Source organism: Vitis riparia, chromosome 5, assembly GCF_004353265.1.
Source record: "Vitis riparia cultivar Riparia Gloire de Montpellier isolate 1030 chromosome 5, EGFV_Vit.rip_1.0, whole genome shotgun sequence".
Taxonomy (NCBI): Eukaryota; Viridiplantae; Streptophyta; class Magnoliopsida; order Vitales; family Vitaceae; genus Vitis; species Vitis riparia.
This window is the reverse complement of record NC_048435.1, coordinates 4,736,193-4,797,140: the sequence shown is the minus strand read 5'-3', so window position 1 is coordinate 4,797,140 and position 60,948 is coordinate 4,736,193. Positions and strand designations below refer to the sequence as shown.

The 60,948-nt window shown below is 35.0% G+C and overlaps 6 protein-coding genes and 2 long non-coding RNA genes across 10 annotated transcripts in view; 6 read left to right on the top strand and 2 right to left on the bottom strand.

Annotated features, from left to right (window-relative positions):
• Nucleotides 1-861: 861 nt before the first annotated feature.
• Nucleotides 862-12,535, top strand: LOC117914765 (5'-nucleotidase SurE). Its single transcript, XM_034830223.1, has 10 exons — nucleotides 862-1,091; nucleotides 1,291-1,385; nucleotides 2,892-2,956; nucleotides 3,852-3,895; nucleotides 4,500-4,577; nucleotides 4,955-5,108; nucleotides 7,301-7,477; nucleotides 7,590-7,649; nucleotides 7,732-7,846; nucleotides 12,231-12,535. Exons 1-9 carry the CDS (start codon nucleotides 949-951, stop codon nucleotides 7,840-7,842), a joined length of 927 nt encoding a protein of 308 aa, XP_034686114.1. The 5' UTR covers nucleotides 862-948; the 3' UTR covers nucleotides 7,843-7,846; nucleotides 12,231-12,535.
• Nucleotides 12,536-13,647: 1,112 nt separating this feature from the next.
• On the top strand, nucleotides 13,648-14,411 carry LOC117914218. Its single transcript, XR_004651242.1, has 2 exons — nucleotides 13,648-13,867; nucleotides 14,144-14,411. It is a non-coding gene; the product is annotated as an uncharacterized LOC117914218 (long non-coding RNA).
• Nucleotides 14,412-14,839: 428 nt separating this feature from the next.
• LOC117914217 lies at nucleotides 14,840-16,030 on the bottom strand. The gene is made up of 2 exons (XR_004651241.1): nucleotides 15,761-16,030; nucleotides 14,840-15,213 (listed from the first exon to the last, which is right to left on the bottom strand). It is a non-coding gene; the product is annotated as an uncharacterized LOC117914217 (long non-coding RNA).
• A 7,454-nt stretch (nucleotides 16,031-23,484) lies between these two features.
• Nucleotides 23,485-26,855, top strand: LOC117914043 (phosphatidylinositol transfer protein 3-like). The gene is made up of 7 exons (XM_034829204.1): nucleotides 23,485-23,747; nucleotides 24,074-24,191; nucleotides 24,425-24,513; nucleotides 24,629-24,675; nucleotides 24,784-24,872; nucleotides 25,351-25,484; nucleotides 25,690-26,855. Exons 1-7 carry the CDS (start codon nucleotides 23,661-23,663, stop codon nucleotides 26,392-26,394), a joined length of 1,269 nt encoding a protein of 422 aa, XP_034685095.1. The 5' UTR covers nucleotides 23,485-23,660; the 3' UTR covers nucleotides 26,395-26,855.
• Nucleotides 26,856-34,335: 7,480 nt separating this feature from the next.
• Nucleotides 34,336-35,949, top strand: LOC117914032. The gene is made up of 2 exons (XM_034829190.1): nucleotides 34,336-34,643; nucleotides 34,829-35,949. Exon 2 carries the CDS (start codon nucleotides 34,920-34,922, stop codon nucleotides 35,820-35,822), a length of 903 nt encoding a protein of 300 aa, XP_034685081.1. The 5' UTR covers nucleotides 34,336-34,643; nucleotides 34,829-34,919; the 3' UTR covers nucleotides 35,823-35,949.
• Nucleotides 35,950-37,890: 1,941 nt separating this feature from the next.
• Nucleotides 37,891-41,597, bottom strand: LOC117915347 (heat shock 70 kDa protein 8-like). 3 transcript variants are annotated; one of them, XM_034830906.1, is made up of 3 exons: nucleotides 41,491-41,597; nucleotides 40,474-40,522; nucleotides 37,891-39,987 (listed from the first exon to the last, which is right to left on the bottom strand). In XM_034830906.1, exon 3 carries the CDS (start codon nucleotides 39,983-39,985, stop codon nucleotides 38,261-38,263), a length of 1,725 nt encoding a protein of 574 aa, XP_034686797.1. In that variant the 5' UTR covers nucleotides 39,986-39,987; nucleotides 40,474-40,522; nucleotides 41,491-41,597; the 3' UTR covers nucleotides 37,891-38,260. The 3 variants fall into 3 exon arrangements, with proteins under 3 accessions (XP_034686797.1, XP_034686796.1, XP_034686795.1); XM_034830905.1 differs by having other exon boundaries at nucleotides 40,494-40,522; XM_034830904.1 differs by lacking the exon at nucleotides 40,474-40,522.
• Nucleotides 41,598-45,447: 3,850 nt separating this feature from the next.
• Nucleotides 45,448-48,764, top strand: LOC117915461 (primary amine oxidase-like). Its single transcript, XM_034831058.1, has 5 exons — nucleotides 45,448-46,254; nucleotides 46,616-47,000; nucleotides 47,090-47,203; nucleotides 47,561-48,099; nucleotides 48,384-48,764. The coding sequence occupies exons 1-5, from the start codon at nucleotides 45,479-45,481 to the stop codon at nucleotides 48,598-48,600; spliced, it is 2,031 nt and encodes a 676-aa protein (XP_034686949.1). The 5' UTR covers nucleotides 45,448-45,478; the 3' UTR covers nucleotides 48,601-48,764.
• Nucleotides 48,765-49,047: 283 nt separating this feature from the next.
• The window catches only part of LOC117915462 (G-type lectin S-receptor-like serine/threonine-protein kinase LECRK2), a 13,140-nt gene continuing 1,239 nt past the window's right edge, over nucleotides 49,048-60,948 (top strand). Inside the window, exons 1-5 of the mRNA XM_034831059.1 lie at nucleotides 49,048-50,274; nucleotides 50,342-50,455; nucleotides 50,580-51,121; nucleotides 51,214-51,356; nucleotides 59,663-60,948. The exon at nucleotides 59,663-60,948 is cut by the window's right edge and continues 1,239 nt beyond it. Of these exons, the coding sequence (XP_034686950.1) occupies nucleotides 49,147-50,274; nucleotides 50,342-50,455; nucleotides 50,580-51,121; nucleotides 51,214-51,356; nucleotides 59,663-60,948 (3,213 nt within the window). The 5' untranslated portion in view covers nucleotides 49,048-49,146. The remainder of the gene's footprint in view (nucleotides 50,275-50,341; nucleotides 50,456-50,579; nucleotides 51,122-51,213; nucleotides 51,357-59,662) is intronic.

The following is a 60,948-nucleotide window of genomic DNA, read 5'->3' as shown; positions in this document are numbered from 1 at the left end:
ATTAGAACATCTACCATTCTAATTGTTCCCTTTTACCAATAAGGCTTAATGGCTAAGGAGCAAAGCTTAGTTGCATTACTACTTGTAAAACATATCTAAGACACCAAACATCATAAATATCTTTCTAAATATTTTTTTTCTTTTCTTTAATTTTTTTAAATAACATATTATTTTCCTTAAAAGAGTTCTTTTTTATTTTATTATTATTTCTTATTATTTTTTTAGAATCAAATTTAATCTTAAAATTTTTTGAAAACCAAATATAAACCCAAAACTTCAATGAAAAGTAAAAGTTATGTTTAATTCTTGAAAAATATCAAGAAAAAATATTTAAAAATATTTTTAAAATTTAAATTTTTATTTTTTTCTTTTATTCTTCCTTACAATTTAGTCAATTAAATTAAAATTTTACCAATAAACATTATTCATTTCATTGACAAATCATTTTTTGGTTTAAATCAAAGAGCCTACTAATATAAGATTAATTTGTTTGTTGGGGACAAAGATATAATAAAATTTTTGAGAACAATTGTTCAAAGAAAAACTAGTATAATATTCTTCTTTTATTTTTTGCGTTCAAGTAAAGCTTGAAAGGTGGAATCTTTCATTCCGTACAAAAGCTACAATAATTGGGATTTTATAAATTTAAGAATAATATTATTAAAAAAATAGACAAAGTTAAAAATATTGACTTTAATCAGAAGATGGTATAGATTATTTTAATTAAAAAATAACTTTAATTGGTAAAACTAAAGCACTTGTGAATTTCTTAAAGCGTGATTATTTTAATATTCGTACTCTGACCTGATTGCATTGCAACTTCCCAAGAATATTCTACAAAGAACCGAAAGACAGTGGCCCGCTGGCCCAAAAAGATTGGTCACTACTCACCTTTAAGAGCCCTTCAAACGCCGCTCACTCTCTCAAGCTCTGCTCTGATCGCCGATCATGGATTGTCTCGTCAGCTCCGGAAATCGACCGAAGATCATGGTGACCAACGACGACGGGATCGACGCGCCGGGATTGCGAGCGCTGGTTCAGGTTCTTGTTTCCACCAATCTGTATGAGGTTCTTGTCTGCGCGCCTGATTCGTACGTTCTCTGCCATTTTCGTTTCCATCTGATTATCTGAATTCGTTGAATTTGAGAATAATCTTGGATTTGGAGAGGTTCCGTGTTGACATTGATTTGGAAAATTTGTCATTTATGGATGTTGAGTTGCAGTTGCCAGAACTGCCTTATACAAATAGTCCTCATGCTATTTCTTGCGTGCTTGTTGCGATTTTTTCAGGGAGAAGTCGGCTGTTAGTCACAGTATTACTTGGATTCATGCTCTTGCTGTGAAGCGAGTAGAAATTGAGGGAGCAACAGCTTATGCAGTTTCTGGTTTGTTAAACTATTCACATTTCCCCCTGCTTTCTGGTTTGAGCAAGCGTTTTTCCTGGGCTTTATCCTAGTTGGATTCTCTTACATGGTTAGGACTTTTGGACAACTTTATTATATGAAAAATAGTTGCCTGTACATTGTATTTGCCTTTGGATGGAGGGATTCAATTTGCAACATAGCATTGCTATAGAAATGGAAAGATAATGCTGATGTTGATATCTGCAATGTAGCTTATGGTAAGACAGATACAAGGTTAGGGAGTCCTCTGATGCTCAAATCATATGTACAATGCATTTTTATTTTTTTTTTGTACTCTTGTTTTTGTCTATGTGATCTCGAAACTAAATTTGGTGTATTTTCCATATTATGCATAACTTTTGGTAATTAATCCAGTGGGAACAATCTCACTATGGAGCCAATCGTCATTCTTCTAGATGCTTGTAGAAAGCAATATTTTCTGGAGGGGTTCTTCTATTCTTGAAAAAAGAGATTCGGTTTTTTTTTTCCCAATCATCCTCAGATAATTAGCACAAAGCAGTTGGAATTGGGGAAGTTTCAGAGAAAAGCTATTAAAGGAAGGATAAGGAATGGAAAAGATACTATTTTTGAACTATTGGATCTATCGAAATGACCACATATGTCTATAGCATTTACACTAATAATAGAGCTTATTTAAAACTTAAACTTAATTTGGTGCATCATTTTTCAGTCAAGCTTGCCTTGCTTAAGATTTATTGTATACTCAAATTCTTAGGAAAAGAATATTGTTTGACCCATTCTATTATTGGATAAACCACCACTGAAAGATTTAAATCAAACTCCATTCTATTTTTTTTTTTTGATAAATAAAACCAAATTAAAAAAAAAAAAAATCACAGGGACACACCAAAGTACACAGGAAGAAGTCAAACACACTTCTATTGTCTGAACCACAACTTCAAATTGCAATTATAATAGTCTGTTTTACTTCTACAAGTTACCCAATTAGTGCCAACAGAAGTCCAAGATCTAGAAATTGATCTTCTACCTTGTTGTGTGCTAGCCCAGTTAGTTCCATAAAACCTACAATCATTAATTGTTGGTAAGCAGAGACCTTACCTTAGAACACATTAACAAATTTTAAAATTTGATATTCCATTGGAGATGAGGAGACTTACTGGGCTTCATTGATTCTTGGTGACTTATAATGACACTTCCCAGATCAAAGTTCTGGTACAAATCAGGAACTGAGGCATGCATATTTGTTCTTGAAATAACCATTTGGCTGATCAAAATTTGTTATCTCCAATCTTTCTGCTTCACAACCTCGTGTGTATTACCTCTGTTTCATTCTAGTGGCACACAAAGTGAGTCTGAATTATCATCTTTCATTTGTGTGTTACCCTTGTGGGGATTATTCGCTCAAGAGAAAAGACCATTCTTAATCTTCTTAGGTTTACTAGTAATGCATGGTTTCAAATTGCATTAGCGAATTTACATGATTTTAATATTACGTATGTTGTCCAGGAACTCCAGCTGATTCTGCCTCTTTGGGAATCTCAACCACACTCTTTCCTTCAATTCCTGATCTGGTAGCGCTCTGTCCTTGTATACAATGTTACCAGCATGTCAATGGTTACATTGCGAGAGAGGATCACTTAAAACCTTAATAATATGTTTTTCTATTGTGCTTCCATCTTGCTCATTTCTCTATTCTGACTGCTTGTGTTACTAGTGTTTTCTGTTTTGTTACCCTTTGTTTAAGAAAAACAAATGTGCTTGACACGTTTTCTTGGATGCGAGTAAGTTTTGTGGCAGCTCGGCACAACAGATCTGCAACTCAATTTGTTTGTGTTAATTTAATTTTTTTTCTTTGAGGTCTCTTTGTTCAACAATCATGCATGGAAAACATCTTCGAATGCCAGTCTTAAAATTCCAATATCATCAACGATATTGTAGGCCTAGAAATAGACCTTGACAAGTTTTTCATATCCTGAACTTAATATCAAAATAAGCTTTGAAAATATTGACAAAATCACCATTTCAATTCAAAATATTATAAATGAAAATGCATGCATTACAACTATATGAGGTATATGGTGAAAAGAATTGTTAGTAAGCATCCAACATATATACTACCATATAATTTACCCTTCTAAATATCACACAATGTTCAAATATGTCACATTTACATGTTTGAAGTGTAATACAACCAGATCAGTACACATAGAGTTCCTGCTATGTTGGGTATCTAAAACTTAATAATTGCTTCTTGACATAGAGAAAGACTGAAAAGAGATACTGACTAAGAAGACATGCTAAAGTCCACAGGAGTGGGAAAGAGAGATCTCAACCTTCTTAAGGAGATTTAAGATCATGCATGTAACTGTGTCACAAAAGTTTGGGCCTGGTTACATGCAACAGTGGCACATAAAGTTATTGTACATTTTTTCTTGTTGCTAATGTGTTTCTCTTGTCTGGTCACAGGTAATCAGTGGCATAAACATGGGTAGCAACTGTGGCTATCACATGTTAGTATCATTCTCCTGGTGTTACCATCTCTTTGATTAGTTTTCTTGTTATTGCTTCATTCTCTGAACTGTATTACCTGCTCCTTATTTCCTTTTTTATTTTTTATTTTTTGGGGATAAATGAACATTTTATTATAAACGGAAGGAGAAGGTGAGGGGATGGAAAGACCCCTCCACAAGAAAGAGCAAAAGAAACAAAAAATCTAACTGAACTCTCCCTTGTGATTCCCTTGGAACAAGGAGTGATCCAACTCCCAGTCGAGGAAACCTAATGAAAGCCTCATGATTAATGGGGAATTCTACACACATCTTATTCTATACCGTCCATTGGGTTATCATCTTGGTTCCCACCAGAGTTCTCACTTATATTGTTTGAACTCCCTGAAGGTTCTGCTGAAAAGTATGGATTGGTATCTTTAAATGCTGTGAAGAAACAAATAGAAGGAGACATCTTTCAGATTCTGTTGTAGCCACTGTAGTTACCGAATTAGTTATTGTTCTGGCTATTGTCTCCTTAGTTTATTCTATTTCATATGTTGCGCAAACTACTGAACACCCAATCTGTGCTTGTGACACTAATCTTTGATCCATAATGGGATTGCAGTGTTTACTCTGGGACAGTAGCTGGTGCTCGAGAAGCCTTCCTTAATGGCATACCTTCTGTCTCTGTATCATACAATTGGTATATGGATATGACTCTAATCTAATATTGAACTCAATACATTATTTATGATGATCAAGCTTGAGTTTCTGCTTAAATTTCATGCACTTAGTCCATAAATATATACTTATAAATGTATGTGTTTTCATTTGTGCATACTGTTATTATTATTTGTTGTCTTATATTTTTATCTTTTCTTACCTTGTTACATCAATAGAAGAACCGTTGGTGTCGTCGTGTTTGAGGAAGGATTTTTCTTTGTATTTAAATATTTTATGGTAATAAAATGCTTGTCACCTATAAAAAAAATGGTAATAAATTGTTTGTTTCTCATTAAGAAAAAAAGTTACTGGAGGGCTATTGATATGCTCTTCAATGTCAATTTGGTTGTCTTTCAGGGTTGCAGGTAAGAGTAACGTTCACGACTTCAAACTGGCTGCGGAGGCTTGCTTGCCCATGATAAGTGCAGTACTGTCTGAGATCAAGAATCAAAGATATCCTGAAAGATGTTTTTTGAATATAGACCTTCCTACAGATGTTGTAAACCATAAGGTGAATTTCAAGCTTGCTTGTATGTCCCTGTTTTTGATATAGCCATGTCTTCAGCATTCTTTCTCTTGGTTTCTTGATTGGTTAACTAGTAAAAAGGGGGATCACTGCTGGGAAGAATTTTTGGAAATTAGATTAGCTTCAACATACTTTCTTCATTGGTGTAAACACAGAGTCAGCAAAATTCAACTAGCAACCTATTTATTGTGTTGTATCTTTGCAGAAATTCACTTTAAACACCCTAATTATCTTTCTCCAAGTTGCCAACCCCCTTTCTCTCTCTTTAACCATTATGTTATGCCAAAAGAGGAAGAAAGTGATGGACTGGAATCCCTTTTGGACTCCAATTTCTGTGCTTTTGATTTCTTAGGGACTCTTTTAGGTGTCTGATTAGATTTGGTTTGTGTTGGGAATCACAATTTAGTGGTGGCTTTCATCTTAACTTTATGCGTTTTTTATCTTTCCCTCATAGAATGGTTTTGATCATTTAAGCACACAGTACTTCAAGGTGCCATCTTTCTCTCCATTCTATTGTGCTGAAGAAAGCAATGGAATGGAACCCTTTTCGGACTTTCCAATTTCCTGTGTTTTTAACTTCTTAGGGAATCTTTTAGGTGTCTAATTAGATTTGGTTTGTTTTGGGAATCAAAATTTAACTAGCACTATATTTGTCATTTATCTTTCAATGTTGTTTATGCTGAGGGGAGCTTATTGACTTAGATGTGGCTTTCATCTCAACTTTTATGGTGTTTTTGGATATTATGAGGTTGTTTCCCTCATAAAAGGGTTTCAGTCATTTAGGCTGACCGTACTTTTAAGTTGATATCATCTCTCTTTCTCTCCTATGGGTTTTTGGGATTACAACTGTGTGTCATCCACACCAGGCATGGGCTGTCTTTGCGATGAAACAAGCTGTTGTCCTGCCTTGAGCAGACAAGCCCTTAATACCAAGTAAGGTTGTGTCTTTGGATGTCACTAAATTCCATGTGAACATTTATTTATTTCTTTTCATAGCTGGATTCTTCTCCTGCTATGATTTTGAAGATTGAAAGTGCTAATATTGAAGCATAAAATTGTATAATTCTTCATCTGTTTCCATGAAAAATAGTCAGGATTCACTTCTCCCTTCTTGCCCAACTGCTTTTCTCCATTCCTATGTTGGATTTGAGGAGTTTCTTGGTCATAGAATGGCATTATTGAAGAACTTCTTTTTAGTGGTTCATCACTCCTCCTAATTCTGTATTAGTTGAATATCTTTTCTTGAATCTTGTTATGTTGTGTAGTAACTTTTGCTAAAAGGTTTCTTCCTATTTATATTTTTCTAGAGAGGTGATGTTGGACCAAAAATATTGTTTCTAGTCATAGAAATAACTTGTGTTTTCTTTCGCTTATTTCTTGCTAGTCTACATCTTATTCATATAAGTTTGTGGGTGGCATGCTGAGAAGAGTTGCGTCAAAAAATGTGATTCTTTTATGCACTTCCTTTCTTAATGGTTTGGCAAACTTTTAAACCAAATAGTATTCCACCATTACTTATCATCTTTTTTATTCAGGGCCTTTTTCTTGATTTCAGCTATTGATTTTTAACTTTCTTTCTGATAATCATTTGAAAATAATTGAACTTTTAGTTAATGACCCTTGTCTTTTATTCTTGGTTTCTAGTGGAAGTATGTCCAGATCTCTTTTAGTTTTCCTTGGGATGATATCAGTCTGCAAGGAAGTACATACTTTGATCTGTTTGTTTGTGGAGGTTTCTTGCTGTGAAACCAAAATTAAATTGATGGCTTAACATTTTATCTTATTTTTTGTGTGAAAATTTGTAGACTGCAGTAAGCTATACCCTTACGGAGACATGGACAATGCTATCATTATTATAAAAGACAGAAGCATATCAATGAGGTTGAAGGAGAAGAATCTCTTGCATTTTGTTTCTGATCTTCTAAAATTCTTTAGTAGAGGAAAATTTCCCCTAGTTTTCTTTTCTTTTCTTTCTTTCTTTCTTCATAAATGAAGAGAATTTTGAGTAAAAGGCCCACAGTTGTTGCTATCTGAAATTAGCTTACCATCTCCAATCAGTTTCTTATGATAACAGTATTTAGTGTTTGTCACTAGTAATATCATTCATTCTGAAAAGCGTATTAATTTTGAGGATGTGATTTGATGCTGTTATGGGGTGTTTCTTATGCCTCAAATAGGGGTATAAATTGACTAAGCAGGGAAAAAGTAGGGCCAAAATGGGATGGAGGCAAGTTACTTCCAACACACAAGGCAGAAGAGTATTATCAACAATGACAATGGACGCGAATCCAGAAGTTTGTACAGAAATGGATGCATCACCTAGATCAGGGGAGCATCTTTTATTCAAGAGAGAAGTGGGGTCTCTTTATTTATCTAGCTTCCTGTTTCTGTTCTAGCGACATTTGTTTCTCATTTTCCTGTACATAAATTTTGTAATGTATAGATTTATTGCTTCTATTTTTCTAGGTAAGGGGAGCCCCAGTTCTTGAGGATGATACAGACTACCAATGTCTTCTGGAAGGATATGTGAGTGTTTTTTCTTTTCTTAATGATACTGATCTGAAAAGGGTTGTCTGTGGTTAACACTGTACTTATGATATCATTTCAGATAACTGTCACTCCACTGGGTGCCCTATCTCCTGCTGACATTGATTGCCAGGCCTACTTCAAAACGTTGGTGCCAGGAGTATTGGAATCCTCCTCTTCATCGGCCTTATAATGCTGTAGGTGCCCTCTTGTGCTTAAAAACCAACAGCTTTTGCTTATGTTTATAAGTTTCCTTTTAGTGGAGGTCTCATAGCTTCAATTTCCACATAGGGTGAGCTCTTACTATTACTTAAGCCTATTAAAAAAAAAAAAAAAAAAAAATCCCTGTGTGTTGATCTCCATATGTTGACCCCAATAATTGACAAGATGTTGCTGTGATCTTCCATGTTTTTCTTCCTGATAATCAGTTCTCAAAATTGATATCATGTTTCTAGGTTTTATCATCTCTAGATGGATTCTGGTAAATATATTTCAGTGGCTAGTTTTTTTTTTTCAAATATCGTTTACATATGAGTGTGCTGTTGATGCAATAGTTTAGTTGGTTCCATGTTAGAGAGGTGTTCATCATGTCAAATCACTTGCCAATGAGGAGTCCTGGTCATATAGATGGATCCTTATTTTCCTTAAGGAGGAGGTATTTAGCACTTAGGTTCTGTCTTGACAGATCTGAAAGGAGGGAAGTCTTAAGAAGACATGAAGAAAGTATATATATCTATTCAGAATGCAGAGCTCTCTGACTATATTTTGCAATGCTTCCATGAGTGGAGATGATTGACTTTTATTTAGATGAACTCTGTTTAAAAGGATGCCAAAGCTGAGAAAGATAGTTAGGTCGTGCATTCTTGAAGGACTGACTTATATTCCTGAACACAATTCTTGCAAATATGGCTTGTCAAACAGAATACCATATTGCTTATGGGTCTTTCTACATTAATGCGTATCAATTGGTTTGTCATATTTTCACTCATATCAGTTCTTGTATTATTTCTTTGGTTTTGTTCTCAATTTGTTCCTCTGCCATTGTCTTGAGAGAAAAGATTTGGGGAATCCTATAAATGAGCTTCTTACCTTGTAGGCTCTCTTTTGCACTCTTAGTTATTCCATGTTCTTCATCCGTACTGAAATCAAAAAACCTTTTGAAACTCTTCATCCTAAGGTTTAATGTATAACTGTTTATCACATTTTTTGGAAATCTTGAGTGGGATGCCTCAGCATTACTTTTTGCAATATATGTGGAACAGTGGTTTCTTTTATGTATATTCTTTAACCTTATGTGATTATATGACATATCTTGGAATATTTCCAATGCAGAATATGAAATTGAAGGAAGTGTCATTTCTTAAATGGGTTTTTGATGGGCCATTATGGGGCTGCAGGCCCAAAGCCAACTGCAGGGTTTGTGGAAATTTTTGTTTCTTGGGTCAGTGGAACTTGCCTTTGTGAAGTCAGTGAGTCAATGAGGGCAGAATGGATGGTAGCATGATCCACACATTGGGCAATAGTCGTTGGGATACATTGGAACTTCCCTCCCTAACTAGGCTGAAGACTGGTCATGGGCAGTGCCCTTGGTCAGTTCTAGAAAGTAGCCTATCCTTAGTAGGTTTCCACTTTTACTGCTAAGCTAAAACTCCCACGCCATTCTAGGAGTATCAATCTTGAGATAGTCTAGTGTCTAGCATTAGGGGTCGCACTGCCTTCTTATGAAATACCTTTGCAGTTACCTGCGAGTTTTAAAGAGTTTTGGCTCAAAATGGCCCATTTATAAAATAAAATAAAATATATAAGATCTAACTTCATGAAACTTATATTCAAATTGACCTCTTTGGTACCACGTATAAGTCATGTATATATATATATTTCATAATTTTAGTTAAAACCTCAGTTGGCAACTGCGGCTTTAATTAAAAAATGAAGTCGTAGTTATCAATTGAGGCTTTAGTTTTTAAATTGAAGCTGCAGTTGCCAAGTGAGGTTTCATTTTTTAATTAAAGCCTCAATTGACAACTGAGGCTTCATTTTTGAACTGAGGCTTCATTTTTGAACTAAAGCCTCAATTGCCAATTGAGGTTTCAGTTAATTTTTTTTTAATTTAAAATTTAATTAAAAACTCTTAACTTACAATTTATTATTTAAATTAAAAATATATACTTTAATAATAAATTATTTATATTTAAACTTAAGAATCTAGTATTACGTCAAAAAATATAAATTGATAAATAGAAGATATTATAAATGAATATTTTATTTATTAATAAATTAATAATCTTAAAATAATAAATTATATAACATATGAATAAGATATAAAATTGTATAATTTATTACTTTAATATATTTAATTTGTTGCTTTTTAAGATATTAATTTATTTGTATTATGACAAATTTATCTTTATTGAAATAATAATATACTCTTAAGTTGCCATATATAGATTTTTTGACAAAATTAGTTAATGAAATTAATTGGAAAAAGTCTCCTACAAAATGTATTTTTTAGTAGTTTCATCAAAGTCACAAAAATACTAACTAAACATTTATATAGTGAGAAAAAAAAACATATATAATCTTACATGCCTCCACAAGGAGAGAACCTATGTGTAATCGATACTCTCTTCCTTTTTTGTCGTTCCTCTCTAACTATAGCAGGTACTGCATGTGACACATGAAAAACATCTGTTTGTGATGGAGTTGGAGTTAGAAATAGAGGTGGTGGTGGAAGTAGCAATTTGGGTTGACGTAGGTCACACCTACCCCTCGGAATGGTTGGGGGTAAATCTAGTTGAGTAGGTGTGTCAGTCTGCATAGGCATATGGACAAATATAGATGACTCTGGTGATGGTAGAATTGATGTCCTAAATTCAGATCCTAGTGGAGTAGCTAAGGAAACATCTAGGTGCAATGAAAGGGGATCAACATATGGGGTAGTAGGCACTAAAAGTGGATCTGAAGAGGTAGGTGGTTGTACTGACAGTTGGTCTGAATAGGTAGAGGGCTACATTGATGGTGGGTCTGAAGAGGTAGGGGGTTGTATTGATGTTGGGTCTAAAGAGGCAGGGGGTTGTATTGATATTGGGTCTGAAAAGATAGGGAGTTGTGTTGATAGTGGGTCTGAAGAGGTAGGGGGTTGTGCTGATGATGAGTTTGAAGAGGTAGGGGGCTGATCTGAAGGTAGGTCTCAAGAAATAAGGGGTTGTACTGATGGTGGGTCTGAAGAGGTAATGGGTTGTATTGATGGTAGGTTTGAAGAGATGGGTGACTGTACTAATTGTGGGGATAGAAAGGTAGGGGGCTATAATGATGCTGACATTAACGAGGTGATGGACTGACGACCAATTTATTATTAAAGTATGTATTTTTAATTTCAATAATAAATTATAATTTAATGGTTTTTAATTAAATTTTAAATTTTTTTGAAAAAAAATTGAAGCCTCAGTTAGAAATTGAGATTTTAGTTCAAAAATAAAGTCTCAGTTGCCAATTAAGGTTTCAGTTAAAAAATGAACTCTCAATTGGTAATTACGGCTTCAGTTAAAAAATGAAGTCTCAGTTGCCAATTGAGGCTTTAAGTAAAATTATGAAAAAAATATATATATTTCTATGACATGACTCCTATGTGGCACCAAATAGGCCAATTTGAACATAAGTTTCATGCACTTATATTTTTTTTTTGTATAAATTGGTCATTTTGACCCAAAACTCGAGTTTTAAAGCCTAAAGTGGTCATGGATAGGCATCTGACTGCAAGTGGGGACCCGGATCCACTTCCTTCTTTTTAGGCTATTAGGGAAAGTGTCCTTCAAAAGTCTTTGTGTCACCATAAGACTAGTCCAAAATGATTAAGCTAGTGTAATCCTTTTATTATTTGTATGATCTTTTCACTTTTGGTTTTTATTGTATTCTTTCCTTTTTCTTTTTCTTTTTTGGGGAAAGGGAGATTGTGTTTTTTTAGCTAAATTGTTGGATGAGATCTGTGGAGCTTAAAAAAAGTCTTCCATTTATTCAAGAATCAACTCTATGTTTTGCTATTCCGTATTTACTCTTCCAACCCTCTTTCTCTTTTCTCTTACATAGAACATTTTTAGGCTATGTTTAGTTCCTCCTTGCAATGCACTAATTCTGTGTCCTCTCCTTTGTCCTGGCATGCAAGATAAGAGAAACCTTTTTATTATGTGGTATGGTGGTAGCGATCTAACTTTATCTTAGTTCTTTTTTAATGGGACAAAAAATTATCTTGGAAACTGATTTGTGGAATTCCAACTATAAAAAAATGGAAAAAGAAAAAATCCTACATAGCACTTGTTTGGTTCTTGTTGAACAGGTCTTATATGCAAATGAGGTTGATTATGGATGGATGCTCTATTTAATGTCATAGCTGGGATTGGCACCCTTTGTGATGAATTATATTTGAAAGGTCAAATATTAGGGCTTGGAAATCCTTTTATTCATTCTATGCCATTGAAATTCCTTGATTAGACTTGCAAGTAAAATTCTATGTATTTTTGCATCACTAGTGCTATCGCAGTCTAATAGTCTCACACCTTTCTTGGCTGAAAATGTTGTCTTCAGGAGCTTTTGCATTTAAGGAGATCCAAAGGGCTTTTGAACTCGAGTATTGCTGAATCATTCTTCATATTTCTCATACAACATGATATCTCTATTCCCCCACCTTATGATGGCAAGGGTAATCATGTAGTTGAAACTCCTATTAATAAAATCTTGTGTTGAACACCTCATTCAATGTGGTGGGAAAATCTAATTTAATTTGGTTGTTAGACATCTATTCATCTATTTGAGAGAAAAATATGGTATACCATTCTCATTGATGATGATGATGGATATTGATATACAAATACATTTAAGTTTTAGTATAATTCAAACTCTATGTCCTATTCTAATTCAAATTAACATATAATAAATGGATAAATACTAATAATTAAGGATAACATTAACTTTATCTGGCATGCCCCACAAGATGGAGCTCCAATCACATATTCCCATCTTGGTCTTAAGAGAAAGAAAATAAATTGTCTCCCTGTTTTTGTGGAGGGTGGTCTCCCTGTTTTTGTGGAGGACGATTTCCCTGTTTCTGTGGAGGGCGATCTCCTTGGGTCTAGGGAGCAAGTGGGTTTGACTTGGTGGTTTAAAAATTAGGCAAAAGTAGTGGGATCTTCCTAAGCCAGATTTCCAAAAACTTTGAAGTTTTTGAGGAACTTGTAGAAAATAAGTTTGTTGAAGGAAAAGTAGGATTAAGAGTCTTATTTTGCATCAAACTAGGTAGTGTTTTAGAAGCTAATGCAATAGATGATATAAGAGGCAAAGAAGAAGGCAAAGTATAAGGCAGATCTCAAGTAAAGTAGAGGGACATGAGCATGTTTGTTTTACCAAGATATGCAAGAAAGCAATCAAATCCTTGAGGAAGCTTTTAGAGAAAGAGAAAGATAGAGTTGAAGGTAATAAAAAAGTATATGTTAAATTAAGGAAACCAATACTGATAGGAAGCAAAGGAGAAAAAAATTATGGTAGGTTTGAATCAAGAAAATTTGAAGCTTCTAGTTATGAAGAGGTATTTCAGAAAAATATTGCATTAGAGACTGTAGGGAAAGAAGCATTGAAACCAGGATATTGCATTGGAGGTTATAGGGAATGAGACATTGACAATACATAGACATAGTAAGGTCACTACCATTTGCTGCAGTACGGGTAGGGAGAGGCGTGCAGGGCCTAAGCCTTGCACCCTAAATTAGCTCTCATTCATATGGTATACCATTCTCATTCATGATGATGGATAGTAATATACAAATACATTTAAGTTTTACTATAATTCAAACTTTATCTCCTATTTTAATTCATACTAATAATAAACTTTTACTCTAATTCAAATTCTATATTATATTCTAATTCAAATTAATATATAATAAATAGATAAATATTAATATTTAAATTAAGGATAACATTAACTTTCTCTTATAGTAACATGACTTTTTAAAGGACAAGACAGCATTTTTGTTGTAGTTTCTTGATACCAATACTTCCTGCATTTTCCCATCTACATTTCTTTCTCTCCTTATGAAACTAAATTATGCCATGTTATCCTAATTATGTGGCTTGTTGCTAAACCAACCCTTCCACTGGTCCATGACAGAGTGCCCTGGGAAACATGAAATCACTCTGCCATGCGGCCAAACCTTCTAGAGTAATAGCAGGTGACTTTTCTATTCATAACATTATTATTTCAATTTCTCAGAAATCTGTGTTTCACTAGGCTCAAGAAATGGTTGGAAAATCTGTCTTAAAATTCTGCAAAATTTTATCATAAAACATCTGGAATGATGATAGTGACATCAAAACATTTGTAAATGTGAGTTGTACTAACATTTCACATACCTTAGGACACACTATAAGCTAACAAGAAAGTCAAAAATATGATTGGAAAGGTGGCTAAATACGTGACGATAATGCAGATGATATTGACTTTGCAGGTTTGAAAAATTGGAGGTTAATGAAAAAGGATCATCATATGTGCCAAATAGAATGATACTTGGCATCCTTAGTCTAAAATTTTGCGTGCTCTGTTTTTCTTCATCCATCTTCTAAGTATATGGATTGAGTAAATTTATTGAAATATTCGAACTTTCACCTATAGGTCACTTTTCTTTTGTAGATGTTTCTACAAACAGACTTTACTTCTCAGGGAGCAAAGTCTGGTTTTAATTGAAATGAAGAGGAAAGCTGTCCTCAAATTTTGTATGTTGTGTGGTTTGTTATTCCAATTTCTCTTCAGGCTTTATTTGCTTTATTCTTTTATTTTTGTTGGTTAATTTATTCATCCATTGATTTATTCTCTAAGTTTTACTTGTATGAGATACTCATGTCATAGTAAACCGACATTATACTTCATATTTCTTTACTGCTTTCTAGAATAAAGTGTCATTATCATCATAATTAAGATTGCTTAAAAGTTCATAATCATTTGCACATACTCTAAAGACATGAAAATCATGTTGGTTGTCCCATCCATTCTGTAATTTTCTTAGGTCAGTTTCAATACCTCTCCTAAAGGATGTGAAAAGGTAGGAATCAAACTGCCATCTCAACTGCTGAAAATAGACAAAGCAACTGAACTTCTAAAAATGGACAAACCAACTGAACTTCTAAAAATGGACAAAGCAACAAACTGAGGCCAAAATAAAGAGAAGGGGAATTACTCATTCCGAATTTTCTTTAAATAAAGTCATAGTTTACACAGACGCTTGAACCCAGATCCAACCTTCTATTAAGATTAGGAAACTCAAATTCTGAAACCTAGCTTGGATCACAAGAAAGTAAAGGAGGAGGACAAACCATTTCATAGTGTGTAGAACATTTAAATATCGTATGTACATGATCAGAATGGAAATCTCTCATTCCTGGGATGTCTCTGTGCATGAGAGCCTTCATTGTTTTGATGGCGGCGAAGGTGAATGTGATTCCACCAGAATCGACCATAGTACATGCACATCTTCATATGGGCAGGACTTGACGTCCTCGTATAGAATGTATATCCCTCTACCTGCAAAATTGAAGATGCAGTTGAGTATGAACATAGCGGAGAGTTAAAAGAAATACAGTAAGAAGATTAAGACTCTATTTGATAACTGTTTTCAAAAATAATTCTGAAAAACAGTTTTGATATTATATAAAAATACAATATTTTTTATTTTTAAGAATAGAAAATAGAAAATTATTTTTTGATTTTCAAATGCGATTTCTTGTTTTTTGTTTTGAATAACAAAAAAATGTGGTCGAAAACAGGTATCAAATAGAACCTAAAAATCTTAGAAAAAAAGAACCTAGGTGTAAGCTCCTCAGGCTTTTGCAGAGGGCAGTTTGAAATGAGATTGGAAATGCATGCATGAATGGGAAACTGGCATGTTATGAGGATTGAATTCATTAGAATCATGTCATGCACACAAGTAAAAGGGAAGAAGAAAGAAATGGATGAGAATGATGCATAAATGAGAATTATATACTCTAATTCAATATCTATGGTTTGAAGTAAAGAGCGTGCAGTGAGGAGAAAGTATTGGAAATGGAGATAGGGGCAGTTGAGGACATACTCTTCCTCTGAGCTGAGTGCAGACGAAACCAGAGCTTCTTCAATGGAGAGAAGAGGGATTGGAGCCACCCCATTTGGAGAAGTGGGTGTGGCTCATGCTAGGAAGAGAATGGGGAGGAAATAGAGTGGAGGGCAAGAGAGAGAAGTAGTAGGTTTGCTTAGACAAGGGTGAAGTTTAGATCAGTGTTCCTGGTACGGTTTCAATTCCCTTGCAGGCCAATCATGCATATCACATTTCCTCTTGGTGCAATGTCTCTGTCACACCTTTTTCCCTTGTAGCACAAGGACCCAACCCACCAATCACCATTGCTTTTAACACTTCCTCAAGCTCTTCCACCCCCTTTTTCTCTCTGCCTCACTTGTATCCTTATCCCTCAAGCCACATTTGTGTTTTTACTCTTGTTTCTATTGTGCTTTGAGGATAGGCACCCCATCTGTGGGGTTTCTTTCTGTTAACATTTTGGGCCACCTCTTCTGCTTCAAGTAAACAACCTTCTCATATGAGTCTACTGCAAGGATCCACCTCTCGTGTCCACTCGTCCCACTAGGGTGCCTCCATGTGTCAACATTTTGTCTGACCTAGCCTAATAATTTTAGGCCTCTTCCTCCACTCCAATCAGGACTCTCTCTTCCTTTAATAATGCAAAGAAAATAGATTTTGAGTATAGGTTTCTTCAAAGTCCCTATAATTGATTCTACTGGTAATGGTGGTCTGTCATCTGGATAGGGATGGTTCTCCCTTCATCAGATATTCATTCCAATATTCTAAAATGGAATATAAAATGGATGATTAATTAGTTGGAACTTTGATTCATACTTAATTAATATACAAATTAAGTAAAAGGTGAATAATTATAAGCACAAAATTTCTCTTCCTTGTCAAACTATGGAATACAGCCCAACAAAGTGAAAGGTGGGCCATCCGGTCCTAGTTGTAAGTTAAGTTGCAATAGGCCCAATAGTAAGGCCCATTTGAATAAAAAACTTCATTTCTACAGTAGGCTTAGTGTGTTTCTGTTGGCCCGTAAACAACAAGGTTAGGTCCTCATTATGGGCCTTATATGCTCTTACATCCAGCCCAATTATGCGGGCTTGACCCAAACCAAAAGGCCATCAAGCCTCCAATAATGGTTTCACTTATTGGCTTTACCCTCGAGTCCAGTTATCAGGCTTCTGAAAAATTAGTCCGTATGTATTTATTCGGTACGGACAAAATATCTGAAGGAGGTGGCGAGTCTGGCGACTTGGGCAGTTGGAAAAACAGAAGCACGAGGGAGAGAGACTGAAAAATAGTTGAAATTCTGAAGGAGTAATGAGTAGTGGCCTTAGCTAGCCCTCCTGGCTAGCTTGTAGACTTGTAAAGTGGGAAGGGAGAAGAAAAACACGTTAGCTCTCAGAGCCCCAAAGGTCCATCACACCCCGCCAGTGTCCTTGGAAAAGTGGTTCACGCTTGAAGAATTGACTTCACCAGCTGAGCTGTAAGCCTGCAATCTTCTCTGCTGCATGTAATTTTCCTTCTTTTTTTTTTTTTCTGGCCCCTTGTATATAAGAAAAGGCCTGCTTTAGCAGAAGCTGAGGATGAAATAAAAATTATGATTTTTTAAAAAATAATATGAGTTATAAAAAGTTTATTAAATAAAAAATAATTTATATAAATTAAAATAATTTTTTCAAGGAAATAATATCTTCTAAATTTTCATATTAATTTTTTTAAATCATAGACTTTTTAAATAAAGCCTCTTTTTTAAGCATAGAAATTCTTATTAAACTTAAAAAATGTTTTAAATTCTCAAAATCAAATATGACTCTAAAGATTTATTTAAAAAGTGTTTTTGAAAACAGTTTTTAATTACTATTTCTTAATGTTGCTCTTTAATATTTTATAAAACAAAAATTTTGTAAAAGAATTCAAAATATTTTTTATGTTTTTAAATATAGTAATTTATATATATATATATATATTAAATAAGTGAAAATAAATTTAAATATATTATTATGAAATAATTTGAATTCTAATTTGAAGGGAAAAAAAAAAAACTTCTTTATGATTGTGAAGCATGCCTTTTTGTTTTGTTTTGTTTGTTTTTTTTTTTTTAATCAATAAGCAGCAGAAGTGGTCTTCCCTTTACATAATTGACCTAGAAGTGGTGTATGGTTGGAGTCTTATGAACTCAGTTGGTAAAGAAACTGACCATAAATTGGTAGGTACAAACGTACCGTCCATCCCTTTAATAGTAGGACACATGTAACAGTTGTGATGGTCTTTTACAGGTCTGTGGCATTCAGGTTCAAACACCCCTATCATCATGACATCCCTTTGGAAGCCCAGTTCTGGTAAAATTTCACACAGTGAAATACCATACCTGAGAGTCAAGGGCATCAGACATATTCAGTTTCAGATCAATCAATCCTCATCCACTCAACCAAAATTGAATTCTAAAGTTGCTTTTGATTCATGGCGTGGTAGTGGAGACACAAATCATCATGTTTTGGGGTCCAATCCCTCAGAATTAATGGTCTAATCACACACTGAATACCCACTAATGAAACCACGCTTTTAGTTTAAGTGTTGTCTCCTTCCGCCTAAACTGAAACTGCATTATTGATCGTCTAGGGGTCCTTGGTTTTTTGTTCGGTGTGATTTTGATTTTCCCAACGGGCATGACTCCATGTATCAGCAATATTTTCGTAATGCTTTTTAGGACTTTAATTTGGACTGCAGATGCCCGAATTTATAGCTTTCACTGGTTGTGATTATGATGGATAAAGCTTTGATTCAAACTTTACCATATCTCACGGTACGGTTTGGGGCTCATGGGCCGCCATTGTTGCAGTTATTCTTTTCGTGGATCGCAGTTGACATGCCGTCTTTTCATGTAGTTTGATTTCAAAAAGTAAAAATCAAATTATTAATTATTTTTCATTAGATTTCAAATTTGGCCTCATTTGGATCAACTTTGAGAAGCCAACAACTTCTTTTTTTTTTTTCAATAAGAGTTTTTATGTTTGATTAATTTTATTTAACGTGAAATTAAGAAAAATATTACTTTCAACATAAACCCTATATTGATTTATACAATAGTTTGTTTTGTAATACAATACCCTTTTTCTTTTTATTTTTAATTGATATATACCAAGTCATCTAGTAAAATGAGGATAATACATCGGGAATAGTCGGGATAACTCAGCTGATAGAATAGAGGATTGAAAATCCTCGTTCAAATTTGATTCCTGACACACGATTAATTTGTCTAAGTATCTATTCTATAAATTCATTGATGTTTAGATTAATCGATATATATATATTTATTAATAGTCTAGATCATGATATATACTTATTCCTTTAGCTGTCTAGAGATATACTCCTCCATCTTTTAGATAAATAAAAAGTATATAAAATATGTAAAAGAAAAGAATTTGATTATGTTTTTTTTTTTCTTTTCTTTTTTCATGTTGTGTCTTATCTACTCTTGTTCAAAAAGAATATTATTAAAAATTGTTTTTTAAAATGAGGATTTCGGCTATTTGGATAGCCTTGTTTGTTTCGGTTTTTAAAATTAGAAAATAGTAATAATTTTATTTAAAATACAAGAATCCTTTAAGTTTATTATCTCAAGTTAAAAATAAATTTATATATTTTTGTAGGTATTTAGTCAAACTATATATATATATATAAAAAGAAATCAAGTATAGTATGAATGGTATCATACAATTGGGATTTGGATCTACAACAGACTGAATGGAATCTTTCAAAATAGACATCAATTTTCAATTGTCCCGTCCAATTGTCCTCATTACATCATGATCAAAGATTCAAGGGGGCATATATGGTCAGCATGTGAAGAGTAATACAAAATAGGTTAGGGATCGGAACAAAACTTTTAGAACGGTGGGGACGAGAAGTGTGGTGGTGGTGGTGGTTGTTGTTCAGACTGCTGCAGCAGCAGCAGCCCAAAAGGAGATGGGTCCTAGCCATCAAGTGAAGAATCAATGAGCTGTGGTCAACACGCCCTTAAAATGGAGAGACTCATCATGCTTTCGTCTCTGTAATCGGTGCTTTTTCATGTAAAAGCACTTCACTTATGTCTCCTTAAGTCCATTCCCACTTTATTTATTCTTCTACATTTCTACTTTCCCCTTTGCCACCTCACCCTCCCTTTTACAACGTTAACACTACACGTCAATTTCAACTTTTCCCCCTTTTTTTCTCCTTGCCTAAAAGCCTAATCACGACTTCCATACCAATCATTTTAAAACCGTTAAACTAGTTTTCAAATTTCAATATACGTTGGTGAGTTCTTCCCACGTTTTTTCCTTCTTTAATTAGTAAGCTGCGGAAAAGTCTTTTGGGCGATTCCATCATGGCTTGATCGTATTAAGAAACGTATGTTTCACCCCATCACTTGGAATGAGAGAACGAAGGTGTGGTAAACCATCCATCCATTTACAAGCCTATTTAAGCACCAAATACAATCCATCATTTTTTGAAATATTGATAATGTGATTTTCGATTTGATTAATGCTAGACATGATCTATATATATATATATATATTTCTTCTGTTTTATGAACTTTAAGGTGTGTAAAGTTTCAAATTTGATTTTTTAATCAACTAAGATTTCATCTAATTTAATTAAAGCATGTGGATTTGATTTAGATGATTTGTTGGACGCAAATTAAACACAGTCTCAAGTTCAACTTATTTTTAAAATTAATTAAAACTAACTTAGCTTTAAAGTTCAAAGTATATTTAAAATTTTTAGTTCAAAATATAATGAATATAATTTGAAATTAATTAGGCAATAGTTACTTAATAGTATTAAAAAAACTCATGAAACATTGAATAATTATAAATCATAAAAGATAAAAAGTTTAGAATATTAGCTTTGTTCAATTTTGTTTTTATCAGTTAGTGAAAACAAGAACCGATGAAGTAGATTTTCAAAATTCTCAAACCAAACCATTTTTTATAATCATAGAAAAAAAAAGTTAGTTTTATTTGGTTTATATTGATTTACGGTGTTTAAGTTTTTATTTTTATCTTTGCCAATACATACATTCCTTACAAGATTTTTTTTCGTGAACACTTTAAATGAACAAGCTTGGAAGAAAATTTAAATTTTGAAATATAATTTTCATAATGGAAATTTAAAATTAAATTTTAGTGTGAAAAGGATTCAATAACAAAATACAATAAAAAAAATTATGAAAGTTTATAATTAGAATTTTTATTTTTTTTGTGTGTCAAACACTCCCTCTAAGTGTAAATGTATAATAATTATGATAGAAGCTTATGAACTTCTGAAAACCATAAAGTATTTGCACACCAACCATTTATGTTAATTGCGATGGCAAAGACATGCATACATATACCCATCGACTTCACGGCAGTAGGGAAGACGGCCAACCGATTTTCTTGATCATTTGTAAACCAACCATTTCCTAACCCATTAAAAATTTAGATCACTTTCCTCTCAATTTACATGTATGGTTCGAGTAAGTCGATGTATACCTTTATTCAGTACGTATGAAGGTAGATTGTGTAAAAGTTCACTGCCAAAGGGAAAAAAAATAATAATAAAAGGGAGACACAGATTCTGAATCAACCATGCATGCATGCTTCCAAATCAACTTACATATGTCAGCCCCTTGTTTCTCAAAATCACTATCCACACTGCAAAAAGGAGGGAGAAAAGAGGGAAGAAAAAAGAGAGAAAGCAAATGCATGTTGAATTCCAAGAACTTCGGCTTTGGCCTGGTTTCGTATAGACAGGATGGGTTTCACAAGTTTCCCCGAAATCTAGTTACTCGTTGGAACATATGTAAAACGAAGAAAGAGTGTGACGGCCCTACCCCCTCAAATTTGGGAATTTTCTTGTTGGCTTCTCCCTTCATTGTCACCGTTGGTTTTGGTCTTATTATGTGTAGGTGGTGGTTCAGACTTACTCGGATGTTTTATAAGAGATCAAAGCAATAGATTAATTTGAATTTGAAAGGCCAAGGAACAAGGTAGGTGGTACTCAATGATTGAATAATGGAACAGTGGAGAGGTCGCTGGGGGTGGGTAATTGATCAGCAGCCACCACGCACACACTCACACTCTGACTAATAAGATAAAAGAAGATGAGTGATGATAGAAGAGGGAGAGGGAGGGCTGCGTTTCAAATTTGAAATGAAGGTGGGATTTTTTTAGATTAGATTGGGAGAGAAAAACCCACTTTAGTACACTTGGACCACGTGGGAAAGAATATGTGCAACAGCATCATATCCCAAAGTCATCATCTCTTGACCAACCATCCGCCCCTGACATATCATATATTAAATTTATACCCTACCAAAAAATAAATTAAATTAAAACTATATGATAAAAGACGGAGAATCTCTCATATTTTTGAATAGCGACAAATGAAACAAATCCTACACTAAATACCATTTTATACTAGTTTTTTAATTATCACGATAAAGTTTCGCCCTTTCGCTTTGGAATGTTCAATTTGCCAGCCTAAACTACGCTTAATTTTGCTGCTTTTTAGCCTATTGATCTAAATTCGCCACCCCCTTTTCTCTATAGTTAAGCGACGAGCTTCAACTTTTTAGTAGTGGGCTGTTATAAAATTAAAAATGGCAACCCTTGCCTTCTAGGTTTGTGGGGGCGGGGAGTTTTTGACTTTGGGTTTGGGTATTTGGGGCATGGAGGGGAGACTGAGGGGGTAGAGGCCTATGCCTATATGTACCGAGCGAGATTAAAAAAAACCGAAGAAAGCGTGTCAAAAAATTGACACGTAGAGAATGTCGGCGACCTTGTGGTGTAAGTCTCCAAGTGTGAAAATGGTCTCCGCCGTGGTAGAGACGGAATTCAAACGTTTAATTTAATTTAATTTAATTTGAAAGACAAATATCAAGGTTTTGACTTATGGGTTAGTGTGTGTTATTGTATTAGCGTGAGTATCTTAGCGGGACAAAAGTATTTATTGATCTTGCTTCTCTAATCGGAATCTTCCAGAAAGAAGCTGTCACTATTTTTGCTCACTCAGATCATCACTTAATTAATTTCTTTTTTTTTTTTTTTTTAGCTTCAATAAGAGTGCTTTTATTAGTACTCTATTTTCGTATTTCTACTTGAAGTGTTTGAAAATGTTTTCCAAAAGTGTTTTTAAAAATATTATTTGTTAAATATTTTTTTAAAAAATATTATAAGTGATTTTTTAGATTTTTAAAATTTTATCAAAAACTTATTATATATATATATATTTGTTAAATACTGGTATATGATCTTGGAAGAGAAAATGATAGGGTGTAAGAAGGTGTAGGGAAGGATAAGAAAACTTCAGATCTACACAGTAACATCAACTCATCAGCATGATTATCCCGCGATATCCGCTCACGGGTTAGACTCTTCCCTTGGGCCCATCATCACGCCGAGACTCCAAAAAAAGGGATCTTATTATTCCCATTTTACCATTGCAACCTCTAGTATTCCCGAAACTACATCAAATGCCACTGCAGCCTTTGACTTCCGCCAGTTCCATTATTATATATATTTTATATTTTTCCCAATTGGAATACCAGCATCCTAAAACAACTGTTCTGAGTTTCTGACCGAAAAGAACAGGGGCAAAAACGGGAAAGTATTAAATGCAGCCGACGTTTTCCGTTACGGATCGCTATCGACCCTCATGCTGTTTGTTCGAAGCTGCTTTTAACGGCCTCCGTCAGCCGTCGTTTGCTATAAATAGGGCTTCTCTCTTCTTTCTCTCATTCTTCAACGCAGTAACCTCCCTCCGTTTCTCTCTCCACCTTGAGCTACTGCTAGGGTTTTTTTTTCTTTAATGATTGCGTGAGGCAGAAGTTTGGTATATTAGCGTTTTCTTGAGATTTTCTTGGTCGTGTCGGAGTCTTGAAATGGGGAAGAAAGATCAGAAAGAGAAAGAGAGAGTTGAAGCTGTACTTGAGCTTCTCAGAAAGCAAGCTCCACTTACTGTGAAACAGGTTGGTGTTTTCATAAGTTTCACTGTTTCAGACAAGTGTGGGTACTGTTCTCCTGTGAGTGTTGCTTTCATAGTTTCATTTTTGGATTTGAAAAAGGAGAGGTAGTTTATGATGAATTATGATTCAGCAGTTGTACCTTGATTTGGCTGCACAGGTGTTAGTGTTACTATTGCTGTAGGAATATTTTTGAGCTGAGAAGCATTTTCTGTTGGTTTCACTCATTGGAATCTCTGTTTCCGTTTCTGCCTTGAGTGGCGTAGATCAGTAGGTTTATGTATGGATTTAAGTTTGCTGTGAAATTTCTGATGTGAAGTATTGTTTTGCAGGAGAAGTTTTGCAACAACGCTTGTGTGGAACGGTTTCTGAGAGCGAAAGGTGATAGTGTGAGGAAGGCTGCGAAGCACTTGAGAGCTTGCCTTTCTTGGAGAGAGAGCATTGGAACTGGTACACCCTTTTTTTTTCCTACTAATTCCTTGAAGAAACAAAACAGCTTGGATGATCTTTTGCTTGAATCTTCTCTTCTTTTTGTCTGTTCAGTTAAAATCGAATCTCGCTTTTGTTCTTTGAATCTCGCTTTTCTTCTTTGAATTAGCCGTTAAAGTGAACACTTCACTAAAGTCGGTTTACTAAAAATAAAAAATGTTGTGTCTGTTTTTAATTCCTCGTTTTGAAAACAGAGCATTTGATCGCGGATGAGTTCTCCGCAGAGCTCGCTGAAGGCGTCGCTTACGTCGCAGGCCACGATGAAGAGTCAAGACCCGTAATGGTAATTTTCTCTTTCCTTCCCTTTCTTTTTCTCTCTTTCCCTCTCTCGTATAGTTTTGCACACACGAACAAAAGCAAGTGAAACAACTGAGCGCATTTTTGTATTTTTGTTGCAGATTTTCCGAATTAAGCAGGACTACCAGAAGTTTCATTCACAGAAACTGTGAGTAACATAACAGAAACAGAACTAAAAACAAAAACATAAATTCTGCTTTCCTTTTCTACGTCTTAATCAGTTCCAATTTTTTTTTTCGGGTGAATTTTTTTTCAGATTTACTCGTTTGCTGGTTTTTACACTGGAGGTGGCGATTCAAACCATGCCTAGAAACGTCGAGCAATTCGTCCTCCTCTTTGACGCAGGTACATTTCATCCGGAATGACTCCATTGCCCTTCATAATAATATAGGATTTTGAAAATTGAGGGTAGCTTTGGTCATTTTAGTTCCAACGTCACAAGTTGAATCTCTATTACGAGCGCATTAAGGCTTTTTTTGTTTTTCTGAAATCTTATTTTTAGTAGCGCACGTTGCAGAGCAGGCGTCCCATGTGTCGGAGAGCCGGCAGTTTCTGAAATATTCTCAGAAATTGCCCGGCTTGCCCTTCAGATGTCGATGTCCATTCGTGATAATGGTCGGGAATGTAGGGGTATATGTGGGAATTGATGTTATCTTCCTAGAATTGGTCAATATCAACCTTTTTCACAGGGCAGAACTGATATCTTCTGCTCTTTGCTCTGCACTGATTTATATTTTTATTATTTTAAAATAGAAATCTTCAATTTTATCTTTATTTCTTTTGAGAGTCACCATTTGAAGAACTTAAACGCGTGCTAATGCAGGCTTTTTCAGATCGGCTTCGGCTTTTATGAATTTATTGCTGACTGCACTGAAAATTGTAGCCGAATATTACCCCGGTCGGCTTCACAAAGCTTTTGTCATCGATCCTCCCTCGCTTTTCTCTTATCTGTGGAAGGTAAAAAATTCAAATTATGCTTGAATTTTTGTCCTGCACGCAGCATGCTGCACGCTATTGTCAAACTCTGTTGAAACGCCATACATGGCGCTTGCTTTTTACTGCCTTTTTTATTTTCTTCAGTGGGCCATGAAGCTTGAGTCAAATCGGAATTCTTCACGCTTGTTTGAGCTATGTCGTTATATTTTGAATTTGGTGGTTGCAGGGCGTTCGACCGTTCCTGGAGTTATCTCCGGCGACGATGGTGGTTTCTTCGCTGGACTTTGAGGAGTCTCTGGAGTTCAACGACTTCTCATCGTATCCGCGAGCCTCGTCGCTCCGGTTTGACCCCTCTTCGATACCGTCGACGGCGAAGATCGGGTCATGCTCATCCTCACGATTTTCATTCACAGTTTCCCACCACTTCGACTCTTTGAAACCCTGGTACCTCTCATTGGCCGACACGTCAGGTTCGAAAGTTGGGCCCACCAGCCCCTCACCTTCTATGCTGGGACCGGCCCTGATTTCCCCACTCAACGCCAGATCACTCTCCTTCGCATCTCCTGCTGCCAGGACGCCACGCGGAGGCATCCACGGCGGCAGCGCCAGGCCGGCCAAGAAAAGCCTATTTGCTTCGACTCCACTGCCGGAGCGAACCAATTACGGCAAAAACGACGCCATGAGCATCAACCATCCGAGGACCCCAAGGCCATCCTTCCTCCAATCACCCGCACTGTTCTTCAGGAAGGAGTGCCACGTCAGCAGGGCCGACAAGTCTCGTGAATCGTTTCTTCCCTTTTTGAAGTTCTACAGGAGGCCGTACGACGAGATGATTTACAGGTCGAAGATGAGGCCCCCACTTGGTGGCCTCATTTCCATCGTCTCTCCTCAGCTCAAACGCCGCCACATGTCAGTATCTCAGCGGTTTTGAAACAAAGATGACTTGAGAAAAGAAAAGAAAAGTACATATTAAATTAACAAGACACCACTGCTAATAATTGATTTATTAATATTTCCCCTAAACGTACCCACAACAGTTGATTGGTGAAAAAAAAAAAAAAGACTACGTGCTAGGCGGGGTGTGAGAGAGTGTGCACCATGTCCCATTTTGAGCTGTGTGGCCTTGAGTCTACGAAGCATGGGAACAAGATAGCGTGGTCGAGACGGCGAACACTGCATTGGAAATCATTTTGGTTGGAAATCAAGAAGTTTCCAAGAAAAAACGAAGCTCGGAAAAATCTCTGTTTCAATTCAAATTCTCAATATTTCCTTTTATTTTTGCTTTTCTTTTTTTCTTCCTTCCCTTGTGAAGATGGTAGTTTATTAATCTGTGATGTGCTTGGTGAGACTTCTGTTTATAATAAAAAAAGACCCAGAGTTTGAAGACTTTCACTTTGTTTTCTTGCCTACGTATTATAATGTAGTTGTTTAACTACGTATGTGTCTTTTTATATTGGTTTCAACTATGGCAGGAGATAGTAGGAATATGTGTCGTGTTTTGTAGCTTGAGAAGTCAAAATGGAGGGGAGGGGGAGGGTTGAGCTGATTACAGGCAAGTATGAGAGGGTGTTGTTGGGAATTGAAACTGTGCACCTGGTTTTGTCGTCTAACGCATTGTCCTGGAGGCATCTAGGTGGTTCTGTTGGTGCGAGGTGACGTTTGAAAATCTGTGGCTGGCTTCTTTCACTACTCCCTAATTTGGGTTTGTTGTTTAGCTAGAGACTGGATTTCGAAGCGGACAAAGGGCTGTGTTTCTACTGCCACAGTTAAGCGTTTGGAATTTATTCTTTGTAGCTGGTGGGTTTACAGTGTCCCCTTTCATTTGTTTTTGGGGTTCTTGAGAAGAAGAACAGGGACAGAAGCAGTAATGGGTAATGGTCATGCCAGGGATATTTGTCATACTTACCCTTCTCAGCTAATTGTAGTTTCTTACCAACTAGATGCATATTCTCCTTGGAATCTCCAACAAAAGACTAGTGCATTTTCCAATGGATGGGACATTGGCCTCCTGATCTCCTTACCCTTTTAACTCATCATGGCTTTTAATTAGACATTCAAAATTGGATTTATTTGGGCCTTGACATACCTGAATTTGGGTATTACCCATTATAAATCAAAGGGTATAGTTTAAAATGAATCTAAGAATTTCATCTGTCAATGGTAATTTTAGGTTGAAAATTTTAGGTCAGCATATAGGAACATTTTTAATGCAACATGGTAAAATAGCAATGCCAATAGCATGTTTGGTCGCTATTTTAAAATTTTATTTTTTAAAACCTGTTATATGATTTTATAGAATAAAAGTTTGTTTGAAAACCTAAAATATTTTTAATTTATTTTTAATATTTTAAAAATAATTTTTATATTTAATGGTTTTTTTAATCTTTTATATGTTTGTATAATTATTTCTTAAAATAATCCTTAGAAAATAATAAAAAATAACTAAAAGATGTTATTTGAAAATATCATATTTTCTATTGAATAAAAAAAAATTAATTATCAAATATATTTTTTATATTTTTATTTTGAAAAATAAAAAACTATTCTAAAAAACATTTCGAAACAAGCCACAAAGTTCTTCTTTTTTCTTTCTTTTCATTTTTTTTTGTCATTAATGCAAATGTCAAAATAACAACACCAAAATTTGAGATAATATGAGCCTTTTTTTTTTTTTTTAATGTAATGAAATGCAAAAAAAAAAAAAATGGTATTACATTTGACAACAATGACATTGCAATTGACAATGTCAAATAATGACAACGGTCATGGGAGTGCCAATATTTCAAAATTATGGCGTATTTTAATGATAGTAACTTACTTTGGTATTGCATTTGAGATTTTTTGAAACTTAACATGTTAATTAAAATTTTACCAAATAGGAGATGGACAATGCACTCACCATTTATTTTGTAGTATTACTTGAGGATAATGAATATTTTAATACTTTTAATTTCATTTAACTTCTCTCATTTAGTTAAATACATCTAATATTCAAAAATTTGAAATTTCATTAGATATATCGTTTTTTTTTATCTTTCATGTTTATTATTTTCACTTAATTTCTCTTTCATTTAATATTTAATGAAATTTTAAATTAACAGAAATTATGTGTATTCAATAGGAACTCCAAGTAGATAAATTAAAATAAGCCAATATTTTAATTAATAAAAAAAGTAAAAGACAAAACAAAAACATGAAAAATAAAAATGTCATTAATAAAATAAGAAATGGTTGAGGACGAGGAAATACAGAAAAAAATCTCAAAATAATATTGTTTATGTTGACTGTATTTGAGCATAATGAGGCAGAATAATTAGAATTAAATAAATTTGTTGGAAAATTATTAAAGTGGGCCCATATATGTTGATTAATTGTAAGTTATTAGCTATCATTTTCATAATCAAGATTCAAGTTTGAAACTTATGCAATTAACTTTTTTTTTTTTATTTAAAAAAAGGGAAATAAAAAGGACATATCTTATGAGTAATCTCATTTAGATATGGTAGATTAAAACGGGACATCAAAATAAATGATTGATGAGATGTATGAGGTAAGAAACTCTCAAGTATAGTTATAAGGGAAGGAATTGACCCATTTATTGTGATCAAGGAAAACAAATCACTCGTCAAGGAGATTCTGAAATTGCGGAAGCTTGATTCAATTAAGTAATTGAGTATTGAAAACAAGCTATAGTATTTAACCCATTAAAATGATCAAATAAGTTTATTATTATTATTTTATTAGGTTTAGCATATCATTAAGTGTGGACTTTAATATGTAGAGATCACTTAATTTAATTTAATTTTTATGATGGATAAAAAATGAACTAAAAATATATAAATAGGTTGAAGTCCCTACTCTAAATAGATTTAGAGAATTTCCTCATGTCCCATTCTTAAATGAAATAATTTTTTTCTCTATAAAAAAAGAAGGGTTTAAATATGGAAGACTAAAATCCCATTCCACTATAACACAATGGATCTAGGTATAACTTTGATTTATTTTTCTTAATAATTTAACATGATCTTGATTTTGAGTTATAAGTTATAACATGATTTTATCGTGTTTGAGTATTTTACAAGTATTTTGGGTAATCCCTGTAAAATTAACATAATAAACATCTTATTGATATGATGTGGTTTAAATTCTATATACTTTTGTGAGGGTTGGAAAATCAAATTTGATGTGAAAAAAAAATCCTAATAACTTCCATCAGATATCCAATGTCCACAGTGACCAAAATGTCCTTCAGAAATGCCATTACAACATTCTAAATTTCCTTTCAACCTCAAACCAGCTATTTTTTCAAATTAGACGAATTAGGTAATTTAGAGGCATAAACCAATCCGAAGACCGGCAAATGTAAACACTAAGCCACAATTCACAAATGTCATTGGAATGGATAAGCCAGTGGGGTCCTCCCTAGGAAAAAAGGGGTGATCCAAAATTCAAAATATATATGGGACCCTTGATGGTACAAGCAGCCATTCAAGCTAGGCGTGTGGCATAGACTAATTCCTATCATTTGCCAACAGTATCATCCCACAAATCCCCTTGGGTAATCATGACTTGTATTATTTTCACCTAAAGTAGAGATCCTGCGTCTTTCAAATCCACTGCCCAACAGGACCAACACCACCCTCCAACATTCAGACCCACCATATGGCATCCATCACCAAACCGATCAGACTAATAGGACGGCACGGCACCACTATTCCTTTTTCGGTTCAACCTCAGCCATTCGTTCCTCTGGTTCGATCAAGACAAGATCGAATTATTTGGTCATTACTGAAAACCGTGGAAAATTTATGAGCCAATTTGGAGGATTTGGTTTTGCCAATTGTACAAAAGGGTTGACTCAACTTTTTGGCGACAGGCAACTAAAATTCAACCAACATAATTAAGAATGTTTTTTTTTTTTTTACTTCTGCTGGTGAATGCGCAGAATTCAATTTTGAAATTCGCTTTAAGGTCCAGAAGGATTAATGGGTCGGACAGTGGATGTCTGGCCCAGTGATTGGAATTTGGTTGGCATTAATAACGATATAGTACAGCGAGTTAGGCCCATTACATTATGGGCTGGCTTGGGTTGGTCCTTGTTAATTCTTTGTTGTATTGGGTCACAGCTAAGCAAGCTGCATCATCCCATCAAGAACCAATTCGGAACAGTATTTTGACTTGTCATTTTCCTTTTGTCAGTGGAATGCATTTGAATTTGAAGCAATGTTCTAACTAATCTCACCCCCATGAGCCATGGAACACAATGATAACAATGGAGAATTCACCACTCAACTCCACAAAGGGTGTAGAGTAGTGAGGTCCATCCTCCCAGGGTCCTTGTGCTACTCAGTCAACAGTACAAAAATAAGTATCCGCAGTATGGTTTAATGAAGGTGCAGACCCACTTTTCAGGGCGGAGGGGGCGGGGACCAGTGTGGAGCCTGTCCAGATTGGTCCCTCTCAGTTCCTACAGGGCATCCTGGTTGGGGTGGTAGAGTTGGAGAAGTGGGATGCTATGATTCAGGTCCTTTGTCAGGAATTCCACTACACGTTGTGGGTCGGGGGAGTTGTCTCCTTCTTCTCCATAATTCACTACAACATCCGCGCCTCCATTACATTATACCGCCTAAACATCTTACCTACAAACAATCTAAATTACATATATCTTTAGGCTTGTAGTTTGGATGGGTTAGCCCGATTCAATCCGAATCAATCCAATGTTAGAACGGACTTGGACAATAATTTTTAATATACGGGCGGGCTTTGATTAAGTTTTTTTAAACCCAAATTCAATTTGAATCGAGTTTAGATCTAAGTCAGGACAGCCCAAAACTTACATACCACTTCAAAGTATTGTTAACAAAATTTTGAAATTTATAAACTGGGAGACAAAAGAAAAGTTGTATCTACAACTCAACTCATCACGCCTGATTGTATATGAATAAAGAGGAAAAAGTAGAGCATGTTCAACCATTAGCTTCCTCCTTACTCCATACTCATCTGCAGGCCCAATGATTGTACACAAATTGTTTAAACACGACAGGGCACGCTTATGACTCACAGAATACAGGCAATTCTTCCTCTTGCATGTACAGTAGAAGACGAAGTAGAATCTAAAGTCTTTCATACTTTTTTCCTTAGAAATATACTTGACCTCATTTAATGAAATGCCCCAGAATGTCCCAAAGAGTTTGAGGCTTTAAGAAATTTGGAATTACAAGGAATTGATGGTAAGGAAATGAGGGGTTTTTGGTAAAAGGCAGGTAAAGCTTCAAGGATATTATTGGAAAAAAATAAATAGATATCATAATTTCACTTTACATGGCTTTGGGAAAAGAAACAAGCTATTGGGATTCCAAAAAATCACTGTCATGTATCAATTTTGCTCTTTAATGGTGATGGATAAAAACAGAGAGGAGTCGTTAGGATTTCAAAATCAGTGTTACATTCTCACACTTGATTACACTTTGGAAAGGGAGGACCGAAGGAGCACTCAAAAATCAAAGAGAAGAGAAAAAAATCAAAGAGAAAAGAAAAACAATATTCGGTTAAAAGGATGAAATACTCTTCGTATTTACGAATTTAAAATAATTAATTTTAACATAAATATCATTTCGATGTGTTTCTCATGATCTTTTTAATCAAATTACCAAAAAAAAAAAAAAAAAATCAACTATAATTTTGGTTATTTTTTTTTTTTAGTTTCATTCTTCCGTCTAAATTATGTCAAGATCCAAAACTCTAAGGAGGAAGATATGAATAAAAGTAAATGAAAAATAATTTTCGGTTGAGAAAGGGATAAGATATGAATGATTGAATTGAGGAAGGGGATGAGAGAGTAGTCCAAAATTTATTTCCTTTTCTAATTGTGGTTATTAAGTTGCACAAACCGACCAAACAACTTGAGTACTCAAGTCCTTTTCAAAGACTGAACCTCGTGACTTGACATTCGCGGGTGAAGCACACTTGCATTTTCATATTAATTATCATAGCTTAACAAATCCATCAAAAGAAGTCAATCCAAATACTACTTATTAAGGTATTTATGTCTACTTTAGGCAGATGAAATTATTGGTCACCATTCCTTTTTGTGGATCAAAGCCATACACCATCTTCTCCTCCTTCCTTTTGGTTTATGACAATTATGACCAAGTTGATATTTTTTATTGGTGTGATAAAAAGGTTTTTGATATAGTGATTTTTCTTAAATTAAGTAGATGCGTTTAAAAGTTGTTAGGATCTATTAGATTTAAAACATGCTATTATAAAATAATATTAGAATCAATTCTCGACTTCGATGTAAAACTATGTCGTATTTGGATACCTCTGTAACTGTGACTTGGTGATATATATGTAATGAGCTGCTTGTGGGCTCTTATGTCATGTATCAAGATATTTTCTAAATGTGATTTTCCGTATTAAATTTGAGACCGACCCAGATTCTAAGACCTAGATCTTTTACTGTTTAGCTTAGTGGTGGGGCTGGGCAATGTCCAGGCACAGACTAGGATTTTTGTGCTACCATATTTCTCTAGTCAAGCTTACATGAACGAGTCTTTGAGCAGTTTTGAATAAACCGTTGCTTTCATTCATTGATTCTTCCCTGTAATGTTGAAATCATGCTTCCACCTTATTGCTTTGTTTAGCTGGCTGACATATTGATGTGGGATTCTTTTTTCTTCTTTCCTTCTCCTCCAAAGTTTCTTCCTAGCAGAACTGGACAAATAAAAGCATTTGTTTAAGTACAACAGGGCCGCTCAAAGCAGGAAATCTGCAATTAATTATAGGAAATGATCATTGAGAAATCTAATGCCAAGATTGAAAGTGGGTAGAGCAGCATCCATCTGAAGCAACAGGGAGCACTCAACACCAAGGCCCCTCACTTGTCCATAACAATTCCAGTCGATATGATTCTTGTCAACCCAACCACATCAAAAGCCTTGGGCTGGTTGAAGATATAGAATGAATTCCAACACAGTTTATGATTATCTTGAGAAAAAAAAAATAATAATAATGAACATAAGCACATTTCTCCCTAATGATATCATTGCAGCCCTGCAAAGATGTTGCAGGCATTTCACTCTTCTGAACTGTTACATCATTCCAAATGATAAACCAAACCCTGACTTCAGTACCAAGGCTCATGTAGCTTCACTAAAAGTATACATGGAAGGCAACTTCCACTTCTACTTTTCCACATAGCAATATGGACAGCGGGCATGTCTTAAGTGGATATCTGGGATTGAGGTTGAAAAAGGGGGATTTGGTCTTTAGACCCAACGGAAATGCATTCATGCATATAATTTGGAGCTGCTAGTGGTAGTGGAATGAGAAAGAGAACACAATTATGCATATATACTGATTGTCTGATTCATAAAGAGGGCAAGGCCACAAAGGCAAAAGGGCTTATAAAGCTAGTTGCTTTCATTGCACGACAGCTTTCACTTGCAACTTTTCTTGTTAGCATATAAGTAAAATAATTAAAATAGGTAATGATAATTGATATGGGGTTGGATTACTGATAATTCAATGGAATTCTATATTTCTCTGTCTTGCATGACCACTTTTGACTTGGAAAGAGAGGTTTTTACTAAGCCAAATATCATTAGGAGGAGTATGGTCGATTCCATACTTGTATGTTAACATGCAGAGTAGAGAGCTACCTCTTGGGTCCAAAATTGATTTGTTTTTGGTTGCAATTTTTTTTTTTTTTTTTAAATATATATTATAACTTGAAATGGATATATAAAGAGGTTCTTGAAAAGAGAAAAAAGGAGAAAAACTGTGGGATTTTTAACGGGCAGGCAATGAGTAGAGAGCTTGAATACCATTAGATGGACTCATAATCTGATCAAGCTCCATGGGGCATTGGACGTATGCCTAAGGGAATGAAAGAAGCAACAGTGTGAAAGGTGAGTGAGTGAGAGTGAAATTCTTGTCCGTTTCCCCAAACTTTGCCCAACATTCACTACCCTTCATTTATATTCCGCAACTATGCCCATAGTTCCCTTGTCCTTTCCTTAACACTGTTGATTCCTGGGACTTTGAAAGCGGGCATCACAAATACCCATCTCCCTTTCCCATCAAGCCAAGCCCTTACTTGAGTCCACCACCAGATTCTTTCCGGGCCATCTGGAACACGGCATGGGGTTCTTCACTTCTCTTTTGATTTCCGTTCGGGTACGATGCGCTTCTTCTTTACTTTGTTAGGCCTCTTTACCCTTTTTATTTCATTAGATTCCTTTTGTTTGCCGAGAAACCGCAGATTTTCTCTTGTTTTTTTTGGTTCCCAAATCGAAGAAAGAATGCTGCACCCAGAGTTGATTTTCCCTTTCTTTTCCTTGGTTTTCTGGGTAACCAAACAGAGCATTGATGCTGCAGCAGCAGAAGAGGGGGCCAAATTGTGATTCAGTGTGCTGAGAAACAGGGAGATCTTGGGTTTTTCCTCGTGTCAGTATGAGAGACTTCCCATCTTGTTTTGGTGAAAATGGGGTCCAAGTAGCTGATTCTACTTCTTCAGGTGTCTCTAGGAGTACTGCTCAAAATTTGGTTACATGCGTTTATTCATGTAAATTAGGAGGCAAATCTTGCTTGATCATAATTACATGGAGCAAAAATCTGGTGGGTCAGTGCCTTAGCGTTGAAATCGATGATTGGATGAATCAGTGTCTCTGTAAATTTGACATAAAGCCATGGCTGTTCGCCAAAAGAAAAGGGTCTAAGAGTTTTGAGATTAATTCTATTCAAGTCGACACATATTGGGATCTCTCTTTGGCCAAATTCGGATCTGGGCCTGAGCCATTGGAGGGCTTCTATTTGGCAGTGGTGTTTAATGGAGAGATGGTTCTACTTCTCGGGGATATGAGGAAAGAAGCATTCAAAAAGACTAATGCCACACCTGGTTTTTACAATGCCATCTTCGTTAGCAAGAAGGAACACATTTTTGGAAAGAAGTTGTATGGCACTAAGGCTCAATTTTGGGACAATGGCCAGAATCATAATCTATCAATTGAGTGTGACACAGTTGGTACAGACGACCCCTTCCTCGCCATCCGCATAGATAGTAAGATGGTTATGCAGGTGAAGCACCTCCGATGGAAGTTTCGGGGAAATCAGACCATCTTAATTGATGGGCTCCCGGTAGAAGTTTTCTGGGATGTCCATAATTGGCTGTTTGGTCCAAGTGTCGGAAATGCAGTTTTCATGTTCCAAACTTGCTCCTCAGCTGAGAAGTTGTGGTCAAGCCAACCATTCTTTGATTCCTCTGCCTTGCTTTCGCCTTGCTCACAGAATTTCAGGGAGTTTAAATTACAAGGTCTTGGTTTTTCACTGATTTTGTATGCTTGGAAGAATGAGTAGATGTATGTTGTTTCTCAGTTGAGTGCAAAACTAATATTTCTGAGTGAAGATTTTATAAATGACATGCTTGAATTACATGGACTCTTGTATATAAGCAGGTATGGTAGAGCAACTCCTCTTTTGCCCACTTCATGTAATTCACTCGGATTGATTTCTATACCTAATTAAAAGAAAAAAAAAAGGGAAAGAATTCTAGTTGATTGTTGCACCAAACTCAATAGGCTATTGTCTTCCTGTATTTAAAATTCTTCATGGGAATGATGAATAAGTAAATGACTTTGTATCACTTTGTTCCTCACTCTAAATGTTTGCACATTTTATCAACATGCTCTGTCTCTGGAGTGGCTAACCCCTGTCTCAAGGTCAGAGAAGTTTTTTCCTTGCACAACTAGATAAAATGCTCATTCTTTTGGTTGATGCTAGATAAACATCTATGGGGTTATATTTTATCTTTGTAGCAGCAGGTTTAGATTACTCAGTATGAAAATTGTGCTTGTAATGGAAAAGGGTGTTCATATTTCTTAGTCTGCTACTGGTTTGGTGAATCTGTCATGCAATCACATCATAGCAAAATACAAAATATGTAGCTCTCATGTATAATAAACGTATGCCATTATCAGTAGTGAGGCCCATTTATTAAGGGTCTTCTAGAATATGTCAACAAGTTCATTCATGACACGGAAAATAGAGAAGGGCTCAATGTTAACCCTGCTGTAGACTTGTAATTGAAAATCAGTTCTCTACTTCAGTTGCTCTCTGCTGATTTTCATTGTATCATTGTCTTTTGTGGGTGTCCTTTATGGAGTAGTGATTCCCTCTATCTTGCTCTCTCCCCAAGCATTTTGATTGAATCTACTTTGGTCCTTGAGGGCAATAAATTTGTATGAATGGATGAACATACCTTTCAGGTTCACGTTGCCCTTCCCCTCCCTCTCCAAGCATTTGGACTGAACATGGATTGATCCTTTGGGACAATGAATTTGTATGCATAATTGAACCCATCTTTCAGATTCCTGCCCCTCCATCCCCATACACTTCGATTGAAAATCGTGACCCTTTGGGTGCAATGAATTTGTATGCATAAATGAGAATCCATCTTTTCTAGTCCATGGTTGACTAATTTCGAAATAAGAAAACATATTAGTGATAGATACCTGAGTGAAACATGGTCAGGAAAACTTCAGGATTCCAGGCTGGTATTACAAAAGAAATGTCTAATATTTCCTAGAAGCCCTGGTTTAGTTGTAAAGAGTTATGGCTGGGCCAGGATGTGGTTTTTAAGGCATAATATTTCTTTTGAGGGGAAGTACTACCATGGTTACTGCTGGTCCAAGGAGAGAAAAATGAAAATTATGCTGCAGAGGCTTATACCCTCCAAACTTTTCAAGATTGATGTCTTATCATCAAGGGCAAATTATATATTATTGACTGTCTACTTTGTAATGCTATGCTGTTAAACAAAGCAACCATTATAGCAGTGGCCTCTGAACCACCTACACTTCCAAATGTCAAAAGCTGTCATTTGCAAAATTACACAGAAATAGATTTCTCCCCACAACTCCCAACCACCTAACTCACTACCCTTTCCAAGTAAAATAAGACCAAAAGGGTATAACTTGTTTAATGGTGGCAAAGAAGGGACCTGTGGGCATGTTTGGGCGTTTAATGAAAATTTTATAGCGTGGGTAAGCAGGCTGCTTCTTGCAATCTTAAATTGTCCTCTCAAACTTCTTGAGAAGAAGAACATCTGATTAGTTCAGTTGCTCAAGTTAAACAAGCGCAATTCAATCTGCTTTACTTGCCTACTCATGGAGATCATTACATTCCACCCTCTATGCAGCTATAAAGATGCTCACACCCTTTTTCAAGATTGTGATGGGTTCTACCAGTATGGAATAATCAGCGAAAGGATCATATCAAAACACCTTGCAGACATCCATCTGTATCCCACAAAAAGCACCTACCACAGCTTTCCCACGCCCTCGGTTTGCTCGTGAACTAGTGTTCATTGCGGCCTAGGAAACCATAGCTCTGGAATGCTAGAAAATTCCATGACACTGTAACCAAATGGTTACCAATTATTCTCACATAACATATAGTTGCAAGGGGTTTGCACTTGGGTTATAGAATAAGGAAAGATAAAAAAAGAAAAAAAAACTCCCTAGTTATAGACTCTAACTCCAACAACAATCAGACTTTCAGATTTTCTAGCAAATACCTTTGCTACCACTGACAACCAGAACACCATTGAATTCCATTCACCATGCATTTTTTTTTGTTTTTCCAACGTATCATGACAACACACAAGTCTGTCTTACACTCCTAATACTACGTACACACTGGCATCTTGATTAAAACATTTATCATGACAATTGTTTCTGTTTAGAATTCACCACAGGGCCAAAACCTTAAGCATTACAGTCACCCTCTATTACATGTTACTCCATTACCTTCTTCCACAATGTAACCAGGTCTAGAGTCGATCCATGAGTTTTATGAATAGCTTCAGCACACCAGCCATGGCCATCGTCAACGGTTGGCATCCTGACTTCCATGAAGGGAGTCACTAGTTGTTTGTTCCCTGGCAGCACCACCCCCGCCAAAACCCTCAATACATTTGAAGCATCAATGTCCATGCAGACATTAATCTCTGGAACACCTTTGGGGAGAGGAGGAATCCTGGTAATCTTGAAAAAACCCAACAGGTGGTTCTCTTCTACCTTTTTCCCCTCACCTTCATAAACAACAATCAGTGCCTCAGTTTGGTTGTCATGAGCAGTAGAGAAAACCAGCTCCTTGCGTGCTGGAATTGTGGTGTTCCGATTTATGATGTGAACAACGTTGTTTCCATCAGCTCGAATCCCAATGCTAAGAGGGGTAGCTTGAATAGTTAGCAAGTCCAGATTGCCAAAAGGATCACTAATACCTGAAGCAACTGCTCCTTCCAATGCTGCTCCAGTAACAGCAGCTTCCATTGAATTCATCCCTGCATATATTTCTCTTCCCTTACAGATATCCTTGACGACATTCCTAATCATTGGAATTTGGGAACACCCACCAACGAGTATTACATCACTCACATCCTCTACTTCCACCTTTGCATCATGCAGGCACTGGATTATGAGGCTTCGACATTTCTCAAACACATCATGATTCAATTCCTCAAATTCCACCCGACTCACAACCTTACTTATTTTTAACCCATTTCCCAAGTCAACCTCAACTTGAACAGAAGTTTGGTAAGAGAGTTTGTGAATTGCATCCTGAGCTGCTACTCTAAGCAACCCTATCGATTTGATATCGTTAATTCCATGGTTGAAGAAGAAAGACTCTGAATTTGGCACGAGATGATTCATCAAATTCTGAAGCATGTCTTCTCCTCCCATGGTGGTCCCTGATAAGGCTTTTATCTGTGAAATTCCCCCTGCTGTAGCTGTTATAGCTACATCACAATATCCTGCACCCATATTAAAAATGAGAGCAACCTTCTCATTTCCGCTGCCCATATTCTCATGTATAGTCTGTTGTTGCTGCTGTGCATAAAGCAGTGCTACAGCAGTTGGTTCGGGCATCAATCTGAGGACATGGAGGCCAGCCATGGCACAGGCTCGCTCAATTCGTGTCAGTTGGAACCGGTTGAATGAAACTGGAACAGTTAAAACAACATTTCTTATGGGACGTTTAAGTTGTTCTTCAGCCATGGTTCTCAATTCCACTAAAAATATTGCAAGAACTTCTTCCGGAGTGGTAGCTCTCCATACATTGTTCACCAAGGCTGCAATAAATGGCCGAATCCCAATGTTCATTGTATGTACCAAAAATGGGAGGCTTTTGCTTGCATGAACAACTGGATCAGTGTCAACTCTACCAATTAGGCGTTTCATGTTGAAAATTGCAGCTCCAGATAAGATGTCAAGCTCATTAGAGACTTGGTTGCTGACACCACCTGAAGGAATTTCATCTTTGAAGGTGACATATGATCTCATCATCTTCTGGTTTCTAGTGTTCTTAAGGAGCTCCACCTGGGTGCCATTCCAGACTGCAACACTGCATTGTGAAGTGCCAATGTCAATTCCAATTGCAATTTCTGGGAAAGCTGAGGAAATCTTTTCCTCTCCAGTTGTTTCACTATCAGATGCCACAGTGTATGCTTGTTCAGCCATTCCTGCATTTGACATTATTTAATGAAGAAAATGATGGACAATCACAAGCAAATAAAACATGGCAGAACCAGAAAATTACAAGGTATATAGTACCATCATATCATAAATAAAAGAAATATTGGGATTTTATGGTCTCTCTACCCATCTTTAAAAAAGAATCCCGTCAATTATCTACATTAATATTTACTAAGTTTTCTTTTCCAATCTCATACTTCTTTAAACCTTCATGAAATAGAAGTTCATCATATCAATGAGAATCAAATTGTAGTGAGAACAATTTTTGAGAAAAACCCTTCAGAAAAATTAAAGATCTTGAACAAATCCATAGGACACAAGCTCTGTGATTTTAGTTACACTGTGGAAATTTCTGGGAATAATATACATAAGCATTAGAAGTCACTCCCATGCCCAATATATAGCAGAAAGTAAATTATTCATCAGATGATCCAAACACAACCATTCATCCATAACTGAAATAATATCACCACCTCAGGAGTTGTTCAAGTACCTTGGCTTTGCAAACTCCACCTCCAATGACTACAAAATCAGAAAAATGAGAAAGCACTTAACAAATTGATTGCTGCAACATTTGGTTGTGAAGATGTGATTTATGAATTCAAACAGGGTGATGTATCTTAGACACGTGAGATAAAATATGTAAATATGTTTTAGTTAGAAGGATGACAGTAAAAAATTAATACTTTGATAAGCTGACATGCTGCTAATAACACAGACTTGGTACCTAAAAGAGCTCAGAAAGTATTCCATTTAACAAAATTTGGCTAGAAGGATGATGTCCCAGGTCCTAAGCCTCAGCCTGGATGGAGATACATGTATAATCCAACACCAAATTAGGCTCTGCTCAGCTTCTACAACTTGAAGTTCAATATAGTAGGGTTCTTGTGGGTTCTCCAACAAACACCTCTAAGGCATCTTTGTCAGCAATCAATAGATTTAACATTTGCATGACACCCACCCTTTCTACTCGCATGAATAAGGAAAAATGATTTATATTTTCACCAAATTTCATAAACAACATAAAATGTCACAAAGAATATCCCTCCCCCACCAAAAAACACAAACTAGCTCAAAACTAATCAAATATCCATCAAACCGGGCAACCCAACTCTAGAAACGAAGATCAACACAACCAGGGCGACCCATCTCAAGAAACCAAGATCAATACAAGAAAATGGATGTACTAGTTAAAAAGAACTCTTTGTGACTCAAACACCAAACCCCGAAAAACTGAATGTACAGAAATGCAACTCAGCAACTCATACTTACATCAATAAGCGATAACAGGACCGACCCAGTAGCAGGAATGATGATTAAGATCATGGGTGATGATTTGAAGAACCAAGAAAAATAAGAAAAATGCTTCTCTTACAGTACAAGTCCATAAGCAATCAAAACTAGAAGCAAGCTAATACAATCGCATCAACATTTAACACGGTAGTGAACTAATTAAACGCGTTGAAAAGCGGCAATGGAAGGAACCTTACCGTTAAGAGAGACAGCAGTGAGCAGCGGAAGAGTGAATTAGACGAGCAGTGATATCAAAGACGAGGAAAGTGGAGAGACTAATAGTCCGAAACCAAATTCTAGACCGTCCCAGAAGGGGGAGAAACAGTTTCCAAAGTTACTGCCAGAAGGCTCCAGAGACACCATGCGGCTACGTGGCGCGACCAGCCAGTTCGAAGCGACAAGTGTCAGCGCGGCCCAAATTGGGCTTTAGGCCCATGATGTGGTATTTTCTATATCCGTTTGAATTTCAAGCCCATCTAGGCCCAGAAAGGCTGGATGGCTTTATAGGAAAGTTCACCAAATTTGTAAATGAGGGTTAATTTTAGTGTAGATATGCTAAAGGCAAGAAAATAAATTATTTCACTTCAAGCTGTCCCCCCTTTTAGACATCTCAAAGAATATAAATTTTGACTTGTTCTTTAAATCTAAAGATTAAACTTTTTTTTTTTTTAAAAAAAATTATACTAGTATCATTCAAACTTTCATCAATCAAATCGTCTAAACACAAAAATTTAATTCTAATTCTTTCATATTCAAATTTTATTCTAAGAGGTTGAACTTGAATTTTCTTATCTCATCCGACGCCTTATATTTATTTTATAATAACTCTCATGAGTTAATTTCGTTAATCTTTTATGAGGTTTTGACTAAATACAATTAATTCCATATATTTATTTCATAATGAAAAATATTAACATCAGATAGATTGCCAACACTCTTTAAGACATGAGATGTGTTGCTCCAAAGTTAAGAAACAAGGTTTCAGACTATTCATTTTTCGTAGAAGAAAGAGAAGCAATGTCTTGCCGTTGGTAATTTCTATCAAAACAATAGTATCAAATATGGACTGTGCGACCAAAACTTTCTGTAGAGTTGTCACTATGGCTTGCTGAAGTTGTGGCCTCATCCTCCTGGATTACAACTGGTATTGGAATTAGTTTTACCACGATGATTTCCACTAGAAAATTGTGCATTAGGATTTGAATTCTGGAAGCAACCAAAGAATTATATTCAGGACCTAATCCTCCAAGAAGCTGCAGTACGTGGTCACGCTCCATTACAGGTTTGGAAATAGCAGCAAGACTATCAACAATACTCTTCATTAGAATATACTCCATCATAGTCAAAGATGCTTTCTTCAGTGTTTGGAACTGCAATCGTTGTTGCATATTACGTGCCTTTGAGGAGGTAGGAATTTTTCTTCCAATGCATTCCAAGTAGAATGTGAGGTTGTATGTCCCATGATCTTTGTCATAATATCAGGAGTGAGTGATGAATATATCTAACTAAGGATCATAAGATCAAATCTCCTCTAAATGATGATTTCGATCTAGTTTTGTCGCATCAAATCCATCTATCTTAGAAGGGCATGGTTTCAACCCTTCCACAAATTCTTCAAATCCATTAGCATAAATCACATTTTCCATTTATGAACGCCAAAGAATATAATTCTATTTGCCTAATTTTATAGGCAAAGTGTGATTTAGTACCTATAAAGGATGAAATAAATTGGGAAGAGAAGTTTGAATGGATATTGGAGTAGATGCAGTGAAAGAAAAAGTCATCTTCGTGTTTGGTTGTAGAGAAAATCCTAGAAGCTCTAATACCATGAAAGTTCTAGATAATGAACTGAAAAACCACCCTATACATGAGCTTGTGACATTATATATTTATATCAATTTACAATGTGCAATACACCATATCTAAATAGAGTAAAATAGGGTTGCATACTGTACACCCATAATAGATAGTTGTTAGTACTAGTGGATTATTCTAGAAGTTAGGCTGAGATGACAATATGTTGTTTATCAAGGTTGGATTTAGTTTGAATTTTATTTCATCAACATAAGGTTGTTTTGACACATGCTAAATAATTGGATTAGGTTATATAAGTATGAATAAACTAAAAAATTTTAGGTCTGTCAATTTATATTACGTTTTAGCATAATAATAGATTGGATTTTGTTAAGGGCAATGTTGGAGCAACAATTTTTCAACAAGTTCTTCTCATAGAACTTCCACTTTGCAACCTCACGAATAAGCGTAATAACTCTCTACCATTGAATTTTATGTCTCCTATGGACAAATACACATGAGTTGCCAAGAAAAGGAAGGATAAGGAAAATGAAGAATATTTCGAGTAACAAAATATCCTTGTGTTAGTTTCAAGTTAATTATCTATATATAGCCAAAAATGAACTAGCAAGTCATTGATACTTGGTTCATCCTCATCCTCATTGGAAGATGAAAACCTTAAACAAATGTATGCTTATGGTCCTCCACCCTATAATGATATTTTAAATTTCACGAGTCCTTATGAAATGAGACTCATGTAAAATAATTCTTTATTCCTATAAGAACAAATAGGAGATGGTAACTAAAATGCCTATCTATCATGAATGGAGACGAAATGAGATAAAGATAAGTTTGTTTTAATCGTCCAACAAGATGAACATGAAATAAATGAAAATATGGATAAACTTGATCCCTTAGTAAACCACGGTGATCCATTGTTCGATCCATAAAGATCGGATTCTGGTTCTTTCATACAACAAGAGGTTAAATTTTTTATGATACCTAACACATTGCTTGTTTACCAAACTAGAAAAAAGATAAAACACATTTACATTTTAAAACATAATATACAATGAAATAGTTAGCAACCAAATTTATGAGTGTCATCAACTAATTTATGAAGAAATATCAAACTTAAGTATGATATCATAGTGAAATTTGTGATGTTAAAATAACTCCATTTATGCATTTAGGATACGAGGAGATAAAGGATTAACACCTCTATGTCATTGTAGCCAATAATGGTGAAAATAGACTTTCACTTCTTTTTCTTCTATTCACATTTGTCTTCTATGCTTTTATCCTTCTAAAACTCTTTCACCCATTAATTTTATTTTTTAAATGAAGGCCAATTTCTTCATATATATATATATATATATATATATATATATTCTTGATAATATACATATGCATTTTCATGAGTTCTAATGTCTAATTTTTCTCAGGTGATTCATTTATATAATTAATCTAATATATTATGTTAAGTGTTATGAATTTATTCTTTCAAAAAATGTATTTAGACCTAAATTTTTTATGTAATGATATACTGCAAAGCATTAATATATACATATATTTTATTGATATGGTTGATAGCCTTTTGTTTAGTAAAGCAAATCGGGATGTAAAAGGTAATAGGAGCCAAAACTAATATCATCCTCATCTTTTAATTTTTTAAATAAATAAATAAATTTAAGGGCATGTTTGATAACTATTTTAGAGAACAGTTTTTTATTTTAAAAAAATACATATATATATATATATATATATATAAAATGGAAAACATGTTTGATAATAAAAAATTGTTTTATGTTTTTATAAAATATTTTTTTAATTATTTTCACTTGTTTTTTAAAAATAATTTAAAGACAATAATTATATATATATAATAATTAAAAATAAAATTTTAAAGATAAAAATTATTTTTAAAAATATTTAAAAAGATTAAAAATATTTTAAATTTTCATATAAATTTTTATTTTATAAAATATAACTATTTTAAAAAAACGGTTCTTAAAAACTATCTTTTAAAATTATTTAAACAAATATTTACTCCGTCCAATCTCATGCACTCGTATCCTATTGCCGTATTGCTTTCTCATTTTAAGACTTTGGTTGTCAAATATAAATTTGAGTTTTTTTTTTTCTTTTTTTAATTTCTACCTAAACATTCTCTTTCAAATTATCAGATTATTAGGGGAAGGTGGGCCAGTTGATGGGCATTACTGGCCGGCACTAAGATCAGTAATAGAAGTGCATGACTTCGGCTAAACGACAACAATCGCTAACTCCCAGAACTGCTATTCATATCCATCCATTTTTATTTTTTATTTTTTGGATTTGTAAAGATGTTGTCTTGTAGACTGTTTGTCATCCCCTTTCCACTACCCACCCATGGCTCCAGCCTGCAACACTCTCTTATTCTTCGTATTCTTCACATTCCCCCTTTCAATCTTCTCCGCAGCCTCCATCCACTTCCATCACCCACTTGACCCACTCACCCTACAGGAGCTCGACCAAGTCCGAACCATAATCACTGCATCGCACCACAACCTCACCTTCCATTACGTGGGCTTAGACGAACCAGACAAGTCAATCGTCGCCTCATGGCTCGCCCATCGCACAACCGCCAAAACACCACCTCGCCGAGCCCTCGTTATCGCCCGACTCAACCACCAAACCCATCAATTCATCGTGGACTTGTCCACCCACTCCATCGTTTCCGATGAAATCTACAGTGGTTCCGGATTCCCTATGCTCACTTTTGAAGAACAGACGGCTGCCAATTCATTGGCGCTAACGCACGCGCCGTTTCGGGCGTCTGTCGGCAGAAGGGGGCTTAAGATGGAGGAGATTGTGGGCTTAAGCTATACTGTGGGGTGGTACGGTGAGGAGGGAACTAGCAGAAGGATTGTGAAGGTTATGTTCTGTTACTTGGATGGGACAGTCAATTTGTACATGAGGCCTATAGAGGGGATAACGGTGACCGTTGATTTAGACGAGATGAAGGTCATCGCATATCACGACAGATTGATGGTTCCCGTGCCCAAAGCAGATGGGACGGATTTCAGAGAATCGAAGCAGAAGCCGCCCTTTGGTCCGCGTCTGAAGGGTATCACAGTCGTCCAACCAGATGGACCCAGTTTTACCATCCACGGCCACCAAATCAGGTAAAGTGATTGCCTAATAATACCTTTTCTTACTTATTTACCGATACTTATGTTTCTTCTGCCAAATTAAATCTATTAGATTATCAATTTGATGTTCAAAGATTGTGAAAAAAAATCCTTTGAATCAACTATATTTCATGTGAGGCCATCAATTTAATCCAACATTTATATAAAGTCAATTTATATTGGAGAGTTTTGATTGGACAAGCTTAAAAGTTGAATATGAAAATCAAATTCCACTTCCAATATTAATAAATAGGTTGTCTGGAATAAGACATAGACTATATGATAAAATGAATTTTAATGTAGGTTCATAAATAAAAAAGGTTATTGCATAATGTTGTTATGAAATATGAATCAGTTGGGCGAATTGGGATTTCCACCTAGCATTTGACATGCGAGCGGGTCCGATCATATCAGTAGCGTCCATATACGATGTGGAGAAAAAAGAGCAGCGACGAGTTTTGTACAGAGGGTATATATCAGAGCTATTCGTCCCATACATGGACCTAACTGAAGAATGGTACTTTAGAACATTTTTTGATGCAGGCGAGTATGGGTTCGGGCTATGTGCCATGCCACTTCAGCCCCTCACAGACTGCCCAGAAAATGCAATCTTCATGGATGGTTACGTGACTGGCCAGAATGGGACGCCTGTGAATATGACTAATGTTTTTTGTATCTTCGAACGCTATTCTGGGGATATCATGTGGCGTCACACAGAGGCTGAGATTCCTGGAAAATTGGTCTCTGTTTTCTCAAGACTAATATCAGAAGTATGTATTTGTATAATTTAGAGATAATTTTATTGACTTTCTAAAAATGGATTTTGCAGATTACCGAGTCTCGGCCGGAGGTCAGTCTGGTGGTGAGGATGGTATCGGCTGTGGGCAACTATGACTATATCATTGACTGGGAATTCCTGCAAAGCGGCTCTATAAAACTTTCGGTAATTCAAATATTTCAAAGTTGGACGAGACAAAAATTGATAATATGCTTTTGGACATTTCTATTTGAATCCAATCAATGCCACGTGTCTTGTTTTGTTTTCTTTATTTGGAAAGCATCTTTTGACTTTTCAAGCATTTCAGATTTGAATCCAGACAAAATCCCTCGCCCTGCGGGAGCAACCATGAAGAGCCACGTTGTTACTCCTTACTGTTAAAAGCTTAAAAGTGTTTTCACTTTTCACACAAGAGCATCTTTTTTATTACATTATTGTAAATACAGGAAACCTTAGAATAGTGCCTCGAACATGTTAATATGACCGTTGTCTTTAAAAGTAACCTATCATTTGTCTTGCCAGGTTGGGTTGAGTGGGGTGCTTGAAGTGAGAGGAACCGCTTACACTCACGTAGATCAAATACATGAGGAAGTCTATGGTACACTTTTGGCCGACAATACCCTTGGTGCATACCATGATCATTTCCTTACATATCATCTTGATCTTGACGTGGATGGTGATACCAACTCCTTTGTTAAGTCCAATTTGCGAAAGACGCTAGTGAGTGGCAACAGATCACCTAGGCGGAGTTATTGGACGGTTGTGAGCGAGACGGCTAAGACAGAGTCTGATGCTAAGATCCAATTGGGTTTGAAGCCGGCTGAGCTTTTAGTCGTGAATCCGAACAAGAGAACAAAAGTTGGGAATTACGTGGGTTATCGTTTGATCCCAGGATCTGTTGTAGGCCCGCTTCTAACCGACGATGATTACTCACAAAGGCGTGGAGCATTCACTAGATACAATGTTTGGATCACACCCTACAATAAGTCTGAAAAATGGGTTGGAGGACTATACACTGATCAAAGCCGAGGGGATGACACTTTAGCTCAATGGAGCCTCAGGTACTGTCTGGTCAACCTAATTAAAATTCGGAAATTTGCTTTATTTTAAAATCAAAAAAATGGAAACAATATTAAGAAAAATGCTTAATAACATACTCTTTTTAAATATATTTCTTTATAACTAAGTATTTAAGATGTTGAAAATGGTAAGAAGCAAATGAATATTACTTTGAGAAGCAGAAACATTTTACAATACCTAAACCTGGTTTTGGAGCACCATATTATATTAGGTGAAGCATTTTGATCTATTTGTTGATAGAGTTTGTTGTGGACATTAAATGCAGGGATAGGGAAATAGAAAACAAGGATATAGTTATGTGGTACACAATGGGCTTCCATCATGTGCCTTATCAAGAAGATTTTCCATTGATGCCAACGATAAGTGGGGGGTTTGAGCTGAGGCCGTCCAATTTCTTTGACAGCAATCCAGTTCTCAAAGTAAAGCCTCCCAGGCAAGTCAAGTGGCCAAGTTGTCCCACATCGATAAGCGACTTGCCTTAGATTATGCTTGGAGTACACTATGCATCATCCTATTAGTAATGATTTTAATATTTTTCCCAAGGATCATACCGTGTTTAAAATCATGTGGAGTAACTGTAGCAATTACGTCTGCATATTTTGATGGGTTAATGAAAATAAAAAGCACTCAATTGGCCCTTTTCAAATAGGATGTTGTGATACTGATAATGAAGGCAGAAGAGTCGTAAAGAGGAGAATGCCATTTACTTAACTAGAAAAGGAAAGCAATTTAAAGATTCTTAGTCCTCAATGCAAGAAAGGGACTAAAATAAATGGGAGGCTTAGCTGTGAAGTGTGTATTGTTTCCTCACAAAGAAAGCCAGCAAATCGCTGTAAAATGGGACACCAAAGTAATGGCTGCAATTATGATACGGCTCATATGTAGTTGTCACTTGTAGCACATGATTCAATATTTTTTTTTTTTTAAAAAAAACGTATCCTAATATATAGTCAAACAGTGAACTGTTTGGAAGCACAACAATTGGATCAATTCTTTGTGGGGAATAAAGCAGCATCACAGAAGAATCCATGGCTAGTATTCTATTTCTTGCTCTAGGTCTTGCCCTACAGTGCTGCTTCATAGCCAGTCTTCCTCACCCCCTAGACCCTCTCAATCCGGCCGAAATCAACCACATAAGGCATATTATTCAGAAGTCTCACCTTGTTACTCTTCCTAACCTAACTTTCCATTTTGTTGATGTAGATGATCCCGAAAAAAGAGATGTTCTCAAGTGGCTATCTTCAAATAAACACAATGAGTCCTTTCCCCGTCGAGCCAAGGTGGTGGTTCGGGCAGGGGGAGAGACCCGTGAACTCGTTGTAGACTTGGCCACTAATTCAATCACATCAGAACATGTTTACAGAGGCCATGGTTACCCTCCATTCACTTATCAGGAGCTTTACCAAGCCAGCCAACTGCCCAAGAAGGACCCCAGGTTCAAAAACTCTATACTCAGAAGGGGCTTAAATCTATCTGAAGTCTCCTGCATACCATTAACAGTTGGTTGGTTTGGGGAACTTGTTGCTAAAAGAGCCCTTAAGATTGCAAGCTTTTACAGAGGAGGCACAGTTAACATCTATGCAAGGCCAATTGGTGGTATAAGCATACTAATAGATGTTGAAACCATGCAAATTATAGAGTACATAGATAGATTTAAAACTGTAGTGCCTCCGGCCAAGGGCTCCGATTATCAATCAACAAAGCAGAAGCCTTCTTCCTTTCCATGTAATGAAACAGAGCGCGGGTTCACCATGGAAGGTCACAAGGTTAGATGGGGTAATTGGATGTTCCATGTAGGGTTCAATGCCCGGGCGGGTGTGATTATATCCACGGCTTCTGTATATGATGCAAAACAAAAGAGGTTCCGGCGTGTGCTATACAGAGGGCATGTCTCCGAGACTTTTGTCCCGTACATGGATCCTACAAGTGAATGGTATTTCAGGACTTTCATGGACATGGGCGAATACGGGTTTGGTCGATCTGCTGACACCCTTGAGCCACTGGCCGACTGTCCGGGAAATGCAGTGTATATGGATGGGTACATGGCTGGGGCAGACGGGCGGCCACAAAAGGTTGACAGAGCGATATGCATTTTTGAGCGGCATTCAGGGGATGTTGCTTGGAGACATACTGAAATTGGTGTCCCTGGACGAACGGTAAGGTGGTTTAAGTGTCTTTAGCTTTAGGGAAAATGTGATATGAATTATTGAATGGTTTTTGCAGATAAGAAGAGTGGAACCAGAAGTGAATTTGGTGGTCAGGATGGTGGCTACTGTTGGGAATTATGATTATGTTCTTGATTGGGAGTTCCAACAAAGTGGGTCAATCAAAGTAGGGGTAAGATCTACTTTATTATTACCTTTATGTCAATCAAAGTAGGGGTGAATGGCTCTATGACCATACCCACATCCATGTCATTAATTTTTCTGAAGTAAAACATGGATGCCCTTTATACTGTCAGGTTGGGCTCACTGGTGTTCTGGAAATGAAGGCCACATCATACACAAATACAGATCAGATACGGAAGGACGTGTTTGGTACGTTACTGGCAGATGATATTGTTGCCGTCTACCATGACCACTTTCTCACCTACTACCTGGACCTTGATGTTGACGGAATGGATAACTCTTTCATCAAAGCTAAGTTAGGAACAAGAAAGACAAGCGTTGGCATCAAATCTCCAAGGAAGAGTTACTGGTCGGTAGCCAAGAAAATGGCCAAGACGGAAGCTGAGGGTAGGATTCGATTGGGCTCGAAACCAGCGGAGTTGTTAGTAGTGAATACCAATAAAAAGACAAAAACAGGGAATTATGTGGGTTATCGATTGATTGCTGGACAACCGGTTTACTCCCTCTTATCCGATGACGATTATCCCCAAATTCGTGTGGCTTACACCAAGTATCAAATGTGGGTGACTGCTTATAACAAGTCAGAGAGGTGGGCTGGTGGGTTTTATGCTGATAGGAGTCGAGGAGATGATGAGCTGGCTGTTTGGAGCAACAGGTAAATTGGAAGTTCGATAAATAGTATCAGTAACAGATGATGACAGAATCTATTTTAAGCCAATTCCTTTTAACATTTGTTGTTGTGTGCAGGAATAGAAGCATCGCAAACAAAGATGTAGTAGTATGGTACACAGTAGGGTTCCATCACATTCCCTACCAGGAAGATTACCCGGCAATGCCCACACTTCACGACGGATTCCAACTCCGGCCGGCTAACTTTTTGAACGCAACCCATTGCTCCGATGATTTTCTTTAATAAAGTTGTAGTAGGGCTATGATGGGCCTGCTCTATGTTGTATTTTCAACTGACCACGGTTCAAGGCCTGGTCATATCAGGGGGCTCTTACCCAGTTCTGGGTCAGCAACAAATTGGGCTTCAGTTGATTCACTCCTTCATCTAGATGATGATACTAGTCTCATTTAAGTATTAGTTAATTTTAAAACTGATGCTACAAAAATGGAATTCTTAAATTAGTTAATTTATAAATTGATGTCACAAAAATGAAATTCTTATATTAAAATGTTTATCCAAGAATGGAATTCTTATAAATATATTGTATGATATGTTGTGGAGAAGAATTAAATATTTTTAGATTTTGAATATTAGAACATTTTGGGGAACAAACATGATATTTTATATGAGAAATGTTGTAAAAGCAAGTATTTTGGGGTTGTCATAAGTCATAACCAAGTGACACTTGACATTTTGAGAAGTAAAAGACAAGGTCATAGCCACAACACTTAATGCAATATAGTAGATTTTAAATTCCACTTAATTTCGAAGTGTATAAAGCTTTACTCTCAAACCAAGGATCCCATAATAATTGTTTAATGGTATATTAATGAAGTATGTGATAACACGTGTCTTTCAACAAGAAGTATGATAAAATTTACCAAATCGGTCAAACCAAGACACCATAAAAAACCTAGGATTAGAGTGGGCTAAGGCATGTGTAATATCTAAGTATTTATTCATCTTACACTACCTTTATTTGTTTATCTTTTTATTAACCGCCCACAACTCACTTGACCATTGGCGAGAGGTCGGCCAAATTGGCCACCCAACTTTAACTAGTTTTCTTTTGTATCAAAGAGGAGGTTGGATTCTAAGATGAACCCACAATTTTTTTATAAGAGTGTAATAGATTAGTATCATTAGTAGAAACCAATGGTCATGGTGCAAACTTATACAAATGGTAGATAGTTATAGGATGACTTTGCACCTTCCATACAACTCTAATAGTGGATAAATATAATAGAAAAATAGATGAACAAAGAAAGGGAGGAAACCTCTGGAAAATAGAGAAATTGTCCAAAAAAATGAGGTGTTGGCTCAAGAAAATGTAAGGCTTAACTTACTCCACAGTCATCCATGAAAAATTGCATGCAAGAGAACAAGCAACACAAGAGAGGGAGTAAGGAAAGATTTCACCAATCGTAAGCAATTAAGGCAAGCTAGAGACCATGACAACCTTGCTATCCTCAAGGTAGGCCTGTTTTAGGCAACCAAATGCAGGCTTGACAAAGGCCCTTGCTGATACAAGGAAGGATATGGAACCCATTCTTCATGCCATGCAATAAATCGCTTCGACACCTTTTATTGATCCTTAAAAGATTTGTTGTTCCCAAATTCAACATGTTTAGTAGGATTGGAGACCTCCTTGAGCCTACAAATGATGGTATTGATACATGATAAGTCTTCTCAAGCACTTATCCTATCATACTCGTATGAGGATTCATCGTGCTCCTATCAAATAACTTTTCCTTTTTATCCTAAATAGGGATGACAACATGGTAGATTCAAGATGGGTCACCTTCATTCCAACCTTGCTCATTTTATTTTAAATAATTCTTATTCCAATCTTGTTAAAGAAATTAAACAGGATGGAATGGAAAAACCAATGTAAGAAATTCTCGTACTTGTCCTACGCCACACATTTAATTTTTTTTTTTTAGGAAAATTTTTATTTTTATTTTTAAAAATCATTTTAAATTTTTTAAATTATATATTTGTGATAAATAATTAAATAATTATATTTTTTATAACTTGTTTTATTGAAAAGTATTTTATTATTATCTATATATTAAAAATAAGAAAATAAAAATTAATTTAATTTTTAAAATTAATTTTTATTATTATTTTTACAATATTTGAACATATCTTAAACCTGTCACAAGTTTAAAAAAAAAATAATCTCAAATTCATTTATTTAAATTTCAAACTTGTCCCATTAAGGACCGGATGAAACCGAAAAAACCCATCCATTTTACTCATCTACAATATTATTAAAAGGAAAAATAGAATTCATTTGAATAGTGTAAACATTAATTCAATTCATTACCCAAGATATTCATGAAAATACCTAAGCTAAATTCGAAAACTAAAACTAAAACTAGTCACGTTATGACTTCAATTAATTTTTTTTTTTAAAAAAAAAAACCCAAAACAATGCAAGATTAAATTATCTCAAGTTCATTCTTGATGCCTTCATTGTTAAGCCTATTTTTTTTAGAAAACATGTGAATAGGTATCCACATTCCTGTAACTACAGCACAATGTCGCCTAAGCATAAATGTAGTATAAACTACAACAATCCAATTTTAAGACAATGTATAAGTCATTTTTCCATCATGAAAGCCAGCCCAAATACTCACGTGTGTATAAATAAGTGTTAGGAAATTGCCTAAGTTTCCAAAAAAACAGAAAAAAAAGAAAGCATCAAATGGGTTTTAAAAAAACCAAAGGTTTCCATTGAAATCCAAAACACTTCAATAGAGAAAAACAACATGTAATGCATCCAAGAGAAATTTTAATAACCTAAACAAGCATGATTAAAGTAAAAAATTTCTCCCCAAGATGTTTCGTAGGAATCCCAACACTTGGGAATCCAACAAATGATATAGACCTAAATTTGAATGGTGGAAATCAAGTGGGAAGGTTAGAAACATGTCTTGGATGTGATAAGTAATGGGACCATTTAAGAACTGGTGAGACTTGTTAAAAATCAAAGTGGAGGTGGGTACATGGGAACCACTGGGCCGCAAGACTCATTTGTGGGTAATCAAGAAAGAAATGGACCAGGGCCCAATCAAAGCCCAATATTATTTGTGACATTACTTGATGCAATATATCATTCTTTCCTTTACGGGTTCTTGATGTGGGATTGCTTTTTCAAAGCTAAATAGAAAAAAACTCCTAAACATGTAGTGCCATGATCTCCTTCTGCCACTCCACCAAACATGCTTTACTACATATTTGTTTCATTGATATATTGTGTCAAAATTTTTATAAAAATTTTCTGAAATTTCCGTAAAATCTAGTTACCTATATATTCATAAAAATTGATATTTTTATTTTTGATTTGTAATAAGTTAGAAATTTGAAATAAAACCTATGAATTCAAGATATTTGAATTTAGCCACTAACTTTTCAAATTTGTAGTTTGCTTGAGTTGAAATCAAGTTTATGAATCCAAAAATTTTGAGTTTGAGCATTACCTTCTTCAATTTTCATCCTAGTCAATCTAAAATTGAAGTTTATACTCTTTCAAACTTAGGTATCAAACAAATGCTCAAGGCAATGCCCATTTACTTTGAATTTGTATGTTGTCTATGAACGGGGAAGACTTTTTTCGTGACATAAAGGCCATTGGAAAGAAAGATGTGAAACTTGGAGTCATAAAGTAGCACCTCGCTCTCCCTGCAAGATAAGTTTATTATGATAGAATTTGCTCTTCTTCCTTGCATGCCTTATAAGTTATAACTATCACAAAATTCCTTTTTATTTTTATTTTTATGTCTCTAATTCATTCAGATTATATTTCCTCTCTACCCCAACTATGTCATTAGATTTATTATAAATCTTATGTAGTTTTTTATTTTAAAAATTAAGTACTTGAGTGAAATTTATATATTTTATTATAAAGATTAAAAGTATTTTATAATTCAAACATTAAATAAAATAATAAACAAGTGTAAAATTTCAATTTACTTTCTATATTATAATATATATAATTAAATAATTAAATAATTAAATAATTTAGATTTAAAAAATTAAAGTAATTAAAAAGTACTTTAAAATAGTACATTTATAAATTTAAATTGTAAATAATTCAAATGGATTACAATCATGTTAACAAGATAGATGAGTTAGAATAGTTTAATAAATTTAACGTATTAGAATTATATTTACAAGTTATTCCTCTCAATTTATATGTAATTCAACTTAATCCATTTACTGAATAAGTTATATTATGTTCAGTATTTGAAATATTGAAAAATTTTGGCTATATTTTGTTTATTGGCCGACTCTAACACAAATAATTTTAGTATTTTTATGAAAATATCATCGATATTTATTTTGCACGCCCACTACGCATCATTATTTATTTTGCAAGCCAAAAGGTTTAAGTCCAATCCCTAGTTACCATTGGACTAAGATACTCTTTGCTAATATATGTTCAATGTAAATTTGTTAAGGTTGATCATTAAAAATAACCTAATTTAAAAATCACATGTGTATCATCATTTATTTCACATTATTAAATGTATTTGAATGAAATAAATTATAGTTTTAATATTAAATGTATTATCATTTATCTTGTTAATCATATTTTAAAAAATTACTATCACTTCACTTTTAAATTTTTTATATTTACCATTTTTATTTTGAATGTTTTTATTTTAAAATATTAAAAATATAAATTTATTTTTTTAAAAAACTAAAATATAAATTATAATGATAATAATAAATTTCTAATATTTTTTAAATTAAAATTAATTTGATAAGATAAATAATAAATTATATATTAATACCAATATATCTTTACATATAGATATTTTTCTTCATAGTAATATTTATGTCAATTATATTTATAAAATAACTTTAAAATATATATATTTATTTATTTTATAATTTTTTTCAAATATTTTTTTATGAATTTTAAATAACTTTTACTTCACGGATATTTTTGTCAAAATATTCACGATATTTCTCTTATATTTTTTTTATATATACATAAAATCTATCTGTATTTACCATGTTTCAAACCTTGAATATGTTATCCTATAATAAAATGAGAGGGTTGGCAAACTTTTATTTGCAGTGCTTTTGAAAACCTTCAATGGTTTTTTGGTAGTGTATTGATCTGTGCTGGGGATTAGGCGCTTTATTCAAGTTGGGTAAGTCATATCGTCTCTTTTATATAGGATGTGAGCCAGGTTATAACGGAAAGGTGATAGTTCCTTATAGGGTGTCTCTATTTTTGCCTATTCACATACATAGAAAATGCATCAAACTGTGTTGAATTTCTTTTTGTTGAGGTATCAAAATGAATTGTATTTGCTTTGTATTCAATTGTTTCCACTGCCCAGCCCCACATCAGGGCCTGTGAGTTTTCCAATAGGGCCAACCCCAGGCGGCCGTCCAACTTCTTCAAGATTTGACCTGAGGAAATTTCCACGACCACTTTCATGACCAGATGCCGTGGAAAATGGCAAACGGTCCCATCCTTGTCATACCAATTAAAATTAGCGAAGGATCAAATCATATCGAAGTGGTGCTGTAGAGTTGGCCCTAGCATTGGATAAGCTCCTATTTGACCATCTAAAATGTTGGCATCCTAACTATTTGACTCTGTGCCGTAAATGCTGACTCTATGTCGTAAGTGCTTAGAATTGGCTTGAGGAAATTTCCACAACCACTTTCATGACCAGATGCCGTGGAAGATGGTGAACGGCCTCATCCTTGTCAGACCAATTAAAATTAGGGAAGGATCAAATCATATCGAAGTGGTGTTGTAGAGTTGGCCCAACACTAGATAAGTTCCTATTTAACTATCTAAAATATTGGCATCCTAACCATTTGACTCTGTGTCATAAATGCTTACTATCTAAAATATTGACATCTTAACCATTTGACTCTCTGCCGTAAATGCTTAGAATTGACCTAAGGAAATTTCCACGACCACTTCCATGACCAGATGCCATGAAAGATGGCGAATAGCCCCATCCTTATCAGACCAATTAAAATTAGATAAGGATCAAATCATATCGAAGTGGTGCTTAGCACCGGATAAGCTCCTATTTGACTATTCTGGTACTCTGAGCCATTCCACTTGCCTTCTCTTCCTTCCTTCAAATGATTCAAATATCGACAGCTCAACAAACAAGAATTAGGATTAATTGTAACGAATGGTTTTGCTCTTATCAGAATATGTGGTAAGGGGCGTGTTTTAGATTCAAGGCTGGCAGTTGTCCAGGAAACTGGACCCACTGGATTTTCAGTTAAAAGCAATGGCGTCCATTATTCAACTTCTTCATTGAAAAAAAGGGCCTTACTGGGTTTCTCTGAATACATAATTTGAGAATATGTGGTAATTGCATCTATATGTATAATAGTCAACATCTTGCAACTTACGTATTTGTTTTTTATTTTTACAAGTTTCTTTTAAAGTCGTATTAGATTTTTCCTTCTTTTGGATTTTAGGTTATGTTTGATTTTTAAAAAATTTGAGGAAAAATAAAATAGAGAAAAAATAAATAAATAAAAGAATAAATTTAAATTTAATAAATTATATTTTATATATTTTTTAAATTCATTTTTTTATTATAATAAAATTAAATAATTTAAAATTTTTTAAAATTTAATTATATTTATTTATTTTTAATAATAAAATTAGATACAAGAAAACCACATTCTTTAACAATATTTTTTCTTTCCATAATTTAAGGTAACCAAAGTCTTTTAGTCATTTAAAATCAATATCTTTTAAAGAAATCCAAGCATCTAGAGGAGTCAACACCCCTTACACGTTATAAATCACATCAGTTAGAGTTGGGGTGCTCCCTTTGAAAGGAAAAATCAATACCCCTCACACATTATAAATCACATCAGTCAGAGATGGGGTGCTGCCTTTTGAAAGGAAAAATCAAAATAAAAATCAAGGAAAGTTATGGGCCAAAATAATCTTTTTATAGAAAAAAATATAAAGTTTAGCCTCTTTGTAAAATTTATATTTAAATTAGTCACTTTATTTTTTATATAAGAGTAATGTCATAATTTTTTTTTAAAATTTTAGTTGAAGGCACAATTGCAAAAAGTCTAAGACTTTTTATTTATTAATTTTTTTTATTGAAGTTGTAATTGATAATTAAGATTTCATTTTTTAATTGAAATCTCAATTGTCAATTGAAGTTTTTGTTAATTTTTTTAATTTTAAAATTTAATTAAAAATATTATATTATAAATTATTGTTAAAATTAAAAATATATACTTAAATAATAACAATTTTATATATTTAAACTTAAGGATATGATATTAATTTAATAAAGATAAATTGATAAATATAATAATAAATGAATATTTTATTTATCAATAAATTAATAATATTAAAATAATAAATTTATATGACAAATAAATAAGATATAAAACTATATAGTTTATTAATTTAAGATATTTAATTTATTGTATTTTGAAGATATAAAATTATATAATGTATTAATTTAAATTATATCACATATAGTACTTGCCATAGTTAGAAGAATGCGAAGGTAAGCTTGTTTTTCGAGTTTAAGGTCAAAATAATACTTTGAAAGAAAAACTAATGGCAGTGGTCTCCCCTCCCAAAATATTTATCTTTTAATTTTTTCTAACCACGTAATCATCTCCGTGACTTTTTATTTTTAATTGTAAAAAACCATTGATGGTATATTTAAAATCCTAATAACAATAAAATCACAATTACTAACCTTAATTTAAAAAAGATGTTTTTATAATTTTTTTTTAAAATCATAGTTAATAATTATGGTTTTAAAATTATTTTTACAAACTAGTATTATGATCTTAAAATTATTTTTAAATTTTTCTTTAAAATCACATATGGTTTCAAAAATATCTTTAAACCATAGTCGGTTGCAATTTTTCATAATCGACATTGTAATTTTAAAATATTCTTTATAACCACAATTATGGTTTTAAAAATATTTTCAAAATTCTCTTTGAAACCACCGTTAATAAGTGTAGTTTCCAAAATATCCTTAAACCACAATTCATTACAATTTTTCATGGTATTGTAATTTTAAAATTATCTTAAAAATCTTTTTTAGAACTACAATTAATAACTATAGTTTTAAAAATGCTTTTATAATTTTCTTTAAAATTATTTACTCCTTATCTTTCCACTAAATGCTTAATTATCGAATTATTTACTCCTTATCTTAGTTTCTTTTTTTAATACTTTCACATTTGTTTCGTTCCTTTAGATTAAAATTTTGGTGTCAGACCTAAATTTTGTCTTTGGTGAATGACAGATGTTTTGGTGAACAGTTATTCGTAAAATGTAGACACTGTTAACTAATTTGTAGACCGTGGGAAGTGGTGAGCTCCTTGTTTTTAATGTATATGGCTTTGATGCAATCACATACAACTTCCCGCAATCTTTTCTCTGCTATTTCCCTGGTTTTCTCTCGTCCCTAGAGGCAATGGTTGCTACCGGAGTTCTGGTTTGCTCTCTAGTTTTTGCTCTCTCCCTTTTTGTTTCTTCAGCTCAGACTACTTCCAATAAAAACCTGGGTTCAGGCATCACTGCCGGTACCAATTCTTCATGGAAATCTCCCTCTGGTCATTTTGCTTTTGGCTTCTACCCCCTTGCCAGTGGTCGCTTCCTTGTCGGGATTTGGTTCGACAAGATCCAGGCGAAAACACTGGTCTGGTCAGCCAATCGTGATGATGCAGCTCGAATTGGATCGGCCGTCAACCTCACACTCGGTGGCCAGCTTGTACTGACACACTCAAATGGAACTAAACTTTTAATATACAATGGCACGCTCGCAAGGTCGGCTTCCATGGAAGATAATGGAAATTTTGTGTTGAGAAACTCTTCCTCCAAAATTATCTGGCAGAGCTTTGATTTTCCAACTGACACGATCTTACCAGGCCAAGTTCTGGTTATGGGCCAGAAGCTCTACTCCAATATCAATGGAACGGTAGATTACTCGACGGGAAGGTTCATGTTGGAGCTTCAGATGGATGGAAACGTGGTTATTTCGTCATTTCAGTTTGCAGATCCAGGTTATTGGTTCACCTTAACTGAGGGAGATAAGAATATAAGCCTAGTTTTCAACGCCAGTACTGCTTTTATGTATGTGATGAATACAACTTCTATCCGATACCGTATGGGTATGGAAAGAGAAGTGCCGACTCCAATCACAGATTACTACCACCGAGCAGTGATCAATGACTATGGGAATCTCCAGCAGATGGTTTACAAGAAAGGAAGTGTCGGCCGGTGGAAGGTCGTGTGGGAGGCTGTCACGGAGCCTTGCATTGTGTATAATATTTGTGGGGTGTATGGCTTTTGCACTTCGCCTGATAACAAGACAGTGACATGTACCTGTTTGCCGGGTTATTCACCATGGGATCCAAATGTGCCCTCAAAAGGATGCTACCCCAATGAGATGGTGGATTTTTGTGCCCCAAATTCTTTGGCTTCAGATTTAATCCTTGAAGAGATGGATAATACGGATTTCCCCAATGGAGCATTTGGAGATATGGCGAAAAGCGCACCGTCAGATTTGGTTAGCTGCCGGAAGGCAGTGATGGATGACTGTTCCTGCATGGCTGGTGTTTGGGTGGAATCAGTTTGCTACAAGAAGAGGATGCCTTTGTTGAATGCTAGAAGAAGCAACTCTTCTAATAACATAGTTGCATTTCTTAAAGTTCCCAAGGTGAACAACAGTTTGGGGATTTATGACCACAATGAAAGCCGCGCCCCATCCCGGGCTGTCCTGCTTGCAGGTCTTTTATCCTGCTCCATACTTGCTGTA

What these genes read in the sequence shown, in the direction of transcription:
- LOC117914765 (XM_034830223.1), top strand. Translation starts at nt 949, where the DNA reads ATGGATTGTCTCGTCAGCTCCGGAAATCGACCGAAGATCATGGTGACC. An exon ending in AACAGCTTATGCAGTTTCTG is followed by an intron (nt 1,386 to 2,891) that starts GTTTGTTAAACT and finishes TATGTTGTCCAG; the next exon opens with GAACTCCAGCTGATTCTGCC. An exon ending in AATGTCTTCTGGAAGGATAT is followed by an intron (nt 7,650 to 7,731) that starts GTGAGTGTTTTT and finishes ATATCATTTCAG; the next exon opens with ATAACTGTCACTCCACTGGG.
- LOC117914043 (XM_034829204.1), top strand. Translation starts at nt 23,661, where the DNA reads ATGGGGAAGAAAGATCAGAAAGAGAAAGAGAGAGTTGAAGCTGTACTT. An exon ending in AAGAGTCAAGACCCGTAATG is followed by an intron (nt 24,514 to 24,628) that starts GTAATTTTCTCT and finishes TTTTTGTTGCAG; the next exon opens with ATTTTCCGAATTAAGCAGGA. An exon ending in CGTCCTCCTCTTTGACGCAG is followed by an intron (nt 24,873 to 25,350) that starts GTACATTTCATC and finishes GTGCTAATGCAG; the next exon opens with GCTTTTTCAGATCGGCTTCG.
- LOC117914032 (XM_034829190.1), top strand. Translation starts at nt 34,920, where the DNA reads ATGAGAGACTTCCCATCTTGTTTTGGTGAAAATGGGGTCCAAGTAGCT.
- LOC117915347 (XM_034830906.1), bottom strand. Translation starts at nt 39,985, where the DNA reads ATGGCTGAACAAGCATACACTGTGGCATCTGATAGTGAAACAACTGGA.
- LOC117915461 (XM_034831058.1), top strand. Translation starts at nt 45,479, where the DNA reads ATGGCTCCAGCCTGCAACACTCTCTTATTCTTCGTATTCTTCACATTC. An exon ending in ATCCACGGCCACCAAATCAG is followed by an intron (nt 46,255 to 46,615) that starts GTAAAGTGATTG and finishes AATATGAATCAG; the next exon opens with TTGGGCGAATTGGGATTTCC. An exon ending in TTAGCTCAATGGAGCCTCAG is followed by an intron (nt 48,100 to 48,383) that starts GTACTGTCTGGT and finishes CATTAAATGCAG; the next exon opens with GGATAGGGAAATAGAAAACA.